This window comes from Cucumis melo, chromosome 3 (genome assembly GCF_025177605.1).
Source record: "Cucumis melo cultivar AY chromosome 3, USDA_Cmelo_AY_1.0, whole genome shotgun sequence".
NCBI lineage: Eukaryota > Viridiplantae > Streptophyta > Magnoliopsida > Cucurbitales > Cucurbitaceae > Cucumis > Cucumis melo.
Genome location: NC_066859.1, coordinates 7,862,440 through 7,934,528, shown reverse-complemented (window position 1 = coordinate 7,934,528; position 72,089 = coordinate 7,862,440). Strand labels below are relative to the sequence as shown.

The 72,089-nt window shown below is 32.2% G+C and overlaps 1 protein-coding gene and 1 long non-coding RNA gene across 5 annotated transcripts; one reads left to right on the top strand and one right to left on the bottom strand.

Moving 5' to 3' along the window:
- Positions 1-8,278: 8,278 nt before the first annotated feature.
- On the bottom strand, positions 8,279-12,095 carry LOC127148727 (uncharacterized). Of its 2 annotated transcripts, XR_007819786.1 has the most exons (5): positions 11,639-12,095; positions 11,148-11,197; positions 10,952-11,020; positions 10,782-10,863; positions 8,279-8,575 (listed from the first exon to the last, which is right to left on the bottom strand). It is a non-coding gene; the product is annotated as an uncharacterized LOC127148727 (long non-coding RNA). The 2 variants fall into 2 exon arrangements; XR_007819785.1 differs by lacking the exons at positions 11,148-11,197; positions 11,639-12,095 and having other exon boundaries at positions 8,283-8,575; positions 10,952-11,116.
- A 20,386-nt stretch (positions 12,096-32,481) lies between these two features.
- Positions 32,482-37,301, top strand: LOC103504091 (amino acid permease 3-like). Of its 3 annotated transcripts, none has more exons than XM_008468531.3 (7): positions 32,482-32,859; positions 34,814-34,907; positions 35,027-35,260; positions 35,685-35,778; positions 35,885-36,099; positions 36,210-36,349; positions 36,446-37,301. In XM_008468531.3, the coding sequence occupies exons 1-7, from the start codon at positions 32,854-32,856 to the stop codon at positions 37,097-37,099; spliced, it is 1,437 nt and encodes a 478-aa protein (XP_008466753.1). In that variant the 5' UTR covers positions 32,482-32,853; the 3' UTR covers positions 37,100-37,301. The 3 variants fall into 3 exon arrangements, with proteins under 3 accessions (XP_008466753.1, XP_016903620.1, XP_016903619.1); XM_017048131.2 differs by having other exon boundaries at positions 32,635-34,570; XM_017048130.2 differs by lacking the exon at positions 32,482-32,859 and adding an exon at positions 34,490-34,612.
- Positions 37,302-72,089: the final 34,788 nt, after the last annotated feature.

Genomic DNA, 72,089 nt, shown 5'->3' with positions numbered 1-72,089 from the left:
TGCAAATGATTGTAATATGTTGAGAAAAAAAATGTAGTTAGTTTTTAAAATTAAAAAAAAAAAAAAAGAAAGAGAGAGATCTCACTTTGTAATTAAAATTTTAAAATATAAAATAATCCCGATAATATTTATAAATCAAAATATTTATAAAATATAACAAAGTATTATATCTTACCGTGGATAACATTTAACATATTCTAAGGATATGGAAGATGGGTAGGTTATGACGAAAGTTGAATGCTATTGTCAAAGCCAATGTTAAAATTTAATATTAATGAATGCAACTACAAATCCCGTCTCCATATTGGCTTTTATTAGATGGTCGACATGTCATTCTCTAACCCTATGATATCTTCATCTCACATCTGCTCCATTAATTTCCAAGTTTAGATAAATGAGACAGATCCCTTCCCAATAATAATCACCAAAGTTATATTTTGATATTAATTAAGCGTAACCAAAACCAATCAAAATATTAATAAAATATATCAAAGTTTTATATTTTATCAATGATAGACACTGATAAACATCTATACTCTAATTTTGTCATTTTTCTTTAAATGTTTCAATAGTTTTTTCATTTACAATAACTTTTACACCGCGAAAATACATTGTATTTACTATCTCTGCTTTCTTGATCTTTTCTAGGGCTTAATTTTATGCTTTATAATATCTAATTTTATTTTTAAATTTTTAAATTTAGTCATCCAAAATTAACTTTTATTAACACATTAAATAAATTGTAATTACTATTTTCTTATTTTCTTGCAAGAAAATATATTTTGTGAATATACTTTCAAAATTTATAGCAAAAAAAAAAAAAAAAAAACTACTAAATAATGTTAAAAAGAACTCTTGAAAGAAACAACCATAAATTGTTAATAGTGTAATGATAGTGTGTTGAAGTAGAAGACAACACTAACTATTCACTACAAGAAAACTTTTGTATCTCAATGCTTTTTTAGCACACAGAGAGATTAAGCGTCGGGAGATATGGCCTCCTCCAACGCCGTAAGATGAGCATTGAAAGATTGACTATTCTTCGACGCCACATGTAATACGTCGAGAGTTGTGTGGGCAATCTCGACACCATTAGATACACATCGGGAATACCCACACAACTCCCAACGTACACATGAACGACGTCGGCAAAAAAAGAACCTTTAAATAATTATCATGTTTATCCTGACGCCAAGCATGTACACATCAGGTAAGATATAGTTTAGTTATGAGTTCTGATTATTTGTTCTAGCTATCCTGTAGTTATAGTAGCATTTAGTTTAACCTTAGCTTTAGTTTGATTGGGTAGTTATGTGGTGTAGTTTGATCATGAAGTGAGGTTGGAAGGAGAGGGGATTAAATGTTTATGTGAAGGTTTCAATGTAATTGTTACGTTGGTTGGCACGATAAAGTGAGCTTACATGTAAGGAGTCAAGGTTTAGCGATTCTATTGTTACATTTCTACGTAGAAAGAGTTAAAGTTGAGAGGTTGGGTTGTTTTGGTTAGTTTGATCATGGAGTTGGGGAGGGGGGGGGGGGGAGGGGGGGGGGGAGGGGGGGGGGGAGGGGGGGTTAAACGTTACTTTAAAGGTTTCAATGTAGTTGTTACATTGAGTAGCACATCGAAGTGAGTTTATGAGAGGTTGGATATTTAGGGGTTGTAGTTTGATCATGGAGTGAGTTTTTTGGGGGGAGTAGGGTAATTGTTATATTCAGTGGCACGCCGAAGTGAGTTTATTAAGTTAAGTCTCTATTGTTGGTTATATTTGTAGAAAGAGTGAAAGTTGAGAGATTGTGTACTTAGGGGTTGTAGCTTGATTCTTGTTTGTTGCTAAGTTTTGGTTTTTGGCATCCATGCATTTTTGTTTCTTTGAAGTTTGAATAATGTACTTTACTTTCATGTCATTGTAGGTTCGGACTTGTTTGAAGATGGCATCCGGAGCGATGAGAGATGATGTACTTTATTTTTTATTTATTTGTTTCAAACAAACATTATTGTAAAACACTTTTTTTTTGTATTAAATATGATCTAACTTTATGAATTAAATTTGATATTTCAATGTATTTATTAATTTTGTGCTTATTTGTTTGAAAATTTTATTGAATTTAAATTGAATTGGAACTCAAAAAAGTACCACCGTTTAAAAAAAATGAAGATAATAATTGAAAAAAAAACATAATTTCCCGACACACACAGGATCCGAGAGTTGTTCATATCTCTCGTCATGTTATCAAGATCATCGAGAGAGGCTACTCCCGATGCATTATAAAAAGGCGTCGGGAGCACTTTACTCCTGCTGCCGTAAAAAGAGCATCGAGCGTAGTCTCTCCTGATGCTCTTCATTCAGGCGTCGAGAGTAAAGAACACTCGATGCTGGTTCATATACACATTGGAAAACTGTCTCCCAATGCATTTTGCTCAACTCATCTCCCGATAGTCTATATGCGTCATGAGTTATTTTTTTGATGCATTTGGATATATATGACGACGCTTTTATGCGTCTTTTATGCGTCGTAAGAGACACTATTTCTTGTGTGATTCTAGAAGGTTATTTATGTATTTAAAATATGACAAAAACATATAGATTAAATTTCTCTAGAATTATGGTAAAGGATATAAATAAATATCTCAAAAGAAAAATGAAGAAATATGAATAATGTAGAATAGTTAAAATTCTAGAGAGATCATTTTGCTTAGGCTTCAACGATCTTGTACCTATAATTATAGGGGTTGTGTCTTCATTTGTGAACCAAGCAAAGAAAGCAAAGAGAGGAAGAAAGTAATAGAGTTAGAGAGGACCTTTGAGTGAAAGCGAGTGAGTGTTTTGAGAGTAAAGAGTGTTCTCTCCAAAAGTGTCATTCGTTTGTAAAGTTTCTTAATAAAAATTTATTTCTTCTAAATGAGTGTCATTTTCTTTTGTGTCAATTTGTTCAACAAGTATTATCATCAACTAGTTTAGATTGTTGTATTGGAGCTTTTATAGATTGAGTATAGTTTGAGAATTTGAAGCTTGTTGTCTAGGACATAGCTAATCGTGGAGTGCATTCAACATTACATGATTATGGAAGACATTCAAGTTGTTGGGGGAATTAAGAAGCTTAACACACTCAAAATTACAAAACATGGTCCACTGCATGAAGTCATATCTCTAAGGTCAAGACTTGTGGGATGTTGTGGGAGACACTGAAGTTAATCCACTTGAAGATGTTGCTGCTTTGAAGAAATGGAATATCAAGTAGGAAAGATCATGATTGCAATTAAAACTATAGTTAATGAACAAATGTTGGAGCATGTTAGTATTGTGGAGATGCCAAAGAAAGCATGGGACACGTTCACCTCACTTTTCTCAAAGAAGAATGATGAGAGATTGCAATTTTTAGAGAATGAGCTCCTATCAAGTGCTCAAAGGGAGATGACTATCAAACAATATTTCGACAAGGTAAAAACTTTATGCCGTGAATCTCTTAATAATTAGATCCTACATCAGCTATTTCAAAATTAAGAATGAGAAAAATTATTATCCACGGTCTTAAACTAGAACATATAAAAGCTTTATTACTCTTATTCAAGGTTGGGCAATCCAAAACCTTGTTTGATTGACCTAGAAAATATACTTTCTAGTTAAGAAGCATTGACTAAGCAGATGCCAAAGGTCACAATAAAGAGAATAATGAAGGAGCACTCTTTAATGGTCAAAGAAAAGGTCATCAAAATTTTTAAAAGAAAGTAGGGTTAAAAGGAGATAAAGAGACTCCAAAACGTTGTTAAGTAAGGGAGCTAATAAAAAGGATTGTCAACATGGTCGTAGAAAGAAGAGTGAATGGTACAATTGTGAAAAAGATCGGTCACTATGTCAGAGAATGTCATCAAAAGAAAAAGACAGTAGAAAGTAACGCAATCACCTCCCAGGTTGAGCAATATTGGAGAAGAATGGGATGCAGATGCATGCTATGCAACAACAAATCCTAACCTCCATCGACATCCAGTGTAATGAAGGATGAAATTTTAGCTCTTCATGCAGAAGAAGTAAATTATGAAAATGATTGGATTGTTGACTTAGGATGCTCTAATAACCATATGACAAGAGATAAGAGGAAGGTGCAAAACACAAAAAAGTACAAAGGAGGCTGAGTTATAGTAACTACAAACAACTCGAAGTTGTTAATAGCCCATATTGACAAAACTATGATAGTGTCTCCTTCTAATTCCAATCAAGTGGAACTGTAATAATGTATTTTATGTGCCTAAAATGAAAAAGAATTTGGTATTAATATCTCAATTGACATAAGTAGGAAACGTCATCATGTTTGGATCTGATTGTGTTAAGGTTTACCAAGATTTCAAAGTTAGTGACAAGCTATTGATAAAAGGACAAGAAACAGGTTCCATCTATGTCATGTTAGCAAAAGATGTCTAACTAAAGGCACCCTAAGACAAAGTGCATTAATTCTATTGGTGTGTTGAGTTTTATGTCCTAAAACTTGTATATGTAATTCATTGATTGTGATTAATAAAGTGTTGCTATTAAAATTTCAATAAAATGTTATTGATTGTATTATTATTTTTGTCTTAATAACAATCTAATAAACTAACATCCTAAGCTGTTTGATGAGTCTTGAATTATATGTAGAATATACACAGATTTATGTTTGAAATACAACTTAAAAGGTTTATATTGTATAGGGATAAGACAGAATACCTTATCCTCTCGATACAAACCAATTTGTACTTGTGTAGGTGACATGTGATCATCTATAGTAGGAAATAAGTTTGAAACTGACTTCTTCAAGTATAAGAAAGTGTATCCAATTTCCCAAGCCTATAGGTAATATTTTCCCCTCTTGGTTTTCTTTTTGATAAAGACAAAGTATAGGGTCCTTTAATTTGGGTACTCTTTGGGTACTTTGGGAATAAGGGAAAGGAGGAGGAGGCTAGGAAAGATTTTAGTTGAATTTAAATTTGAATTTCTCCAAAGTAAATGTCTAGAAAAATTAGAATAAGTAAAGCCTCTTGATTTGAATATAGATGCCGAAGACACTGACTTCCCTTTAAGTACTTTGCATTATTAAGAAAATATTTTTGAAAGTAAGTTGCTTCAATATAAAACTATTGGAAAAGAAAGTTTATATCTATTTCACTATTTGTGCTTTACTTGTTCTTAACCTGATTTAATTGTATACTTGTAAGTAATTGTTATACAACTGAGTAACAAATTTTGGGTAAAGTTCGAATCTTTTCTTCATGGAGCAAGAGCCATAATTCTTGTTATATGAGCCGATTCTGATTTTTTTTTTCTTTTGCTAGTTTTAGCATTGCTTTTTACTTTTTAATAGAGGTCAAATAATATGATGTTTTATGACGTAAAAAGGTTGTTTCATTTTATATCTTCTTCTTTTATTTTAACTTTCATCTTTTCATCTAAAATTCTTCTCTGTGCATAGTATTCTTAATGTCGGTTAAGTTGTCTTTATTGATTTTTAATGAATTTCCTTGTTATTAGTTGTCTTATCACACTGATTGATATATACTTCAAGCTTTTTTTTCCTTATTGAACAAGATATTTCACTGAATTGAAGCATTTATTAGAGCTCATCACAAGTTCTATACTTGGTTATTGAATTATACAAGTATATAATCGTTGTGGCATAGTTCGATTTGCAAAATAGTTGAACCAGGTACGTATTGAGATTGTTATTTACTCATTTATGCTTTTGTGAACTATAATATTGACTTGTGTTTCTTTGGCTATAATCTTTCAACTTTGTGAGAAGCTCTCCCAATACGTTTACTGCACTTGGAAACTATAAGTTTTATAAATCATAAAATTTTTCAATTAAGGACATTTAATGGTTAAGTTTCTCTCAAAGAAATCTTCCTTTTTAACTACGTATGCCAAAGTGGCAAATAATTGAACAAATAAGCTCATAAAACATTGTTTATTACTTCTCATTCCAATCCCATCTATTTAGCTAGATTGATTTAGTAGTATTATAGTTGGGCTCTAATCGCTAAAATTAGGTTTTGGGACTTATGTTTGTGTCGATGTGATCTAGGGTCTAGTAGATAGATGGATATTCCCCCTTCTGTAATGGTTATGTTTACATGTCGTGTCTTCTTACAAGTTTATACCGACATTTTTGTTGACTATGTACAGATCAAGCTAGACAATACAGTAGAGTATAGATCTCTATTTTCTTGTTTCTCTGGTGTTTTTTTTCCCTTTGATCTAGGGTATAGGTTCACTTTTAGGTTGTTTGTTATGTGCATATGATGGACTTTGTTGCTTTCTTTTTTTTTTTTTTTTTTTTTTTTTTTATGTTTCCTGCTTTTGATCTATGCTTTCTTTTGATTTGTTGACTTTATTTGTTTTGTTTTAGTATTTTGTTTGGACAACGAATTTGTAACAAAATTTGCCATCCTTAAAACTTCCATGACCCAAATTTAAAACTTGAGGGGGAAAAGGAAGATTTGAACAAAATATTAATGTAACGGAGTTGTACTTCTCATTTATTTATTGATCTTGAGATAGAGCTCAAGTGTCTTCTTTTCATTAGACAGTTTCTATGAAGATAAGATTTTTGGCACAACATTAAGATAATAACTCCTGTTCTTTTTTCTTGTTTACCTTCCTTGATTAGATTAATCTTGAATATTTTATTGTAGGTACAAGGACTTTTAAGTTAATATATTGATAAAAATTTAGACTTTAGTAGAAAGACCGCCATCACTCTCTTAGCATGTTACTGAAAATTACACATAAACCCCTCTAATCATAAACACCTCATTCTAGTAAACTACCAAGTAATTATAATTACAATTGTTATACTAATAGTTCCAAATGTAACCTTATTATTACTATTTACTAACAAGTAACACTTTTTTGGCTACCGGTTGAACTTCTCACTTTTTTTGTTGTTCGAGTAGCTAAACAATCGATTTCTTTGTTGTTGAAGAAAGCTAAGCGATCAGGTTGAAAGCTAAGCAATTGTATAGATAGCCAAGAAATCGAGTTGAAAGCTAAGCGATTGTGTAGATAGCCAGGTGATCGGGTTGAAAGCTAAGCAATCGTTGAAGGTTGAAGACTGTGATGGCATTTAGGATTTCTTATTTAAGTCTTGTATTAGGATCTTCCTTCATGTACTTCTGTAGAATGTATATATAAACACAATTATAAGATTTTATTTTGTATATACACATGTAAAAGAGAAATATTATAGTTTCTAAAAAATATTAATTTTATTGATTTGTTGGCATAAGAAAAAAATATTTATTTACATGAACCCATAATGTTAGTTTTTAACTATTTGGCGTCATGAAAAATGGACAATAATGCAACAATTTAATAAAAATAAATTTTTAAAAACGGATCCAGAAACAAGGCATTAATGTCGGTTTTAAACTGTCATTATTGGGGATCTATAATGTCGGTTTTAAACCAACATTGTTGGTCTCTTTAATGTCGGTTTTAAATCGACATCAAACTCAATCACATTAAAGGGTAATAATAACACTATCAAAGATGTCGATTGTCAACCGATATTAAATGCCTTTAATATTGATTTTAAACAGACATTAAAGCCCAGTTTTGTACTAGCATGGATTTAATTTGAAATGTTCAAATTTACTTAGGAAAATAATATAATGTAATTAAACTTTATTATTTAAATTTAATTTTAGATATAATTTAAAATTAATTTATTAAAGAATAAAATATTGAATAAGTTCAAACATTACACTACAAGAAATATAAGTTACAATAGCATTAAAAAAACGCTATCTATGACTTTCGATAGCATTTTCGAAATGCTGTCGTAGCCGATATTATTGAAAGTCCATGACTTTTCATAGCGTTTTTTCGCCGCTATGCAAAATGCTATAATATGTCCCTAGTAATAGCACAAATATGATGCTATAAATGCTTTTTATAACGTGAGAAAAAACGCTATAGAAACATTTTTGATAACGTTTTTTATTGCATTGGAAAATTGCTATGAAATGTTTCAATAGTGTTTTCAATAACAATTGGAAAAACGCTATAAACAATTTTTTGTAGCGTTTTATAAATGTTGTCGTAGCAAAAAATCATTGACCTTTAATAACAGTTTTTGTAGAGCTATTAATAACAATATATAAGGTAGGTATATTTTAAAACCATTTGGCCTCATTAACATTTCATAATCACATTATTAATAGAAGAATTATCATAGTATACATATAATATCTCATTGAATAATATATTTTATCTTCTATGCATTACAATTTTGTTTATAAAGGAAAAAAAAATCCTTTGATAACAGACCTGAACAAAAAACTACTACCCTATTTTAGAAAACTCAATACATCACAAGAAAACTGATAAACTGAAGCATTTCTTCATACAACAAACTTCTCATGGAACCATTTCTCATAGATATCACAGCAAATCCAAAATTCATCTGAAGCATAGTTCTCACCGCATGCCCTACATAAGGTGTCACCGTGCTCGTCTTCATCTTCTTCGTATGTCTCTACCTCTTCCCTTGCCTGCGACTGCCTTGCGCATGTTCCTTGCATTTCAGCTTCACTCTGAAAATTCTTGAAAGATAGAATATGTAACCAATCCGAGTAATCAACACAGAAAATTACATCACATCAAAAAGTGCCAACTGAAAAAATGAAGATCATGATACACATACCGATTTAAACTTGACTTGGATTTGCTACCATTTGCAGTTGATGATTTTTGCTTAACTTGTTTCTTTGCAATATTGGTGACCACTTCAAATACAGTTGACATATCATTTATAATATTAAATAGCCGCCTCCTGCATCAAAAGAACATGGAAAAACATTTTATAGCAAGATCAACAATCATGGTTATTATTGAAATAACTCCTACATGAACTAAAGTTGAAATCAAAATACCTATCAGATTTATCAAATCCAAATATCGCACCAAAACTTAAATAATCTTTTCCCACATTTTTCCTTTTCCGCTTTTTTCCCTACTTTTTATAGTGTTTATTAGAAGTGCTATATATAAACCAAATCTAAATTACTTAAGTTCGGATAAGGAACACCAGAAACCATAAGCGAAATATTATAACAGCAACAACAAGAACAAAAAAGTATTAAAAACATTAGGGGTCTAAGATTCATAAGGAACTTAAATGAATAGAGCAGAAAATTAGAGCAAAAAACCAGAAACTTAATAACCAAATCCAATTTACTTAAGTTCAGATAAAAAACCAAAACCGATACTCCTAACAAGAACAAAAACCAACATTAAAACAACAACAATAAGAACAAAAAAGTAATCAAAACTTAAGAGCCTAAGACATCAATCTTTTTTACTAATTTTTTTCTATGAGACAACCACATCATATCGATTTCTACGGAGACTCCACAACATAAAAACTTAATTCTCAATAGAAAGGTTGTCTCTACCATGGCTTAGCCTCATGTCTTATTCTAAGTTGGCCGCCTTGCAACCTTTGCTTAGCTTCTAACTCCCTTGAAAGCATGTATCTAAACAAATACTAAGAATATATCAAAGAAAGCTCAGAATTAGAACTTACCTAAGTACGGATAGAGTTCCAAAAGGTTAAAACTAAATTACAACACTGAAAATGAAACTAAAAATTCTGAACAGAACTTCACCACACTTAAGTATTTTAACCAACAAGGCTAGGGACTTTGCTAGAATGAGAATAAATGAGATTGGAGAAAAATTAGCCATGCTGAGAAAGATAGAGAGAGAGGAACTACACTTTTGCAACTCCCATCTAAATCTAAACTAACAAAATGAGAAAATCCTCCATGGAAAATGGGTATTAACACTAACCAAAATCCAAAAAGCTAGAAAACAACACATAACCTGACGAATTATTAAACATTAAATGAACTAATGAAAAGAAAATGAAAGGAAAGGTAAATAGGTACTTTGGCAATTCCAAAACAGTAGGTGAGGAGACTGGAGAATACATGAACAAAGGCTAAACAAATTAACAAAGGTAAATTAGTAAGTTGTTGCAACGATAGTAAACCTAAGACCAATCTGTAATTTGGATGATAACAAAGATCAATTATGCTGTCAAGTTGAAACATAAAAGAAAATTTTCAATCAATAGTAGTTAACCATCAAATGAAACCATTATCTTCTCCCATAAGTTTTGCAAATCGAATTATTGTGTTTTTGCTTATGTACCTCTGTACCATAAAAAAGAAATATAAGAGAATGGGTCAAACCATTAATGTCTGTCTTATAGTAAGTTTTTCAAGAATGAGAACACAATTTAATAGCTAACTTGCAAATTGTTACTTTGATTTCATTCATTTCAATAGAGATATCAACATCAAATCTTTAAAGAACTTACAAGGATGTTTTAAATTCTTAAGCCATACCAATTTTCGTCTAAACTTCATTTGTAAAGGACTCCACAATTAGTATGCAAATATAGTATGCATAAATAAACTTATCACAGGAAAATATACTTAAGAAACTCAAACCAAAAGAAATGGCAAACCATTAAAATACATTCATTCTATTTACTAATAGAAGATAAGCAAGCATTATTCTAATGGTGACAGACAAAGATGACAATAAGAAATGACAATAGAATAAGCAAGCATTATTCTATTTACCAATAAAGAGCTAGCAATAAGAAATAACAATAGTTTACCAAGAGATGACAATAAGAAATGACAATAAAATAAGCAAGCATTATTCTATTTACCAACAAAGAGCTTGCAATAAGAAATGACAATAGTTTACGAATAGAAAACCTAGAAAATAACTTACCAATTGATGATTTCAACATTGGAGGTTTCCTAGGTGGTAGAGCTCCAGTGGAATTTAGTGTAGGGTGGTGGTAAACAGAGTCCTAAAGTGGAAGAAAAGAGTCAAATAAACTCCATAAATGCAATATAAGGAATAATATAGTTGCACAGACAATCAATTAGAGTTCTCACATCATGATTTGAATGTTCCCTCTCTCTTCTTCCTCTTCAATTGTTCATCTTTTTGGAGGTCCCAAATGACTGGCCAGAAGATAAACTACAGTGCTTGAATATAAATTACAAACTATGGTATATTCTTGAAAGGGAAGAATAATTTAACTACATGAAGAACAATAACACAAATAATGAGCAAGAGAGTCTTTTATACCTGAACGTAACTGGTACCTCACCCTTCTCCTTCATTTTATCTTCATATTTCTATCCAAGAGAGAGAATCAATATGATTGTAGGGAACAAAGCTTGTTGTCACTGTGCAAACTAAAGGAAAACCATGTGGTCGATTGTATTCGATACTTCTCTCACATAGTAGTTGTAACATACTCATCGAATGCTCGTATGACCATAGGTGAAACAGAAAAAACATGGATCAACATCAAAAACTCTTAGACTGATTTTCCTTGATAGAATCTCAGCATTTAAGATTTTAACATATAGTTTTTTCAGAAAAAACACAAAAAAAAAAGAGAAAAGAAAAGAAAAGAAAAGAAAAAACAATGCATCCATTCAAAACAAAAAATGAAATGAGAAAATTTCTTGATTAATCGAAAATGGAAAGAATGAAATGAGAAAAATTATCAACTAATTTGAGTTAAAAGCCTATTGGTATAAAAAAATTCTAAGAAAATCATAAATACTCACCAAAACATATCCACAATAGCTTTAATGGCGTATATCGAGCTTCACCAACGAAAAATCTCAACACAAGAGGGATTCAACATTGAGGTTCAACTTTTGGCTGTAAACGCTCGGTTTTGCCACAGACATTAGGTTCGACTTGGTGGCGTGGCGTGTTGTCGACGTTTGGCAAGTTGAACGACACAAAGAGGTGGCTAGGCGGTAGCATTCTCGGGGTATCAATAACAGGGGTTCCCCGTCAATGTGCGAGTGCGCAGTCTATCAACCGTCACATGATAGACAACGAAATAGAGAGATGGTGAGCAGAAGAGAGCGATAGAGAGATTGAAAGAGATGACAACGGGTTTTTGAAATTTGAGAGGGGAGGGGAATGAGACGAGGGTTTCTGAAATTTGAGAGGGGAATGAAAGAAGATGAGACCAAATTCCGCGAATGAAAGTCGAAAGAAGGAGAAGACACGTGATCGGAGAAGATGAGAGATCGGAGAAGAGAGATCGAAGACGGAGGTCGAAGGAGAAGAAAAATCGTCCAAAGGAGAAGATGAGATTGTCTGCCCTATTAGGTCACACGTTCCACTTTTCTTTTCTTTTCTTTAAATTACATTTAGTCCCGCGCCCACTTTTCTTTTCTTTTTTCTAATTCCCGCGCACCTATTTTCTTTTCTTTGATAACATTTTATAAATATATTATTAAAAAATGTTATTGAAAGGTCCATTTGTTGTAGTGTTAATTTCATGTGAATTAGATTCATATTAAAACTATAGATTAAATTTTAATGTGGATGTAATACACATCAAAACTATAGGTTATAAGAGAAATATATTATAAATATGATTTTAATTTGTGAATCAATTTAAGCAAGCAAAGTAAGAAAAATCAGAAGAAAGAAAGTAAGAGTTAAATAGAAATTTTAATGTAAGTGGCTGAGAGTTTTAAAGGTAAAGAGGTGTTCTCCGAGTGTTCACTGTTTATAAATTTTCTTAATAAAAGTTTCTTTCTTCTAAGTTAGTGTCTATTTCTTTTATGTCAATTTCTTAACTTAGGGTGTAGATTAAAATTGAAGGAAGCAACAAAATATAGAACCAAAATCGTCATCATTTTCTTTTTCAGAACTAGTTATGATGAATGATATAACAACCTAACTCGTTATTTTAAGCTAAGGTCATTACTAATAAAAGACATAAAAATTTTCTTAACAAAATGAGAAAATAACTCTAACTTTAACTGAAAACCTCAAATGCTCATTAAAATTTTAAATAAATAAAAATATGTAGAAATAAATCTCTAAAAAAATCTTAGTTCAGGTCATATCTAGTTTTATTTTAGAAATAATCAAAGAATACAAAATACTAAAATCATAACAGTAAAGTAAAAGCAGAAGCAAAAAGTTTCCTATGGCAAGTCACGGTCACTTCTTGTCATTCGCCAGCTTTCTTCTACCCCTATCTCTACCTCTAACTTTGCCTGAAGATTTGCCTGAAAATTAAACATAGAAAAAGTGAGTATAAACATATGCTTAGTAAGGGACCTACTATTAGTCTCGCTAGGTGTCTGCTAACTTCTCGTTTGGGTCCTGTAAAGAAATACCCCTAAACTGGCACGTTCCTGAACACACACAATCTAATGATCCCGTAGGAACATCTCTGGTCTTTGGTAATCCTAAAGGAACACCTAGGACAAAACTTTTTTTTGATGAACTCACAGGAACACTTAGAACAAACTAGTCTTCAGTGAACCCGAAGGAACACTTAAGACAATCGGGCTGTAAGTGACCCCATCGGACCACTCATATACACTAGGGGTGTAATTGGGTCGGTTCGGGTCGGGTTTTCTTCAAAACCGACCCGACCCGAAATGTACGGATTTATTCTGAAACCCAACCCGACCCGACCCACATTCGGGTTGGGCCGAATGGGTCGGGTCGGGTCGGGTTTTTTTTCCTCCTTCTTAGCACTTATCTTAAATAGATATGCTGGAAATGAATTGAAAAGAGCTTACATATATGATTACATACTCAACTGCAATAGTTTAATGTTTAGCATGTCACTAGCTTTAAGGCACTAAATAGATAAATGAAAATAATACTGCAAAGTGCAAACAGAAGTTCATTAAATCTCATTTGACTCGAGGGTTCAAAATAATCCTGAAACATTAGAATCAATCACAAAGATCCAACTATTATCTTAAAATGAACAGAGTTTACAATTGTGAAGGTATGAATTAATGAACATCTTCACGAGACCACATTGTTCGTATAACCCAAAGTGCTTCCATCACTGAGCTTCAAGACTCTAAAAAAACAAGATTCGATATTTAACAAGTTAACAATTTTAAAAAAATGTAAATAAAGATTTGAGAGTAGGGATTTAAACCATAGAGTCATTATTCAAATTCTCAAATGCAGTTTCCATCTCCTTTCCTATGTTTATGAATTCTAGATCAAAATGACAAACAGTTAGCTTATATGGGATAATTGAAAATTTTAAATGCGTACTTCAAAAAGAATATTACCTTCATCAATTTCTTCAGCCCCGTCAATTTCTTCAGTCATGTCATCCAAAGGTTTAGACTGAATCCAATTCTGAGCAGAAATGAGTGTCTCTGCAGTTTGAGGAGTTAAAGAACTTCAAAAAGCATCTAACACCCGTCCTCCAATGCTAAAGGCGGGCTCAAAAGGCACAGTTGATATAGGAATACTGTAAATGTCCCTAGCTACTTGGCTAATGATCTTAAATCGAGAGGAATTCACCTTCCACCAAGTTAGCAAATCTAAATATTCATCGCCCATACAATCTATACGAGCCTCATCCAGATAACGAGTCACCTCTGTTTTAGCATCATCTAGACATGTTTTGCTACTTTGTTTAAATCTATCATGAACAGTAGCACGTGCCTTATAAGATCCACTAGATGAGATAGAAGGTATTTCACTTTGACTTTGAAAGCCAAATCCTTCGATAGGTGTACATGATTGTGTTTGTGAATATTTTTCTTTTGACATTCTCATATAATAATCATCACACAATCGACGAAATGCTTCTTCAACCTTATTCGTCCATATTTTTGCACAATCTTCCTCAAAAAATTCATTAAAACAATAATTCACATAAGCTAGCTTGTACCTAGGGTCAAGAACTACAGAAACATACAATAATAAATTGGTCTTCTCACTTGTAGTTATACCCCAATACTTGTTGAATTTTGTCTGCATGCTTAATGTCATTTGACTCAATAATGCATTCTCATACGATGAGAATTCACGAATTATTTCTTGGATCAAACAAAGTTCATGAAAAATATGTTTGAAGTCACAGACATAGATGCAGAAAACTTCATTGTTACCTCTGAAAAAGTCTTTAGGAACTTTACAAACACTTTTGCATTATCCCAATCTTCAGTAGTAGGAATATCATCCTTTGGCAAATAACTAGGGTCATGCTCCTCCAATCTTTCAAAAGTCTTTTGACACTTAATTGCTCCATCCAACATAGTAAAAGTAGAATTCCATCGTGTCGGAACATCCATTGTAAGACAATTTTTTGTTGACATCTTATCTTCTTTAGCAAAATCTTTAAATATTTGCAATCTAGCAGGAGATAACCTAACATACTTCACAACATTTCTGATTTGAATGATAGACACATGCAAATCTTTTAAGGCATCACTAACAATTAAATTAAGAATATGGGCACAACATCTAATGTGAATAAATTCACCATCCAACACCAACCCATTTCTGCCTTTAAACTTTTTAACCAAGTAGGCAATGGCTACATCATTTGAACTCGCATTATCAACCGTTACAGTAAAGAGCCTATCAATACCCCAACCTTCTAAGCACTTTTCAATGGCTCTACCTATGGTATCTCCTTTATGATTAGCTACTTGACAAAAGTTCAAAATTCTTTTGTGCAAGTTCCAATCATCATCAATGAAATGAGCCGTTATAACCATATAATTAATATTTTGTACAGAAGTCCACGTATCGGTTGTTAAACAAACTCTTTGGCCACTTCGAGTTAATGCATTTTTTTACTGTTTTTTCTCCTTCATATACATTTGAAAACAATCTTTTGCAACGGTTACTCTTGATGGAATCACAAATTTTGGATTTAATGCCCGACAAAATTAGTGAAATCTTTCACTTTCTACGAACTTAAATGGCAATTCATCCAAGATAACCATCCTAACAAGCATTTTTTTACAATTTTCTTGAGTGAATGATGTAGCCATCAAACTACTTTCAGAATCTCCCTCTCCTTCAACATTATCTTTCAATGGATTTACGTACATCTTACATTTCTCTAAATGTCTTTTTAAATTAGTGGTACCATTTCTTTTGGAATCACAAGCATATGAAGTCCCACAATGTTTACAAGCAGCCCTAGGATATTTAGGATCATATCCTTCTACTTTTATAAAATGTTCCCATACCGATGATGGTGGTTTAACCGATTTTCTTTTTCCTAACACTGGACTAGAACAACTCTGATTTGAAGTCTCGTCTACCGAGAATGAAGTCATCCTAATAATCATCAAACAAAACATAAAGAAAAAAAACACTCAAATCAATAATTGATACAAACAGAAGCTCATGCATTTTAAACAATAAATAAGGTAAACATCTTGAGAATTGAAAACTGAGTGATTGAGTAAAACCACTGACAAGAAAAATGGCAAAAGAAACAAAAGAATTCTTAGAAATGTTGTGGAGATGGTTCAAAGATATGAAGGAAATGGGCACGCAAAAAAGATTCATGATGCACTTCCATCACTGATTAGGAATCCACAAAATACCCACTTCCAATGAATCTTGGAACTCACAAAATCCGTTCATCAAACACCTTATATTCATTTTGAACTCCCCATTCCATCAAACATCAACTACACATGAAATGTCATTTGATTCACTTTTACTATAGTACTTAAAATGTTTTGTATGTTTTGTACACTAGCAATATCCGGACAACATTATTGATCAATTAAATAGGGTGAAAAACAAACTTCCCTTTCTAAGCAAACCAACAATAGAAAATCTTTTAAGTTACAAACAATGAGCATAACCATCAAGATTCAAGTTGAACAACCATGTTTACATTTGGTGAAGGATACTTCATAAATCAGCAGCTTCTGACAAATATCAATTGGACAAAAAGCACCAAGATCATATAAAACAACTAAGAAACTTCATTTATAACAAAATAGAAATAAAGCAGAATCTAGAAGAACTAGGAGGTGTTATCAGAAATAAATAATCATTCATTTCAAAGAAGTGGTTTGTAAAAACTCTTTTCAAAGATTGGGGAACTATTGCACAGGAAGAATTGCTGGTTATTACACAAAATGAAAGCCTGCTGTGTTTGGTACACCATGACGGACGGGGAAGGAAATAAAAGGGGGAAAAAAAGAAACCCTACGAGTAAAAGGGGGAGAGGAAGAAAATAGGTATACCTCTTAAGATTATCGGTGACCTTGTGTTTAAAACCAGCAGGGGGATTGACTTGCCACTCAACAAGTTCCTTCTGGAGGCAATTGCAAGCAATCTTACTGAGAGCCTGGAAAGGAAAGAAAGAATGAGAAGGGAATGAATGAAATGAATGAAAAAATGAATCGATCAAATCAGAGGAAGAGTTAAAAGGGAGAATAAATGGAAGATGGGGAATTGGAAAAAGATGATGGAGATGAAGATGAAGATGGGTTTACCTTGAGAGCGGAGTCGGAGGAGCAGTGGCCTGAAAGAGTTGCCGACGCCGATGCAGACGAAGAGGTAGATGCCGACGACGCCAGACGAAGGAGATTATTCAGACGAAGAGCTGAAGACGAAGAAGAGTCGAAGAGGAGAGGAAATGAAATTTAACCTAATCGGTTATTTTAAACCCGACTCGACCCGAATCGAATTAAATCGGGTCGGTTCGGTTCAGTAACACTGGTGTTACTAACCGGTCCAACCCAAACTGAACCGAGTCAGGTCGGGTCGAGTTTTTTCACCCCTAATATACACAACATCTCATGAGACTAGTGATCTCGTCGGACCACACAGTCATAAAAAGGTGGTGATCTCGAGGGACACCTATACGGATACATCCCTAATAGATAAAGTTAACAGAACACCCAATCCATAACATGTAGCATATCATAACATCATAAACATGACCATGAATATTAATTAATCATAAGGCTCTCAATCATGATATTAATATTTCATGCATCATCATTAACATAAATCAGTCGTCATCATCAACATATGTCATCAATACACTATGCAATTTAGCTACATCAATGCATAATAGAGAAATCACATGCAAACTCTTAACGTCAGTACGAATGTCTAGAAGGAGGATCTCTTACCTCAAAATTAGCTTAACCAAAAATACTAAGTCCTAAACATATATGAAACTAAATTAATAAAGTTCTCAAATGGCTAAAAGCTAAAAAATCCAACTAATTCAACTTACCCAAAGTTGAGGTTGAATCCAATTTATCCTTAGTTGAGAAAATATCACCGCTCAAAACTTTCAATTAGATCTAACCAATCATTCTAGAAAAATAACCCAATATAATCCAAAATTAATTTTATTTAAGACCAAAATTGATATCTCATGAGTATTATCCAAAACCCATTAAAACTTACCAAAATAGGTGGGAAAAGAACCAAAATAAACTTGGCAGCAAAAAAACGACTTAAATAGAAAGGAAGTCGGTTGGACGGCTCGAGTGAAGAAGAAATCAGCTCAGAATGGGGCACGGCTCGCGCAGAGAGCACATGGCTTACAATCGGCTTGGTGGCTGGCACGTGCGACTTGGGTGGGAAAAGATAGGCGACTCGGATGCGCTTGCAGCTTGGAAAAGAGGAACTGGACTGGGGTATGGCTCAAATGTAAAGGACGACTCGAGCATTGGTGACTGGCACGAACAAAGACGTTGGTTTGAAGAAGCATCGCTCGGACGACTGATGGCATGCAACGATCGGTGTCTACACGGCGAAGTCGCGACGAAGAGGCGACGAAACAATAGAAGAGAGATTGATGAACACTCTTCTACGGCGAACGAAGACTTACAAATGGAGGAGACGCAAAACGGAGGAGAACGCAACTGTTCAACGACGACTTGGAGTTGACGGCCTGGACCGGAGATGGTTGACGCACGACAGTGGTGAGCAGTGGCTGAACCTCGATGAACACTTTTCCTTTTTCCGCAATCTTTTCCAAAATAATCTAATCACACATTACCTCTTTTTATTCAATACCAATCACCCTATTTTTGACAATATTTTGCCCCATCACCCTACTTTTGCAATTTCTTTTCACCTCACCCTATTTTTGTCAATAATTTCAAAAAAAACCATATTTCCTAAAATAACCCTCAAATCTCCATTTTTATCTTTTCAAATTCCATAATATACTAATCTTTTATAATTATATTATACTTAATATAATTATTTCACCCCTTCTTTAAAATTAATTTATATATATAAAATTAATTTTATCCTTTAAATCTCACCGATTAACCAATCACAATCTTTAATAACATAATCCTCCAAATTTTTAAACCAATTAAACATTCTCCCAACAAACATCTAATTAGTCATAATTTCTACAAAATAACTCAATTAACACCCAAAATAATTTCAACAAAAAATTAAAATTTTTCTAAAATAATTAAAATGAAAATGACCTTCATTTTGTGTTACAAATAGAGTAGAGTGGATTTGAACTGTATGCTAAAAATGCTCTTAATGTTTGACCTAATTTTCGAAGAATAAAATTTACTTTCTAAAATCATATCATTTTACTGCCACCTGGCCTGCCTTCTTTACCCCTTCTTCAATAGGAAAAGTCAACTAACCTTTTATTTAAAAATAGATTCACTTATTTTGGAATCTATTTGTTTATTATTATTATTTTAATATGAAAGACCATCCCACTTTCTCTGAAGAAAAAAAAATATTATTTTTCTTAAAAAAGCACTTATATTAGTGTAGATTTATAAGATCTTTTACCCTTAATTTTGACTTAATAATTTAATAATTCCTTTTTTAAATGAATTAAAATCTATTTTATTTAGTTGAAATAAAAGTAAAAAAGTTATTGATATAAATTTGAATAGTATTTTATCTACTTCTAATATTATTTATTAAACTTCAAATAGTTATTCATTTTTATCTCGTAAATAAGGGTAGGTCAATATATTTAATGTGACATTTTATTTCTAAAAATGGAACAAAGTAAAGTTGTTTATTAAATACATAGGAAGATGGATCAATTGAAATTAAATGAATAAAAGTTAAAATATAGAACCGTAGATAAAATCAACTTGAATGAATTATTAAAAAATGGAACGTAGCTATCAATCAAATGAATAGATTGAAAGAGATTTGTAATGATAGATGAAAGAAAAAGGAAGAAAAATAGGAATGGTAGTAATAGCATTAAATGTAAAATAAAAGCATTAAATGACCTAAAGTTTCTTTTATAAGCTTTCACAGAATAGATTTTAATAAAACTAAAAGAATCAATTAAATATTGAATAATGTGAATCAAATAGATAGAAAATGAACACATTTTACCTAAAATCTGAAAAATAACTTAGCATTTGAGGAGAAGAAAGAAAAAGACAAAAAGGGGGAGAAGAAGAAGTGAAGTGAATTATTAAAAGATTTAAAATATCTTAATGGATTGTTTTTTTTTTTTTTTTTTTTTTTTTTTTTTGGATGAAAAGACTTAAATGCAAAGCACCAAAAGAATTTTAATTTGATGTTAGAGGATTCACCACGTGTACCCAATATTCAAATTCATTGGGACCCACACACATCCTATCATCTCTACCTTTCTCTTTATATTGAATTAATTACTTTTTAACTATATCTCTCTCTTCCATTTGACCCGGATATTTAATCTATATATACATATATATAAAGAAAAAAAGAAAAAAAAAAGAATCAATAAATTTGTTAATAAGTAAATAATTAAATTAAGATGGAAAAATTAATTCTAATTTGATAAGGAAAAAAATTTAGGATTGGAATTTAGATATTGAAATATTTAATATATATATATATAATAAAAAAATAACAAAGAAGACATGGATCCCCAACTTACTAGATAGATAATTCATTAGATTCACGACTTTACTATCATATTTTTTTCAAATACTTTCTCACCTACCATATTTTTTATATTATTTTAAAAAAATTCTTGAACTTAAAAATATAAAATATAATTACTACAATTTTTTTTAATAAGACAAAGCGTTCAAAATTTTATTCACATTATTTAATTATTTAAATACCTTAATATATGGTTTTTTTTTTCTAATTTTATGATCCGTCCAATGAAATAGAATATAAATTATAATAAAAGGTTTTAAGAATGTTTTTTTTTTTTTTTTTTATCTTTTTAGCAAAAAAAAAAAAAATCACTTTTAAAACATTCTTCTAAAAACACCTTTATCACTCACTCAATTTTTTTTCTTCCTCTTCTAAACTTTACCCAAACAAAACTGTAATATAGTTCATTAATTGACTATGGTATTATGTGATACCTTGACATTCTCTTTTGACTCAACTTTAAATTGACGCTACGATTTTGATATTTTTAATTCATTAGCTTCTTCTCTTCCTCAAAATTTAACCAAATCAACCTTAGTGATATATAATTAGACTTTAATAGAAACCTAATGTACATAATGTAATCAAAATTTGATTAGATAATTCTTATGTTATAGCTTGGTTTTTAGGTTCATTGTAATTAAGGAAATTAGATTCTTTTAACCATTTAACACTTTAACTTATAATTAACTAAAACTGATTTAATCATAGTAAATATAATTAATGTAGGGTTATTTTTCAAAATACAACAAAGTGACAAAATATTTACACTGTATAAAACAATTTCGAAAATAGAAAAAACCCATATAGACCCACTATGGAAAATACAAAAAAATGTCCCATGATTAATTGACAACCATCATATACTATATTTGGTAAACAGTCGTTTAGATTTAACTATTCTTTCTTACACGATCGTTTGGATTTGACTACACAAATCTAAACGATTTTTTTTTAACATTTTTTTGTACACGATTGTTTAGATTTGACTATTTTTTATATATGATCGTTTAGATTTGGCTATCCAATATTTTAACGATTTTTTTTACGAACTTTTATATTTGGCACATGATCTTAAACAACCAAATAACAGTTTAAAAAAATTGCAGAAAAAGAGAAAAAGATGATGGAAAGGAAAGGAAAAATTGGAAAAGAAAGAAAATGCAAGGGAAGGGCAAACAAAAATATTTTAAAAAATTACTGAAGAAGAAGAGAAAAAGACAGTGGAAAGAAAAAAAATTGTAGAGGAAAAGAGAAAGAAAGACAATAAAAATGAAAGATAAATCTAAAATATTTTTAAAAAAGTTGTCAATTTCATGTTTTTTATTTTTTATGCAAGCCATAAATATTTGGTCGACTTGTTATATTTATAGAAATTAACAATTAACGTAAGTGTTCATATATATATATATATGAAAGATAATTAATATTTAAAAGTTAAATAGCATTTTGTATATAGAAAAAAATTAAATAGCCATTTACTTTTTTAAAACTAAAATAATTACTTAATCAGATGAAAGTGAATAAAAAATGGGCTCATAAATTAAATTTAACATTATTTAATATATCATTATATTAATTAATTGGTTGTTTAATCCGTCAAAATTAAAAGTAAGAGCTAAAAAATTTTCAATTAGCGAAATGATCGATACAAGTAAATGTATTAGTTAATATTCATTAAGTAGGTAAATCGTAAATAAAAATCTCACATGTTTCAAAGTATTCTAAATGTCATATTGAATTTATATTTTAAAGTTTCTTACACAATATTATTTGAGTCTTAAAATGTGAAACTTGTAAAATTGACAAAAAAAAAATATTAAAAGATAATTATAATTAGTAGCACTTTTCAGAATACTAATTAATCGTGTAGTATAACTATTGTGTATTTTAAAAGAATAACAATTGACTTTATTGCTAATAACTTCTATGAATTGTACTCTATCAGTCACAGATTCCTACAACCGATAGTGTTTATTACTAACTGACTTTTAGAGTTAGATCTAAACTTTACTATATGGTCTGCAAATTCTTTTGTATTATCTTATAGCAACTTTGGGCTTGATTGATATATTTACAAATTTTTTAATACTAAATGTTTGTTTGAAATCTCACAATAAAAATTGTGAAATAAATAGGTCATATTAACTTTAAAAATAGGATTATTTTTCTTTTACTTTAACAAATTATAGTCCCTCTACCTCCTTACTAAAAATTTTAGTCAATCTTAGTGTTTCAATCCAATTAAAGATGTGCAATATCAAAAGTTGATAATCTCGACCATACGAGTTTCAAAGATCCAGATAATAAGATTTGAGTTTTAAAAACCGAAATTTGTGAATTAAAACAAATAAGAATATTAAATATTTGTTTGATATCTCTAGACAAAAATCAAAACAAATATACTCTTATTAATTTTAAAATAAGACTATTTGTTTTTTGTTTTTTCTTTAACAAAATGATTTCTCTAGTTCGGTACTAAAATTTTTAGCCTAACTCGATGTTCATCAAATCAAAGATGTAGAATGTAAAAGATTGATAATGTGTTTTAAAGATACCATGATAATAATATCTAAATTTTGAAAAGTAAAATATATGTGATTGAAACAAACAAAAATATTGAGGGTGCATTTGGGGGAAGGGTTGATTTAGGGAAGGGTTAGTGTTAAGATAAAACTAGTGTTAAGTTAAACCTAGTTTTATCATAACCCTTGTTTGGGGGAAGGGTTTAAAAAGGTAGTTTTATGATAATATGTGTTTGGGGGAAGGGTTAGGTGGGAAGAGTTAATGGAGATTTTATGATAAAATGTGTTTGGGGGAAGGGTTAGGTGGGGAGGATTAATGGGGATTTTATGATAAGATGTGTTTGGGGAAAGGGTTAGGTGGGTAGTTTAATGGGAATTTTATGATAAAATGTGTTTGGGGGAAGGGTTAGGTGGGTAGGTTTATGTGGATTTTGTGATAAATTTTATTTGGGAAAATTGTTAAATGGGTTGGGTTAATTAATTTTTTATGTGGTATAATATTTTTAAATTCAATTGTAAATATCATAAAAAAATTATTGCATATTTTTTTACGAAATCCTCGAATCCGTATTATTCTCCTATTTTATTTGTTGTATGTGTAATGTTATTAAATTAATATATACAGTTGGCCAAATTAAAATAAATTTCTGAACATATTGTGATAAATTTATTACAATTAATTTCTTATAAAGATAAAAAAAATTATTCAATATTTCTAATGGGCGATAGCGAAGTCATCCAATTTTAAACCTATATAAATAGCCGTTATAACGCTTTTCGAAAATTGTGACTAGTTTCTTTCATTTAAAATAAACATTAGGAATGAAAAAAAGAAGTTCTTGACAATACAAAATGCATAAACCATCGAATACATGATACAGAAAAAAACGTAACGAAATAATAAACAACACAGGTCACTACAAACAGAAACTATCTCTCTATGTCTCGTAGGAGGACTCTACAGAAGCCCTCCCTTTCATCCTCAGGCATGAGTACGAAACCCCGAAGGTCGTCCATACGAGACAAAAGATGTCTTTGCAATAACGCCCTATCCAAACTCGTAAGTTCTGGCATCTCACGCAATATGCGGAAAAATTCCGTGCGCACGTGGTTGTCATTTGCAAGGTTGCGTGCTGGCCACTCCGCAATCTGCCTGAGTTGCTCGTTTGTTTGGTCGAGCGCCAGATGTATCGCTTCAAGCTCGAAGTCTCGCTGACTTCCCCTCTTCCTCTTCGATCCACTTGATCCGGTCCTACCCTCTGAAGCGCGAGAAGGTCGGGATGCACGTACATCGTCCTGCGAGATGTCAACTCCCTGGCTGTACACGGGCGGGAAGTCCTCGTTTCCATCCCCCATATTAAATATGTCATATCCGCCACCTGGCTCGTTAGACCCCACGTCCGCGAATGTCTCAGCGAACCGACCGGTCGCCCTATCGCGACCAAATACATATGTAAGCTCGTCGTAATACGGGAATGGTTTGTTCAGGAGTCCTTTCGCTGCAGGATGCGACTGCGGGCAGAAAAAAAATATGACGTATGAGTACTAATTTAAAAATTGTTTACTAAATGTAAATTGTGAACGTTGTGTGACGTTTAAATTATATTCCATACCCTAACCCAATTATCGAATAATTCCTTCTCCGCAACGATGCATTTCTCTTCATCGTTCCACCCAAAGCCACTGCACGCTGGGCCCCGCATTTCGGCAATGGCCTGGAACGTTCGCTTCAGTGTCTTGATCCTACAATCAATTACAGTTGTTGCTCGTACCTGACATCCAGGTAGTTTCTCTGCCATCATGCGTACCAACTGCGCAAGGTATCCTGAGCGGAATGTACCATTATCTGATTTCCAGCCCCCCATTGACACTAGCTCCATTAAACATTCGACAAGAGTCCCCTCCTCCTCCCTCGTCCAAACATGTCTCGGTGCACGATTTGAGGTTGACATACTGAGAATCAGAAATTAGAAAAAATACATGCAGTACATAAGTAATTTCACCATTAAACTCCAAAGTAAAATAGGCATGATACAAATTATGGCACGCGTACAATACATATGCAACAGGCCATATTAGTTTTTACAGTACATGTTAGACACGATAGAATTGCGACGAAGTCATAAAAAACTTGTTATCTAAATTTGTCTTAGCTAAGCGTTACGGAACTGCCAATCGGTGAACATCGATGCGGCTAGGTTGTCGCGCCACTGAGACCACTCGTTTGTTGTCTCAATGTACTGAATGTCTTCTGAAGCGGTGGTCGTTGCGTACGTGGAGTCCCCCTCGTCCTCGTCCTCAACGTCGTCGCAATATGTCATTTCCCTGTTGATCAAATTGTGAAGCAACGCACATGCTAGAATGGTGCGACACTGGACTTGCAGGGGATAATACGACTTTCCACGAAGAATGGCCCAACGACCCTTTAGAACACCGAACGCGCGCTCAATAACATTCCTTGCGGAGGAGTGCTTCATGTTGAAGTACTCTTTTGCATTTGTTGGCGCATTTGCAGCACCACGCCACTCTTGCAAATGGTACCGCTGGCCTCTGTACGGGGCGAGAAACCCCTCCGCGTTTGGATATCCAGCATCGCACAGATAATAATATCCTGTTATTAAATGGTTTGTTTATGAACTTTAAATAGGTAAGTAGGAAGCGACGGTGTTTTATTATAAACATGATATACCCTTTGGCACTTGTAGTCCATTTTCTCGTGAAATCGCATCACGTAGGATCCGCGAGTCTGCTGCAGATCCTTCCCAACCAGCGAGGACATAAACGAAATCCCCTTTCGTGTCACAGACCCCAAGAACGTTTGTGGCAATTTCCCCCTTACGCGTTCTGAAAGTAGGCCGATCTCCTGCGGGGACGTTCACCTTTATGTACGTCCCGTCTAACGCGCCAAGGCAGTTCTGCAGGTTGAAAGGAACACAATGAATTAACTGCGATGTACCTAAAGGTCAATTATAGTGAACTTCTAGGATGCCCACCTCGAAACACTTCCAACGTTGATCATTGCAGTTACTTGTTACCGGAACAGGTCTCTTTATCAACTCCTCGTACAGTCGAAGAACGACCAACAATACGATGTTGAAATGTCGAGATACTGTCTCACCGGAGCGTACAAATTCTCGTTGTATGACGCGGTTCTTCACGTCATGAGCGAGGACGTGCAAGAACATTGCTACCATTTTCTCAACATCGACAATTTCAGTTGAAGAAAGACCAGCGACATTTCTAAGTAAATGGCATAGAATTGCGAATGTTCGCCTATCCATCCGCGTGCTTTGCCGACACACAAGATCTGACTCGTGTATCATGCGAAAGTAAGCAAGCTCCCTAATTCTATGGCGTGTATCGGGCGGTGTATGTGGGAGACGCTTATTGTTGTTCATTAATAGCTCCAACGTTAGTAAAATCTGACGTTGGGCCAACGTGAATGCAGTTAGAACTCCAATAAGTGTTTGTTCATCCATTACAATGTATGTAAAGTTCCCTAAAAACATGTACTATTTAAAATTAATACAATATCGATATATTGTAAAAAGATATGTAAACTTAGTAATATCCCTATTTAGTAAAACTATAAACATAGAACAAAAAAATTAGATTATTTCAACAATTGAAAACCGAACAATAAAGAAGGTTATTTCAACAATTTTTACAATCTATTTTAGTTCTAAAATAAGTATTTTAAAAATAGAAATGAAATTTGTTGGAAAAAAAAATTCAACGAAACATAAATAAGGTAAAAATAAAATAAAAAAGTATGTGGTGAAAACATATTAATAACTTTGTGGTTAAAATACAATTTCATACAAATGTGTGAGAATAAAATAACTTTATAAAAAGTTGAAGTTTCATTAGTTTTAAATTAAATATAAAAATTGGTATTAAATGAGGCTTAAGAACATTAGAATCGAGAATGGGAAAAAAGTTTGAAAATCACCAACATTTTTTCTTTCTTTAACGTCACAATATGCTACATAACCTATTTTCTTTTTTCTTTTTAGGAAAAAACGTATTTTCAATGTATATATTTTTTTTAACCTAATTATTTCACAATATGCTACATAACCTAATTATTTAGAATGTATATGAATTTTTTTTTTACTTCTATATTGCTCATAATTACTAATCTCAACATTTGATCTTCAAATATAAATTAACAAAATACAAAATATTTGAAGTGAAATAAATAATATATCATTTATGTTTTTTTATGAAAGAAATAAATACATTTTCGTTGGAGAGTTTTTTTATCTCTATTTTCTCAACCTATGTCCATTTTATAGTTCTTACAACTTGCAAAACTTTTTATAAGGCCACGAACTCTCAATTCTATATACAATAGTTTTTATTACACTTTTTAATTATTTGTTGGTAGAAAAATAAAAGTTATAATTTATGTTTAAAACGGTTTGGAATAAATTACGAAAAAAATGTGATTAAACTTTGGAACGTGTGTATTAAATTTTGAAAGCTTCAAACACATTTGTACAAACTTTATTACTATATAGAAAAAAAATTGTTAAAAAACAGAAAATTAAAAGGATACATTATGTAACAAATTAACCCGAATGTTCTATATACAAAATGTTTATTATAAAATTATACAAAACCGGAAATAAACGAAAAAGAATAAAATACATTATCAAAGCCTACAAACGGCTATTACAAGAGTACCTCTTCAAATAATTTCGAACTTCTTCGTCGCAACGTCCTACATAAGAGAAGAATATGATTATTATTTGTAATTAAAACACAATAAAAAACGTATGAAAAAAAATTAAATATACATACCTTTTTAGGACGAAAAATTAAACTCTAAATGAAGATTGAATCGGGAAACCGTAAAAATAAGATTGATTTTAATTTAGTAGCCTCAGAGTTTTGATTCCATTCCAAAAAAATGAATGGAATTCCATCATAGTTATAGGAAAATAAATAAAGGACAGAAATGTATAGAAAACATATAGCAAAAACCATAGACTAAAAAGACATGGAAGAGACAACGTACATGGTAACGGTAATGAATACAAAAGATAAGTTACAAGCACATAGAGGGTACAAAAGACACATGGTAACAGTAAAGAAGAAGAGAACTTACAAAATGTAACTTAAAACCACAGAGATGATACAAAGAGGAAGAAGAATGCAGTGAATCAAAAGAGGAAAGGTGCCAATATATAGGGGAAAGATGGGGCAAGTTGATAGGACTTGGAGGGAGGTCAACAAAAATATAAAGACCAAAATAGCAAAGTACAGCCAACTATCAATAAAATACAGGCCCTATCTCTCTGCAACTGACATAAAGCATAGCATAGTCAAAGCCTATATACTGAAACCTATAACAGAAGCATACCCTACAAAAACATGGAAGAGACAACACTGGACAGAAAGGAAGAAGAGACAACACTGGACAGAAAGGAAGAAGAGACAACACTGGGCAGAAAGAATACAGAGAAGAGTAAAATAAATTTTGTAACAGAACAATAAAACAGAATAGAAGAGTGAAATTAATTTTGTAAGGAAATGTGAAGTCAAATCCATACACTAAAAAGACATGGAAGAGACAACAGTAAAGCAATAAGACATGGCAAAATAATAGAAACAATACATATACAGAACAATAGAAGAATTGAAAATTAATGTAACAAATTTGAAAATGAAACAATTGTACACAGAGAGGTAATACTAAAACAATTGTAAAAAAAAAACAACAATTGTAAGAGTATTACAAAAATTTGAACTCATCATGGCCGGAATTGCATACATTCATTAAAAAATAACACATAGCTAAAAAATTGAGAACACAGAATACATAGGTAAACAATAGAGAACACAGAATACATAGGTAAACAATAGAGAACAGACAACACAAAGGTAAACAATAGAGAACAGACAACATAAAGGTAAACAATAGAGAACAGACAACACAAAGGTAAACAATAGAGAACAGACAACAGAAAGGTAAACAATACAGAACAACACAGAAGACATAGGTAACAATACAGAACACATAACACATTGGTAAACAATAGAGAACAATTCAGCAGAAATTATAACTCATCATCGGCTTTAAAAAAAAGTGGATTGAGAACTCCAAACCTCCCTACCAAGCTCCAATGGCTACGTGAAGAATCTGTCCTATTGCCAATCGAAGGACCCGAGAGCATAAATGAACCACGGCGGCAAGAAGGTTTCAAGGAGCCAAAAGCCACGATTCCAAAAAGGAAATCGTGTTCGGAGCCAACGAATTCGTCGGCTTCAACGAACACAGAAGCCCTTTCGGAGTGAGAGAGACGGATGAGAGAGATTTAGAGAGAGATTCGGCGTAACGAAATCCGGTTTCATCGCGAAAACGCAAGGGCAGAATGGATTAAAGGTTGAGGGAGAAGACGAAACCATCGAATGGATTAAAGGATGAAACGGAAAAAACCCTAATCGACCGGACAAAAGATTACGAACAGAAACCATACAAAACTTGAGGGAGAAGACGAAACGAACGAGTGTATTAGAGGATGAAAGGAAAAAAAACCAAAATCGACCGGACATTGGATGAACGAACAGAAACCCTAGAAAACATGAGGTAGAAGACGAAACGGTTCGTGGTTTCCATGCGGGAGATGACAGAAAGAAAGAAAAAGGAAAAAATATCGAGGAATAAGGGTTGAGAAGAAGATGAAATCGGTTTCAAGGAAAAATCGAAGACGGATTGCGCTGAAGGACGAAATGAAATCGGTTTGAAGGATAAATCGAAGACGGATTGCGCTGAAGGAGGAAACCGGATTCACGAACACGCGTATCGCCGTTCGAAGGAAGAGTGAAATCGTGTTAAGGAAACCCTTAACATTGGGCCCAAACGGGGGTTAGGGTTGGGCTAACCCAACCCCACAGCCTAAACCCTAACCCCAAACACCCTCTGAAGGTTTATCTAAAATCTAAAATAGGGAAACAAATATAGCCTTATGAATTAATTAAATAAGAATATTTCTCAATTTCTTTTAAGAAATGATCCTCTAGTTTAAGTTCCCAATTAAAACTTTTAGCCTGGCCTTGGTGTTTATCAAATCAAAGATGTTGGAATCTAAAGATTGATAAATGTCTTATTGATGATGCTTTCTTTTGCCAAAACTGGCCCAGATTCTTTCATTTTATTTATTTATTTTCAGTTTATTATTGATAAAAATGAAGTGCAAAAGTGTGTTAAATAATAAATGTATGTCAAGGTCCCTCTTTCAAGCCCAAACTTTTGACAAATATTCCTTCAATAAAGCAAAATTGGGTAAGAGATTAGAGGAAATATATACTATACCTTGTTCAATGGTGGTTTTTTTCACTCCTTTCTCTATTATATATGAAAAAAAGATGGGATTTGGACTATTCAAACATACTTTCTCTCTCTCTCTCTCTCTCTCTATCTATCTATCTATATATATATATATATATATATATATATATATATATATATATATATATATATATATATATATATATATCTTTTATCTTATTATTTCTATCTATTTATTTCCATTTCCTTCTCAAATCTTTTATACTTATTTTTATTTTCATATAACTAGTTTGTTACGAACTTTTAATGTACGTAAAACTATATACGTACATTTTATACAAATGTTTAAAAAATCGACGTTAAAATAGATAAAAGTTTAAACAATTGCAAAATATTGAATATCTTGCTTAAGTTGTTATATATAATAAAATAAAGATATAGATAACAAGCAATGAGAGATCATATTTTTTTTGTTGATGCAAGAATTAGACCACTTGTCCAAATCATCTTCTCATTGAGGCGATGAGTAATATGACTAAGTTTTGATATGTTTAAACTAGCTAGGTTTGTGGTAATACAATCTGGTTAAAATCGTCTCTAGTTGAGGTGTGTGTTTCAAGCTACATGAGCTGACCAATCCTTCCTTAAGGTTCCAAGTCCCAAAGATCAAGTTCTGACAATATCTTTTCAAATAAGACGAGACGATCACTTGAGCTAATCTATCCTAGTTGAGGGGCATGTGTCATGAATCTAAGCTCACCTACCTTATCCAAATTTGCATGACATGGAAGGAAGATATACTTGCATCTATATAATGTTAAATGTTGTGCCTAAACATACTCTTACATGATCCCTCCTCATTGTGGAACTATTAGAGTCATACTTGATAGTAATGAAAGATAGGGAAAAATTAAGAATAGGGTACACATATATGTTAACTCAGTTGATGTCGAACTTCGGATATCAAACGACTCTTGTTGTATATATTATGCAGTTGATATCATTATCTTGGCTCTGCACTCAACAAGCCTTTCACTTAAAAGTTCACCATTTTCATTTATATAACTATGTGGCAATTAGGAAAGGCCACATGGATGGTGGGTCCATAGACCTTGGATCCTACTTATAACAATTGTCATAGAGGTGTTGAGTGACACCTACAAAATTCAAAATGGTCTTTGATTAGATATATAGTACCCTCTCTCTTTGAGTATCCTCTAAAAGAATTTTATGCAACTTCAATTCTCATTGTCTTTCACTTATTCTCAAGTTCTCTAGAACAACTAAATCCCTTTTTGTAATCTTCCCAATTGATTGTTTTGTTCTCTTCAATCCTCCACTTGAATTCTTTCGTTCATCTAATTAAAAAAAAAAAACAATAATTTCCATAATTAAAAAATATATTTAAAAGAAAAAGAGAGAATTAAAGAGAGAGAGAGAGAGAGATCAGCTTTGTATAATAACCCTCCTTTCCTCCATCGTTGGGAAATAAAAGAAAGGTAGGAATATGATTCCCATTATCAGCCTATGGGAATTGATTTATATGGGCAATAATTATTTAATTACTTTATACAAATACTAATAATAATAATAATAATAATAATATATACATTTATACTATATGGGAGAAGAAGGTAGGGAGAAGCACAAAGAGTGATGATCCATTGCCTAAAGATTTATTTAATACTATCACTTTCATGCAAACTATTAATATTTATAATATATAATACATATAATAATAAACAATTATTAAAAATTAAAAAAATGTGTCTACTTTGGCTCTTGAACACTCTTTTTGTGTATGGCAATGGTTTAACAATTGAAGAACCTTATTCTCCTTCTTCATCATCATCATCATCATCAACAATATAATTCCCTTCCAATTATATATTCAATAAATGGTGGGAGGAGAGTGCTTGCACGTGACCTTCTTTTAATTTCTTTTTTCTTTTTCTTTCTTTAGATGTGATCCTCTTTCAATATTAATTAGAATGACAAAGATTTTTCTTTTTAGGGGGGGGATAAATATTGGTATTTTGTATGCTATATAAAGGGGTTAGGGACATTAATTTGGATTCACAACTCAAAGCACATAATCTCATATTGTCTCTTTTCTTGTGCTAATGCCCTTCACTCTCTCCCTCTCCTAAAACTACTACAAAGCTTTAGAGAGAAAGGAGAGAAATAAATTAAGATCTTTATAATTTTGAGATCTAGAGAGGGGGAGGGCATCACAAGTCATTTTCATACTTCATTCACTGGACCTTTTCTTTATCATCAATAACTTATAATGAAGGTGAGTTCTTCATTATTATTTCATTTTAGTCTTTTTTTTATGATTTAATTCTATTTTTTATTTCGTTCAACACTATTGGATTATTTTCTCTTTTTTATAACCTATGTTTATACCTATAAATGATAAAATTATCGAAGATATCTATAAGATATAACAAAACTTTATACTCTACGAAACTTATATATATAAAAAGTTTGAACGGACTATATTTGTAGATTGGAAAAGCTTTGATTTTGTCGACTCTTCTAGGTGTAATAAAAAAGCTTTACCACCCTCGTTGAAAGAAAGATAATTGGTTGTTAAAGTCTTGGTTGTCGGTAGTCTTAGACTAAATTGGTAAAGTAATTAACCTCTATTTTATAAATTTTGTGTGGAGATGTGTGTATAGAAACTAAGCAGAGGTAAATTACAAATTAATACATGCAATAAAATTTTTTATATATCCTATATTAGATTATTTGATTATAGGGTTCTTATAGCATATTAGTGAGAAAGTAGATTTTGAGGAATTAAAATGTGGCAATTCCAAAGGTATTTATATAATTAATAAAAATAATAATATACATGAATTAGATTACTGGGGTTTGAATGTCTAGTTTTTAGTTTTAAAATTTAGCTAATAGAGAGTTAAAGTATTTTCTTAAAAATGATACATTTAAATTAAGAAAATGAAATGAAATTAAAATACATCGACATAAAAAAAAGAAATTATTTATTTATTGCACTTCGAAATTCTTAAGATGAGATTTCTTATATGTGATCTCTTGTCGTTGGATTTTTAATGGAATAATTTCTGCTCTTGCATGAAAGAATCCTTGTAATATTGGATGATGGCATATGCCTCACTATTTTGGAAAGAATGATGTATGCTTTTTAATTACTATTACTATTTGCTATATCCCTTTTCTCAAAAATCAAGATAAATAGATGAATTTATGAACTCTAACACATTGTTTTTTCTTTAATTTGTGAGATGTTGAAATCCAATTAATTTTTCCTCAAAATCAATACTACAGTTTTCAATCATGCAGGTTTTAGAAAAAACATATCGTTTATTTACATAGAGATATCAATGCTGCTTTAATTACGTTGTTCATAAAAGTCAATGGACAGATATTTTAAATATGTTTTAAACAAAATTTCATAAATAAATAAAATAAAATAAAATAAAATAAATAGTTATCAAATTCAATGGGTAGAATCCTGTCGTTACATAAATTGGGAAAAAAAACACGAATAATTTAATTGTATATTAATCTTTGGACCCCAAAATTCAAATTGTATATCACAATTACAATGCAACTGGAACACGTAACATAATTTAAGCAACAAATAATTCTCTCTTTTTCGTTTTTATGAAAAACATAGTTTGTTCAAACTATTAAAATTAATTGTTTGTTAAAAAAAATTATGATTAATTACAATGCTACTATTTCTTGACCATCATATTCTTAAATACAGATTACTATAAACTACATAACCAAGGCCAAAACACCTTATCCTTGGCTTCACTATTTAGAAACAAAAAGGAAATATATTTAATGAAAACAAAGAATTGAAAATAATTTTAATTTGTTTTTCTTAAAGAAAAAAGAAAAGAAGAGAAAAGGTGAAAGATTTTTGGAGGCTGGGAGGAAGGTGAGAAATGTGGAGTCAAAGTGATGAGAAAAGTATAGTCGGCCGTCAACGTATACGCGCTTTTAATAATAGAGTTAACTCCACGCGCCACCATTCCTTTTTCTTCAAACAACACGTGCTTCCCTTTTCCTCTTCCTTCTTTACTCTATAAAGCTTCTAAATTCCCAATCTCTTTCTTCCCCAAAACAATAAAATTAAAACTTATTTCCTCTGTTTTTCCTTTCTCAGTCTCCTTGAAACTGTACAGAAACTAAAACACACACACACACTCAATTCTTTTCCTTTCATTATTTGTAATCATTGTTTGTTTTTCAAGATGGGTGAGAACCAAGCTTTTGGAATTTCCAACGACGTGGTTCCACAAGGCGGTTCCAAGTGCTTTGACGATGATGGCCGCCTCAAACGAACCGGTAATTTCCCATTTCTGACCCCTCTCTTCTGTTTTTTTCTTCCCTTATCAAAACAGAGTCTTAAGGTGTATCTTTTTTTTTTTTTTTCTTTTCCCAAAAACAAACAAACAAACAAACAGGGACTGTATGGACGGCGAGTGCTCACATAATTACAGCTGTTATCGGCTCCGGTGTTCTATCATTGGCTTGGGCCACGGCTCAGCTGGGCTGGGTCGCCGGTCCAGCGGTTATGTTTTTGTTTTCTTTGGTTACTTATTATACTTCCGTTCTTCTCTCTGCTTGTTACCGCTCCGGCGACCCTGTTTCCGGCAAGAGAAATTATACTTATATGGATGCTGTTCAGGCCAATCTTGGTGAGTTCAAATCCCGATTTTACCCTATTCTATTACTTTAGCCTTTCTTTCTTTCTTTTATTTTCTTTTTTTTTTAACAAATTGATTTCTTATGCCTTTTTCTAGTTTTCTCTTAGAATTTTACTCGAAGAAACACTTGAAATTTTTAGTCCATTTTAAGAAACAATAACAAGTTTTTTAATACGAATTTTTAATTTAAGAAAAAAAAATAAAAATAAAAATAAGAATGGTTATCAAGTGGTAAAATAAAAAAAGGAAATTGTGTTGCAACTTGTTAGCTTGTATCATACAATTGAGGGGAGGAAAGTATTAAAAAGTGGTAAAAGATTTAGGAATATGAAAAAGAAAAAAAAAAAAAAGTTAATTTTAATATTTTGGGTTAACCCTTTTTGGTTGTGTTTAATCATTAATTTAAATATGACAGGTGGTTGGAATGTGAAGTTATGTGGAGTTGTTCAATATGCAAACATTGTTGGAGTGGCAATTGGGTACACAATAGCTTCAGCAATAAGCATGATGTGAGTATAAATTTTGTAATTATTAATTATTTATGTTAATTAACGAGAGTGAAATTTTAATTTCTAATTGTGAAATTTTCATTTTCATTTTCATTTTCATTTTCAGGGCAATTAAAAGGTCAAATTGCTTTCATGCAAGTGGTGGGAAAGATCCATGCCAAATTAACAGTAATCCTTATATGATAGGTTTTGGTATTGTAGAGATAATATTTTCCCAAATTAAAGACTTCGATCAACTTTGGTGGCTCTCCATTGTTGCTTCTGTTATGTCTTTTACTTACTCAACTATTGGACTTGGCCTTGGAGTTGCTCAAATTGCTGGTAAATCCCATTAAACACATGGATCATAGTATAGTATTTAAAACCTTTTTAATGCGATTTTAAGATGAAGATTCTGACTGTACTGTTCTTGTTTTGATTGTTTGTTTTAGCAAATGGGAAAATTGGAGGGAGCTTGACTGGAATTAGCATAGGAACTGTCACTCAAACACAAAAAGTATGGAGGAGCTTCCAAGCTCTTGGAGACATTGCTTTTGCCTACTCATACTCGATTATCCTCATTGAAATTCAGGTACGAATCTCGGAAAAAATCGATGTCTTTTTCCTTTTCCTTTTTTCTTCTTTTTTCAATTTGATTGATGGAGGTATGTTATGTTTTGTGGAACAGGACACTGTAAAATCTCCACCTTCAGAGGCTAAGACAATGAAGAAGGCAACTCTAGTGAGTGTGTCGGTGACAACGCTTTTTTATATGTTGTGTGGTGCTGCTGGCTACGCCGCATTCGGGGACATGGCACCGGGAAACCTACTCACTGGGTTCGGGTTCTATAATCCTTATTGGCTCCTTGATATTGCCAATGCTGCCATTGTCATCCACCTTGTTGGTGCTTACCAAGTGTATTGCCAACCCCTCTTTGCCTTTGTGGAAAAGTATGCTGCTGAGAAGAGTCCTGATAGTGAATTCATCACCAAAGATATTGATGTTCCGATCCCCGGTTTCCGCCCCTATAAACTCAACCTATTCCGGTTGGTTTGGAGGACGGCGTTCGTGATCACCACAACTGTGATCTCGATGCTTCTCCCATTCTTCAATGACGTCGTTGGATTCCTTGGAGCTCTAGGATTTTGGCCTCTTACCGTGTACTACCCGGTCGAGATGTACATTGCCCAAAAGAAGATACCAAAGTGGAGTTCGAGATGGTTGTGCTTGCAAACCTTAAGTTTTGCCTGTCTCATGATCTCGATAGCAGCTGCGGCCGGATCAGTTGCCGGGGTTGTTCTAGATTTAAAGAGCTACAAACCCTTCAAGACAAGTTTTTGATTCTCATAGATTTGTGTTTTGTGTATGGGAACTCAAGATGAATTAAATGGAAGGGGTTGGTCAAAATGACATTTTTAATTCAAGTTCTTCATAAAGAAAAAGGCTTCAAACACATTGAAGCTCTCTTCTCTGTTAGTTAATTTTTACTGTTTTCCCAAGAAAATAGATGAAATCATGAATGTAAATGTTTTAAATTATCACATTTCCAACTTTGTACCCTCTATTTCTCATTGAACCAGAATTATATATATGAAACATTTCAACCCAATAAGACCATATCAATTGCTTAGTTATTAAATTATCGTTTCATGCAGAGATATTTGTTCACTTCAATTTTAAATTTGTATGCTGTCAATTAAACCTTTTCATTTCGTAGCGAAAAGCTAAAAATAATAAAAGCTTCTTCCAAAAAAATCAATTACAGAAAGTACTTAAAGAGGACTAAAATTAAATAAACGACCAAAACGAATATGCTTTCAATCCTTCCTAAATTTGGTTAGGTGAAAAATTGAATATAAAAGTGTAAAAATAAATGATAAATTAAATTTTAAAGATTGAATTTATGTTTAAAAATGATTTTAAATATAAGAAAAGTGACTGAGACTTTAAAACATGTGATAAAACTTATCAAGCTTTAATTCTAAGCCAACACCCTTAGAAATTTCGAAGGGGTAAAAGGAATGTTTTTTCGAGAGGGTAAAGAGATATTTGACTCACCATTTCTATAAGTTTGACTTTGTGCCAACATAGTAGAATTTGGAAATATACAAAGTGTAAAATAGAAGTTTTGAGGTTTGAATTTAGAAATATGATAACAAGTTAAAATATGTATTATGTATATTCTATTTACATTAATTACCAACGTTTTGGTTCATAAAATTTTCTATAGTTAGATCAATATAATAAAAATAATGTTTTTATCGATATCAAACCTAGGAATATGTAAAAATAGATGGTATATATATATATATAAAATAAGATCTAACTTTATAAATGTTGCTCAAAGTTACTGGTTGGACACCCATTGTCAAAACAAATCCCATCAAATCTAGCTCAAGAGGTCAAAAAAGAGGTAAAGCAATATTCTACCGACATATTTTACAAATTTGACTTTAATTTGTGGTATAAATCCAAGTAAAGTTTACAAAGTTATACTTCTACATACAAATTCTCGTGACAAATAAGTTTTTATATTACAATAAAAAAGTATATCAAATAAGATTTCACTTTATTTATTAATTTGTTGGTAGTTTACTATCCAACGTATTTTAGAGTAGTTTTAATTCTGTGTGTAAATCTAACCATCTTACAAAAAATGAAAATGTATATTATAAAAATGTTAAATATGATTCTAATTTTATTCTTTCTATGTTAGGTCTGTTGGTATGAAAAGGTATATTAGTTCTATATATAATATAGCTTTTGTTTGGTTACTAGTCATGTTTTATGCTTTATATGGATTTTTTTCCAAAATAATGTTATTTAAATAATTATATTATTGTCCAATATGGTAGTGGAAAAGTATGGATAAAAATAGAATAGTAAAGTTGTGTAACTGGTACTTGACTTCATGCAAGGTGGATAACTGACCGACTTCAATGCCAAGTCGTGTATCTGATCCAAGACTTGAAGGCTTCATACTCTCATATAATTACAGTTTGTAATTACATGCATTTGACGTATTATACCTTTTACTAATGAATCCTACCAATTGTCCAACTTTAAGTGTTGTTGTGAATGTCGCTTCCATCCAATACAACATCTGGATTATTGATATGAATTTCCATTTATGGGAGTTCGTCCAAATGTGAACTTACTTAAAAAGTCTGGTCAAACGAAAAGTAATCGAATCCATAATGAAATAGATTGGAGAGATTCTAGCCTAAAAGTTAGATGTATGCACGATATGTAAGGGAGAATGACATAACAAGCGTACTTGTCCACTACGTGCATTGGGTGCTTCCACTCCGAGAGATTTATGTGTAATAGTGTAGTTGATTTTTTTTTTTTTAACTTTGGATAGTGACGATTGTTATATTCTAAATTTAATCGATTGTATGTATTGAACTTTTTTTTATTCATGACTTTTCTTATGCAATGGGCTTCCATATAAGTAAAATTAATTGATTTTGTTATTTCATTTTTGTTAGTTATTGGATTGGTTGATTCATTATATATTAATTTGTTTTTATTGATTTTGCATCAATGGAACCTAGTTATGTTAATGGTATATAATTGTATCAACAACAAACACTGTTAGACCCTGATCCAAAAAGGGAGTCCTGTCGAAGGAGAACTCCATCGAGGAAGGTGATTTTTGACCAAGTGTAAGAAAGAAGCGTTATGCAGGGAAGGATGCAATTGAACAAAAGATGATGCGAAAAGAAGCGTGTGAGTCTAAGTACTATCACATTAAAATAAGTGATATGAAAGGGTTTAGTTGGTGAGGAAAAGCAAGCGATAAATGTTGAGAACTAGGCGTTGGTGATGCAGGGAGAGATACCTACACCTAAGTACGATTGTGATAAGGTAGACATTTTGTTAAGAAGATATACAAATGGTGATTGGACAACCTGCTGAGGCAAATTTAATGTTTTGTGGTTTCCTAAGAAGGAGGTCAAACGACTAGAAGTTTAACTTTCCAAGGAGATAAGGTTTGCGTCTCAAGGAAAGTGTCTATTCGTCACTGACGTTTGACTTACGTGTCGAGTCTGGGTTGACTACATAGCATGACATAATGGAAGGGTGACATGTGTAAAGCGTAGAAAATGACCAATGGATGTAAAAGATCACTATAAATAAGACTAAAGGGTCGAAAGAAAGAGGGTACGAGATGCTACCACTCTGATAATTTGTCAAAAGGAAGTTTCAAGAGTTGAACGGCTGGTTAAGGGAACCGCTTGGTGAAAAGAGGAAGCTGAAAGTAGAGAATAAAGACTGGAGACCAAATGTTTGTTGTGAGTGATCCTTAAGAACAAATGTTTGTTTGTGAGTGATCTTTAAGAACAAATGATTGTTGTGGATGATTCTCACTCGTAAAACCGTATTTCGATGGTGGTTTCTATATGTAAACTATATATCATTGTGGATGGTTTTCATGAACGTTTTGAAATATTATATTATGTTCCTTATACCCAAAAAAAAAGTATCTTATAAGTATTTGTGTTGTTGTACCCTTTCGTAACCGTGATCTGAATGGTATCGTGTTGTTACATTATTTTGAGTTGTTGAGCAAAGTTTGTTGTGTAGTTGATCATGTGTGATGTGTGGTTTTGAGATCTATCATGAGACGTTGGTGAAAATCTCAGGTAACTCACAAGAAGATGGTTGAGGTAAATCCTAGGTTTAGGCGAGGAAAAAAACTCGAGTCTGCGTACGTTGAGATGTATTCTTGATGCCAGATGCTAGTGAATGTAAATCCTAGATCTAGGTGAGAAATGATGTGCAAGACGCTTGTGAAAGTGAATCCTAAGTCTATCATGTGATGCTGATTGAAGAGAATCTCAAGTCTAAGTGATAAGATGTTGGTGAAAGCGAATCCCAAGTCTGAGTAAAGATTGAATGTTGCGAGATGCTGGTAGAAATTCCTGGTAACTCACAGAACGCCAGGTCCAGTCGATGAGAAAAATCTAGGTCTCGATGATGAATAATGATTGCATGGCGACTTAAAACGTGTGGAAATTTATTGTGTTCGTTGTGCTCATGTTTTTGCGATAAAAGTTGTGTTCACAAATTGATGGATTGAATTATTTATATTATGCTTGTGTTTTAGCTTGATATTATTATTATGTTTGAGTTGTTGTATTCCCTAAAAAGATATTTTCTAAACTCATCACTCATTAAGTCTTTGATTTAAGTTTTAAGTTTCTCCCTCCTTAGATTGTTAGGCATTGAAGCCAAGTAAGGGATGGATGTCAGACGTAAAAGCTAAGTAAGCAGGGGGGAGGGTGGTTATGGAAAATTGTGCGACATGCGAGCTATGTCATCCTATCTCGCGTTAAAGAAGTCAGTAGGTAAGCGCATCGCTCCTTAACACAATAGGTTGTCACTCTATTTGGAAGAGAAGGTAAGGGCCACACCTAGTTGGTGAGGCCAAATTCAGAGAGCAAAAGAGTCGAAGAATTGAGACAAGAAAAGGATGCCTTGAAGGTTGTCCCTGAAATGGTCATTAGGCGATCAAGAAGAAAGAGGTCCTTACACCTCTAAGTGCTCTCGCCACAAAGAGCAGCGTTAGGCATAAGTCAACCTTAGATTTTATGTTTTGCAAGAAAGAAATATAATTTGTAAAGTTTGAACTCTGTAAAAGTGTTAAGTTAATAAAGAGATGAGGTTATGTTATTCTGTTGCATTAATATTGTTATTTGAGTTTACTGCCTAGGAGTTAAAGTTGGGTTGTATTATGTAAAAGTACTAGGCGAGGGAGTAAAGTCCATAAGTTGTAAATTTCTGTTGCAATAAGAAAGTCAAAGTTTGAGGCAAAGGTTTTGTGAAAGTACATGATAAGAAGTAGTTCCGCTTACTAGGCATTCAGCGCGTCATCTCAGGGGGAGATACGTGATGTGTGTTGCTCTTTGTTGGGAATCTAGAGTTGATTCAAGGATTTAGTGTCGTGTTTAACTCATAGTCTTATTATATGGGTTTGCACAATTGAGATATATAAGTTAAATTCATATTGTAAACCTCTCTACACTGCGAGTCATGGTCAATGCATGCAAGATGCTCACTATGTCTCTAGGTCAGAGCTATTGTCACACCCCACCCCACCCCAAAACACGTCCTTGCTTGCCATGCGAGACGCCGTATGACTTGAGTATCCTAGAGGTGCTAAATGCCAAAGACACTTAGTCTTGAGGTTCTTAAGCCTTGTTTAATCACCTAACCTCTTAAACTTAACATATATAAATATTAATCTTTAGATGATATAAACACTTAATACAAGAAGTAAGCCAAAGTTAGTCTTTATTACTTAAATCATACGACTACAATACTTTACAACAGTTAGCCAAACATACAAGAACAACACTTAAACTTAAAATCCAAAAATACAAGAACAACACTTAAATTTAAAATAAAAAAGCCTAGCAACCTTCTCACCTAGTCCATTCCTCACCCTTTCCTTACTTGGCCTAAACGTCTGATTCCTGGAAGATAAAACTTTAAAACGTATGTCAACAAATAGTGAGGTTTTAAAAAATCCCTTTTGCGAAATATCTTTTGTAAACATCATTTCATCAAACATCAAATCACATAAATTCACCTTTTCATTTAAGCACATCATTTCACATAACAAATCATATATGTTCAACATTTCGCATAAACACACATTAGTCAACAATCATTCCTTTCGACAAGAATCTTGAATCATTCTCCATGCTAAGTCTCATTACTTCGCGTTTAGACTACTTTAATAACATTCGAGAATATTCTGATTCAATCTTGTTGCTTAGATTGCTAAACACAATGCAATCGTTTTCTACATTGGTCAGTTTCACTTCACCATGCAGTCCTTTTCTACATGGCTGCCTTTACTCCTTGTGTGCACATAACAGTTAGTTCATTGATAGGAAATAGACTAATGGTTTGAATACCATTTCATAAACATTGAAGCACATAAAATATACTTTGAAACATAACATAAGCTTTTCTTATACATCTCTTTAGAAACATTTATAGATAAATCATTATTTCAAATCAGTAAAGACTTTATAAGAAAGTTACATTAAAATATTTTGAAGAAAACACTCACACTACTTGGTTAAGCAAAGCTGAACTAATTCCCTTCTTTTTCTTCTCACGTAGACACTTAAACAGCATTTAAACACTTAATCTTTTCTCTTCATAATTTCAAAACAATCGCCCATAACATTCTGATCTCACCCTTTATTTATATTATTCCTTATACAAGCTTAGTGTTGGAATTTATGTCCTAAAACTTGTAGTTTGTAGGTTAAATTACATTAGATTCAATAAAGTAGTTATTAAGGGGTTTTTAGTGAAAATAAAATACTATAATCTTGAATCCAATAAACTAAGGTCTTTAGGCTATCTAATATAGACTTGAAATTTATTTAGAAACATAAACGTGGATCACGTTCGAGTTTATAATCCAAACAGTCTATAGTATATGAATAAGGTTGGGCACCTTATTCTAGGGACGTTATAGATGCGGCCCGTTTTGTAGTTAGTATAAATGATGTGATCCTAAATCATTCATGTAGAGACATGGAAGTAGGGGCATCCTATGTAAAGAGTTTACATATGACTAGAACCAAGAAATAGTCACTTTTAAGTTATAACACCGTTGACTATATAAAACAAACTATTTCGATTATTGATGACCTAGGTAACTTAATCTTAATCTTAATCTTGAGCTAACTATAAACTTCTATTTACTGAAAATTATTCTTAGATTTACATAAGAGGAAAACTCAACGACGATGACCCAATAAGCCTCCTTTTTCAAGGGTAAGATTGGGTGGATAGCTAGAAATATAGGATGCAAGACGAAATTCACTCCTACCCGCTTAAGGGCTAGTAGATAGGTTGTTCCCTTAGGGACTGAATCCAAGTCTTGAACATGGAACTCCACCCTCTCATTGGCTCGAGAGGGATTTGGTTTATAGGTTGGACCTTAAACCAATTGTTCAATAGTGGATCAGTGGGACTTAAGGAATAAGATGTAATCTTAGAGGTAAAACGGTATTTTAACCCTGTCGAGATTACGAACAACTTATGAAGGATTAACATACTGATCATGGTTATATCGGATGGATAGAAATATATCTATAGTGAGGGGAGTGCAACTACGAAACTTTAGTGGAATGACCCGTTAGTTAACGAATGTTTATTAGCTTCGTCTAAAAGGGTTTAGCTAGTTAATCTCGAATTGTTGTAGCCCATGATCTATAGGCCCATTAAGTTTTCCTGCTAGCTCATATGGAATTAACTTAGAACATTATGTTGGAATTATTCAAATTGTTCGAATTAGGTAAAAAGAGAGAAAGCGACCAATATATTTGATATAGTTGTCGATAATAAGTTTAAGATAGAGTTTTATATTTAAATTTGATTTAAGTATTTAAAATATGAATACAGATTCATATTCGGAAGCTTGAAATTTACGGAAATGGTTAAGATGTAAAAAGTCAAAATGTTGACTTTTGACTTTGGAAAGTCAAACTTTGATCGGCTTTATATTTAAATATGATTTGAATTTTGGAAAAATAAATACGGATTCATGCTTGGGAGATTGAAATTAGTCAAAACGGATAAAATGGTAAAAAGTCAAAATGTTGACTTTTGACTTGAAAAGTCAAAGTTTGACTTTGACTATAATGAGCAAATGACTAAAATGCCTTTGAACTAAGTTAGTGAAAAAATCAAACATTTTGTTGGATAATCCCACTAACGCTTAGTGGGATAAGTGGCTACATGAAGCAAGTCGAGACTAAGATCAATGACTCAGCACATTCGTGGAACATGACTTGTCTTCTAGTAAAATTCTTCCAACGTTACTACACAAAGAGAACACAACATTTGTAGCCCAAAATCGTTATATTAAAAGAGAAAGAAACAAAACATATTTCATCAAAGCTTTTCTATACTCATGATCTTAAAGAAAATGACAACTATCACCTACAACAAACTTGTTTGAAGGATAACCTGACAAACTTATTTTCAAATCATTACCTAACCCAACATTTGAAAAATTGTTGCATAACATTGGAATGCTACAACTTAGAGATCTCAAATGATGTTTCTATGTGGGGAAGTAATTTGTATTCTTGTTTTTAACGAGGCATATTTCATATACACACTACTAGAAAAAGACCCTTTCTTGACGGTTGATTTTTTCTTTTCTTGACGGTTTCTTGAAAAACTGTCAAGAAAGGGGCTGTTTAATGAAAAAACCGTCAAGAATTTTGATTAAAAGGCGAAGGGGAGGCAATTTACAGAATTCTTGACGATTTTGAAACGTCAAGTAATATGCAATTTTTCTTGACGTTTTGGAACCGTCAAGTTGTTTATTTTACATTCTTGACATTTTTAAAACGTCAAGAATTTTTATGAGTTCGATATTCTTGACGTTTTTTAAAACGTCAAATGTATATATTTATCCTTGACGTTTCAAAACTGTCAAGAAATGTCGATAAATTCTTGACGTTTTAAAACGTCAAAAATTTTCATTTTCAAATTTATTCATGTTTCTTGACATTTTAAAAACGTCAAGAATGTTTTATAAAAAAACCTATTTTTTAAAAATATATTATTATTTTATTATTTTTATTATTTTATTATTATTATTTAATTTCTTTTTTTTAAAAAAACCCTAAAATATTTTATTCTCATCTCACAGCCGCATGACGCCTCCCTCATCTTCTTCTTCTTCTTCCTCATCTCACAGCCGCAAGCCACCTCAGCCAACCGTGCTTCGACGACTGCAGCTTCAACGACCACCGCAGCTTTGACGACCACCCACCGCAGCTTCGACCGTGCGTTGTAGTCGTTGAAGACTGCAGCTTCGACCGACGACCACCCACCGTTTGTCGTTTGACGACAACCACCGCAGCTTCGACGACCACCCACCGCATCGCGTCATTCTTCTCCCCGTGTGTCGTCTGACGAAGCGCAGCCGCTGCCACTGCAGTTCTTCAACCTCAGCCAACCCGAGCCGAGATCTACAATAGTACATTTATTTAATTTCTCCACCTTGCAATTATTAGATAGAAAAACATACCACTCTAATGAATTCATGTGACAGTTTTATATGCATTTTTAGGTGACTTTTATCCATTTCCAATAAGCCCACCATTGACATTTTTTAGGTCTCTATATTTTAGGGAAAATTTATAATACTTTTGCTAAAGAAAACTTTGTATACCTTTTTATTTCATTAAGGTCCCTCTCTCTATGTTTAATTGTAGAGAAGGGCCTTCATTTAAAGGGATAAAATAGTTGGTATGGGGACCAATGACAATGTTACAAGTTGATATTAGCAAAAATAACAAGGTTGAAAGTAACTTAAACCTTATAGTATCCCAAACTTTCTTTGTCACTTTTTTTTCCCTTTTTGTGTTGCCATCAAATTTTCTAAGTTGATTCAACCATCCATAGACTTGGGCAAGGAGATTGAGGGGATATGAAGTTTCTTGATGTTGGAGATTTAGTGTTCACTTTAACCCACTGTGTGTATTGGCCAATACGACTTTGTTATTGTATTATTTTCAATTAAGTTTATAGGAGAAATCATGTACCACCAAGCTTTTCTATTTGGGATATATTGAAGTTATCTTATATTGAAGTACTCACTAGAAACATTTAGGAATTGTTTTGGATGTACTTTATAGTTGATTTCATCCACTTAAAAAACCTAAAAAAACCAATCAAAATAAGCACTTATAGTATGTATTTTGATATTCCTTTGTGAAGAAGGTAGAGTACCCATTTAGACTTTGTTTTAATAATTGCATTTGTTTGCATGCAAGTTCTTATTCCTTTGTATTTTGATTGTTGGATTTTAATGTTATAGATTTGGTTATGGCCTATAGTAACTTGTATTCTTTTTGTGAGTAGGAGTTGCTAAAATCTTGTATTTCTTGTATTCTTTCATATGAATTTCTTTCATATTATGAATTTCTTGTATTCTTTCATATATTATAATTCAAATTAATAACCATTACTCAATAAATTCTCTTAGGACTTACACTTATGGATAGATCATGGATAGGAATTTATTTTCTTTATTTGGTTAGTTGGTGGAAACTTAGTCTTATTAAGCGAATGTTTGTTCAATATCCATATTTCTTTTCTCTTTTTATTATCTCAACAAGACTTTTTGAACTAATTTAATTTACTTTATTTGTCAATAGATTTACAATTATGGATAAATCATGGATGCATAAAAGTAGATTATCCAAAGAATATGAGTTGGGCGTGGAAAATTTCATCAAATTTGGATTTTCGAATACAAGTACCTCTTACCTTCGTTGTCCTTGTTTGAAATGTGGGAATTGTGAAAAGCATAGTAGAAAGGATGTTAGAGATCATTTATATGTTAATGGTATTGATGAAAGTTATAAAATTTGGTTTTGGCATGGTGAAGCACTTTCTAACTCATCTTTCTATGGAGAATGTCCAAAGTTTGACACACATACATGTGAAGAGAATGATGTTGGAAGTGTAAAAGAAATTATTGAAGTTGCTCACGAGGAGTATTCAAAAGACCTAAATGGATTTGAGAAGTTGCTTATTGATGCTGAAAAACCATTGTATGAAGGATGTAAAAAGTACACCAAGTTGTCTACTCTAGTTAAATTGTATAATTTAAAAGTTAGATATGGATGGAGTGATATCAGTTTTTCAGAATTACTTAAAACTTTGAAGGAAATTCTGCCAACTACCAATGAACTCCCAAATTCATTGTACGAAGCAAAGAAAACATTAGATGCATTAGGAATGGAATATGAAAAGATTCATGCATGTCCTAATAATTGTTGTCTCTATAGGAAAGAATTTGCTAATGCAACAGAATGTCCTGAATGTGGTCAATCGAGGTGGAAAAACGTTAAGGATAGAAATGAAGAGAGAAAGAAAATTCTCTCAAAAGTGATATGGTACTTCCCACCCATTCCACGATTCAAAAGGCTATTTAGAAGTATTGAATATGCTGAAAACTTGACTTGGCATGCTAGTGAAAGAATTGAGGATGGTAAGTTACGACATCCCGCGGACTCTCCAGCATGGAAGTTAGTAGACTTTAAATGGCCAGACTTTGGTTTTGAACCAAGAAATCTTCGTTTAGCATTGTCAGCTGATGGAGTAAATCCTCATGGTGACATGAGTTCTAAATACAGTTGTTGGCCAATAGTGATGGTTATTTATAATCTTCCACCATGGTTGTGTATGAAAAGAAAGTACATGATGCTATCAATGCTAATTTCAGGGCCAAAACAACCAGAGGATGATATAGGCACATACTTAGCACCACTAATTGAAGACTTAAAACTTTTATGGGAAAATGGTGTTGAATGTTATGATGCTTATCGAGAAGAAGTATTCAACTTAAGGTCAGTTTTATTGTGGACAATCAATGATTTTCCTGCATATGGTAACCTCAGTGGATGTTGTGTTAAAGGGTATAAGGCATGCCCAATTTGTGGATATAATACAAATTTTATAAGGTTACGACATGGGAAGAAAATAGCATACCTAGGACATCGAAGATTTCTAGCACGCCATCATCCGTACCGACGACAAAAAAAGTCATTCAACGGTAAAAAAGAACTTGGTACAATTCCAGAACCACTTTTTGGGGAGGATGTGTACTTGAAATTGAAAGATCTTGAATTTTCTAAAGGAAAGAAGATCCATAAGAACCTATCGATGAACAGAAGTGAAAAGATTTGTTGGAATAGGTTATCTTCCTTTTTTGAGTTGCCATATTGGAAAGATCTTCATGTTAGACATTGTTTAGATGTGATGCACATCGAAAAAATGTTTGCATGAATATCTTAGGTACGCTTCTTGATATTCCTGGTAAAAGTAAGGATGGGTTGAATGCTAGACGTGATTTAGTTGATCTAATACTTCGACCAGAGCTTGCCCCTATTAGTAGTGAGAAGAAAATATTCATTCCTCTTGCGTGTTATACTCTTACAAAGGAAGAAAAACGATGTGTTTTGAAGACTTTGTCAAGAATAAAGGTTCCCGAAGGTTACTCTTCCAATATTAGAAACCTTGTGCCAATGACAGATTTAAAACTTAATAGTTTAAAATCTCATGATTGTCATGTGCTCATACAACAGTTGTTTCCCATTGCGATAAGATCGGTGCTACCGAAACATGTTTGTTATGCTATAACTAGGTTGTGCATCTTTTTCAATTCTGTATGCAACAAGGTGTTAGATGCGCAACAATTAGACAAGTTGGAAGAAGATATTATGGTAACATTGTGTTTATTTGAAAAGTATTTTCCCCCTTCATTCTTCACAATCATGATTCATCTCACAGTACACATAGTTAGGGAAGTCAAACTTTGTGGCCCTATATATCTTCGATGGATGTATCCCTTTGAAAGATTCATGAAAGTCATCAAAAACTCTGTGAGGAATAGATATCGTCCAAAAGGTTGCATTGCCGAAAGTTATTTAATAGAAGAAGCTATTGAATTTTGTTCTGATTTCTTATCTGGAGTGGATCCCGTTGGGCTTGGGACTCGCAAGTCACAAGACCATTTAGACACTTCAAATATTGGTAGGCCGTTGTCCATGGGAGTTCCATTCAAACCTGAACAAGAACTTCTACGTCAAGCTCATCGATATGTGTTGGAAAATACAATTGATGTTCAACCATATATGGAGTAAGTTTATTCATTGATTTCTTCATTCTTTCATTCACTTTTAAATAATTAAATCTAACTATATTACAATGTTTGAATGATGACTACAAAGAAAACATATGAAGGCTTTGCAACTACAATATCCGAACAAGTCTAAAAATCAGAAATGGCTTCAAGAGGAACATAATCGAACTTTTATACATTGGTTACGAGAAGAGGTACAGTCTTGAACTTTGTAATTTAGTTATACATGTTATGTGTTGAACTTGAAATAATAATTCTTGTGGTAGGTATCAATTGAGCTTGAAGTTGGAAATAGTGGAGTTTCAGATAACTTAAGGTGGATTGCTCATGGTCCTCATACTTTTGTTATTACATATAGTGGTTATGCAATAAACGGATGTCGCTATCACACAAAATCTTCTGAGAAGGATCGAAGTGTACAAAATAGTGGAGTTAATTTAGTTGCAAAAACAATGCAAGTGTCTAGTTCTAAAGATAAAAATCCCGTCATTGGAGATATGTCATTCTATGGAGATTTGTCTAGTTCTAAATAAGAGATATGGGAACTCAATTATAATACGTTTAATGTTTCGGTGTTTAAATGCGATTGGGTTCAGAATAGTGGTGGTGTTCGGATCGATGAACTTGGTTATACTTTAGTTGATTTAAATAGAGTAGGACACAAGTCAGACTCATTTATACTAGCAAGCCAAGCAAAGCAAGTGTTTTATGTTGAGGATCCAAGTGATGTTAGATGGTCAGTTGTACTCACTCCACCACAAAGAGACTTTGAAGATAGATATAATGACGATGAACTTGGTGATACAATACTCCGGTGTGAAGGAATACCCAATGATATGCCAGATGTTTATTTAAACAATGATTTGGATGAAAATGTCTCAACGTACGTAAGGTCAGATTGTGAAAGCACATGGATACCTACATAATATTATAATGGTGTGTTCACAATTTCAAACAAGTAGACCATAAGTTTTTAATGTTCATTTATCTTATTTCATTATTTATTATTGTTTAAAATTTGTATATCATGCTAATTTTTTCTTCATTTTGATTGACAGCTTCGCATAATATAATATGGACGATCTTAATGAAGAAGTTGGTGTCGGTGAGTTGAATGCAACAGTTGAAGAAACCCCAAAAGAGTTGAAGCGACGACGATGACCTACTATTATGTTTGATGTAACTCGCATTAGAAGTTTGGGAGACAAGAAGATGGTGAGGTACAATGAAGACGGAGCACCTACTGGTGAGAATGGAGCGAAGTTAAAGTCTTTCATAGAGTCTGCAACCCATATTCATGTCCCTATCACATATATGTCTTGGAAAAATGTGCCTGCAGACACTACTACAAAATCTACTTTACTTGACACTAGGCAATTTTACATACTTGACGCTTTTTGTTAAAAAAGCATCAAGTATTGACAATTTTAAAGGAAAAACGTCAAATATAGTCTCAAAAAAGTGGAGTTTTCCGGATAATTTTACGCTAACCTTTACTTGACGTTGTTTTCACGTCAAGTATAAAGGACATTTTACTTAATGTTGTATTCGTGTCAAGTATTGCGAAACTTTACTTGACGTGAAAACAACGTCAAGTATAGTTTAAAGAAGACGAAATTTTCACCAAAATTTTCGAATTATTTTTACTTGACGTTTTGTGTCGCATCAAGTATAGTGCGGATTTTACCTGACGTTTATTCCGCGTGAAGTATAGTTGACATTTACTTGACGTGGAAATAACGTCAAGTATAGTTAAAAATTTTATTTGATACTTTGAAAATTAATATATTAAAAATGTCAAATATAAAAATATAAAAATATAAAATATAAAAGTATTTTTTATTTCTTTCATTCCATTAAATAAACTTATTAAAATAAAATTACTAAAATAAAGTTATTACAATGTTATTAAAATAAACTTATTAAAACAAACTTATTAAAATAAATTTTCCAAAAGAAACTTATTAAAAATTAATTTAGTAGAAGAAATGTATTAAAATAAATTTAGTAAAAAGAAATTTATTAAAATAATTAAATAATTTTATTGAAAAAAATTTATTAAAAAATTCCCTCCAAAAAACCTTTCACTTTCCCCCTTTCTCTCCCAAAACCCTTCAATCTCTCTATCTCCATCTCTATCTCCATCCTTACCTTACCAACGGTGACCCAACCTTCCGCGACACCCACGCCCACGACCCACGTCGCGAAGACCCACGTCCACGCCGAACGACCCATTCCGCAGCGACCCACGCTGCGACCACCCACGCCGCGACCACCCATTCCGCGATGACCCATTCCGTGATGACCCACGCTGACGATGACCCACGCAGCAGACTCCTACCCGCGACGATTCCGACCTTCCTTGCTGGTAAATCTCATCTCTTCTGTGCATTTGCTACAATCTATTATTTACATTATTTGCTCTGTACATTTGCTGGTATGAAATTCTAAAACATTTATTATTCAATATGATTTGGTTTTGGTAGAATTTTAGAGATTTTAAAACTTTTGATATTCTATAATTAAGATTAGAGATTTTAAAACCTTTGGTATCAAGGAAAACGAATCAAGATATTCCATCAAAGTAGACATCAATGCCTTGTTTAACGAATCTTGCATTAGAAACTTGGATTAATGGGTGGTGTTGAAAGTAAAGGATGAATTGGTTCTTGGCTTTTGATATGTTTATTTTTTATAATTTTGTTTTTATTTTTATTTCCACTTTTGGTTTGAATTGGTTCTTTTTGTTTAAATAAATTGAAATGCTGTCAATTTCTTTTGTTAGAGATTAAACATCAACTACATAATAGGGAAAGGTAACTGAAAAATTCAATTCAACGGTTTAAATCGACGTTTAGAACTTAATTAAGAGAAAATCGATTTGAACTTATTTTCTTAAGAAAATAAACCAAACCATTACAACACTTGTTAATTTGAGCTCGATTTCGATGTAAATGATCTTACTACTAGAACACTTAGGCTAGATTGGGATTTGTTTGTTGATAGGATAGTAAGTTCTATGAGTTACCTGATTTTGAATATTGTAAATTTTTTTTGTAGATCCAAGATTATCATATTATAAGTATGGATAAATCATGGATGTCAAAGAGTAGATTATCTATAGAGTTTGAGTTGGGTGTAGAGAACTTCATCAGATTTGGATTTTCCAATACAACTAATACTTCTATACGTTGCCCTTGTTTAAATTGTGGAAATTGTCAAAAACATAAAGCCAATGATATAAGAGATCATTTATATTTTAATGGCATTGATGAAAGTTATAAGACTTGGTTTTGGCATGGTGAAGAACTTCTTAATTCATCCTTCCATGGAGAATCCTCTAAGTGTATGTATGAGGAGAATGATGTTGGAAATATCAAAGAAATGGTTGAAATTGCTCATGAGCAATATTCAAAGGATTCAAGTGGTTTTGAGAAATTGCTTAATGATGCTGAAAAGCCGTTATACAAAGGATGCAAAAAATTCACCAAGTTGTCTACATTAATGAAGTTGTATAACTTAAAAGTTAGACATGGATGGAGTAACATTAGTTTCTCAGAACTACTGACAGCGTTAAAAGACATCTTACCTTCTCCTAATGACCTCCCTACATCAATGTATGAAGCAAAGAAAATGTTAGGTGCATTAGGAATGGAATATGAAAAGATTCATGCATGCCCTAATGATTGTTGCTTGTATCGAAAGGAATATGTCAACGCAATTGTGTGCTCTAAATGCGGTGAGTCTTGGTGGAAATATGGTAAAGATGCAAATAAGAAAAAGAAAATTCCTGCTAAAATAATGTGGTACTTTCCACCTATTCCACGATTTCAACGGATGTTTAGAAGTGTTGAATGTGTTAAAAACTTAACTTGGCATGCTAATGAAAGAGAAATTAACGATAAATTAAGGCACCCTGCTGACTCTCCAGCTTAGAAGTTAGTCGACCCCATGTGGCCAAATTTTAGTTCTGAATCTAGAAATCTTCGTTTAGCATTGTCAATCGATGGAATAAATCCTTATAGTGATATGAGATCCAAGTACAATTGTTAGCCAGTTATGATGGTGATTTATAATCTTCCCCCATGGTTGTGTATGAAACGAAAGTTCATGATGTTATCAATTTTGATTTTGGGTCCAAAGCAGCCAGGAGATGACATTGGGATATACTTAGAACCATTGGTTGATGATTTAAAACTTTTGTGGGAAAGTGGTGTGCAATGTTATGATGCCTATAATAAGGAACTATTCAACCTAAGAACAGTTCTATTGTGGACGATTAATGATTTTCCAGCCTATGGAAACCTTAGTGGATGTAGTGTGAAAGGGTATAAGGCATGTCCAATTTGTGAAGATAACACATCTTCAATACGATTGAAATATGGAAAAAGAATGGCATACCTTGGACATCGAAAATTTCACATAATCATCCTTTTCATCGTCAAAAGAAATCGTTTAATGGTCAGTGAGAACTTGGAAGTATTCCTAAACCTTTGTCTGGGGAGGTTGTATTTGAAAAAAACTAAAGATCTTGACTTTCAAAGAGGAAAAATAAATAAAAAAAGAAAACACTCTAAAGGAAGCACCAAGAGTTGTTGGAATAGGAAGTCTACTTTTTTCGAGCTCCCCTATTGGAAGCATTTTCATGTTAGACATTGTTTAGATGTGATGCATATTGAGAAAAACGTTTGTATGAATATTTTAGGTACACTTCTCGATATTCCAGAAAAAACTAAGGACGGTTTGAATGCTGGACATGATTTAGTCGATTTAAAGATTCGACCTGAGCTTACTCCTATTAATGGGGAGAAAAAAAATTTCACTCCCCTTGCTTGTTATACACTTACTAAGAAAGAAAAGCGGTTTCTTTTAAAGTCGTTATCAGAAATGAAAGTTCCTTGGGGTTACTCATCCAATGTTACGAATCTTGTGTCAATAGAAGATTCAAAACTGAATGGTCTAAAATCTCATGATTGTCATGTCCTCTTACAACAATTGCTCCCTGTTGCCATCAGATTTGTGGTTCCAAAACATGTTCGATATGCTATAACTCGTTTGTGTCTTTTTTTTAATTCTATATGTAATAAAATTATAGATGTTACACAAGTAGAGAAGTTGCAAGAAGACATTGTGATTACATTATGTTCTAGAGAAGTACTTCTCTCCTTCATTCTTCACAATAATGGTCCATCTCACTGTACACCTTGTTAGAGAAGTAAAACTTTGTGGACCCATTTATTTGCGATGGATGTATCCCTTTGAAACGTTCATGAAGGTTATAAAAAACGCTCTGAGAAATCGACATCGTCCAGAGGGTTGTATTGCTGAAGGTTATATATTAAAAGAAGATATTAAATTTTGTTCAGAATTTTTATATGGAGTAGATCCTATTGGACTTGGTTGTTAAAAGTTAAGAGACAATTCTGACTATTCAGAACTTGGTAGACCATTGTCAAGTGGAGTTACTAGCATACCTGAACTAGAGCTTTTATATCAAGCTCATCGATATGTTTTGGAGAATACCGTTGATGTGCAACCATATATAGAGTAAGTTCTTCTGTCTATAATCCATTTATTTGATTGAAATTCATGAAACTAAAAGTAATTACATTTCAACATTCTTGTTGTACTTCACAAGGAAACATTTGATTGCATTGCAACAACAACACCGAAGTAGATCAAAAAACCAGAAATAGATTCAAGATGAACACAATCGAACCTTCATATCTTGGTTACGAGAGAAGGTATAACTTGAAATTAGTTATTTAACATTATTCGTTCTCGTTTATATTCTAATTGTTTTAGTTGTTGTCACTCAGGTTGAAACGGAACTTGCAACAGGAGATGTTGAGGTTTCAGATAACTTGCGGTGGATTGCTCATGGCCCTCATCCAGTTGTTACTACTTACAATAGTTGCGATATTAATGGATGTCACTACCACACAAAGTCGCATGACAAGAATAAAACGGTACAAAATAGTTGAGTCAGTTTAGTTGCAAAAACGATGCAAGTATGTAGCTCGAAAGATAAAAATCCTATAATCGGAGAAATGTCCTTTTATGGTGTGATAGAAGAGATTTGGGAACTTAATTATAATTCATTCAAGGTTGCCATTTTTAAATGTGATTGAGTTGAAAATAGTGGTGGTATCAAAACTGACGAGCTTGGGTTTGTGTTAGTTGACTTAAGTAGAGTAGGGCATAAGAACGACTCTTTTATATTTGCAACCCAAGCAAAACAAGTGTTTTTTTGTTGAGGATCCAAGTGATAGTCGGTAGACTATTGTTCTTACTCCACCACAAAGAGATTTTGAGGATCAATATAATGATGACGAACTTGAAGATACAATTTTAAATTGTCAAGGGATGCCTAAAGCTACAATAGATATTGAATCTAGACTTGATTTAGATGAGAACACTCCAACATATGTACAAGCTGATTGTGAAGGCACATGGATTGCTAATGAGTAAATGTTTGGGTGGGTTTTTACTTATTAATTTTTATGAATATTTTGCATCTTATACTTAGCTAACTAAACTTTATTTTTTTTTTCTTAGATTGATTCTTATACAATGGAGCTACCAACTAATGAGGACTTAACACTTGGATTGGATGAGGTTGAAATAGGTTTGGATAATGCACATACGGATCACTTAGAACAAGTTGATGCATCAAAGAACGAGAAGAAGAAAACAAGAGGACTAACATTGATGCATGATGTTACAAGAATTAAGAATACGGGGGAGAAAACAGTAGTTGAATACAATGAAAATGGAATACCTATTGGCGAGAATGGGCACAAGCTTCAATCTTTCATTGGATCTTGTGTGCATCATCATATCCCCATCACACATGCATCTTGGAAGGTAGTGCCGACTGAATTAAAAGAAAAAATATGCAGCATGGTTGAGGTATGTAATAATCCTTTCTCTTTTTAAAATCGTGCAAATATTACACTTACTGTATAGTTTGAGTTGTACTATGTTGTGGCTATCTTGCAGCTATGGTAGCCAATCATGCATATATTGATACACTTATTGTATAGTTTGAGTTGTACTATGTTGTAGCTATCCTGCGGCTATGGTAGTCAATCATGCATATATTGATACACTTATTGTATAGTTTAAGTTGTAGTATGTTGTGGCTATCCTGCAGCTATGGTAGCCAATCATGCATATATTGATACACTTATTGTATAGTTTAAGTTGTATTATGTTATGGCTATCCTGCAGCTATGGTAGCCAATCATGCATATATTGATACACTTATTGTATAGTTTAAGTTGTATTATGTTATGGCTATCCTGCAGCTATGGTAGCCAATCATGCATATATTTCTTACGCATTGTTCAGTTTGTCTAGGGAGCATTCGTAGTTGATGGTCGAAGTAAGAAGACCATTATGAAAACGGCTAGAGTTTCATTTCGTCAATTCAAGAGTTGGTTGACAACTCAATATATTATCCCTTTTATGGATGAACCACAACTCTTGATAGATCCACCTTCGTTGTATGCTCACATAATTGATAAACATGTTTGGCAAGAGTTTGTCAGGTCAAGAATGTCTTCAGAATTTCAGGTATTAACCTTTTGTTTTGCAATCAAATCAATCATAGTATAAACCACACGTTTGTTATTTTAATCTTTTTACGTAAAATTTGTATAGAAACTGAGAAGGGAACAACAAGATCGAAGAAAGAGGAGTAAATATACTCATAATATGTCAAGACGTGACTATGCGAATCTTGTCGAGGATAAGGTAATTAAGAATGTTATTGTATTTTACAGATATTCTAAAATTTAACTATGGTGTGCTTAATGATATACAGAAAAAGGGTACTTTCGAAGAACATGATTTTGGACGGGCTAATATGTGGAAAAAAGCTCAGACAAAAAAAAGATGGAGGATACGTAAACGAAGATGTACAACAAGTTGCCAATGAAATAGTAAGATTCCCAATGCTACATTTGCACCAAATCACATGAATATACTTCTAACGCATTACTGGTCATATTTAATCCTTTTTAGGATGAGAATTTGGATAAAGCACCCAATGATGCATTGACTCAAGCGTTGGGTACTCCAGAATATGGCGGACGAGTACGTAGTGTGGGTGGTTTCATTACACCTACTGTTTATTTTCATCAAGCAAAGCCAAGAAAGTCAAACAAGGTGGATACAATCCAACAAATTATTGATGAAAACGAAGCACTTCGTAAACGTATTCGAGAGTTGGAACAAAAAGTTCAAAGCATCCCAACATCGGAACATGGTAGTTGCTCCAAGAGCAAAGTCCAAGAGAAGGTAAAATGTTTGTTTCTAAAGTAAAGTTACAATATTAATTGTTTATCAAAGTGAAACTATCATTTACTTGTGCTTTGAAAATCTTGACGGATTTAGGAGAAAGTTTTAGAAAACGTAGTAAAAGAGAAGAAAGAGATTGTTACTAGTGTACCACCGGTATCTCTTACATCAAAGAAGAAGATCGTAGAAGAGGAGAAAGTGAAAGAGGAGGAAGTGATTGCTACTAGGCCGATGACAAAGAATGAGGTAAATGTGAAGGTGGATTGTAAGCAAACAATTTTACATATATGAGTTACGTTCTTAGATTGTTACTTACTTGTGTTAGGTAAAAGCTTCAAGGCCGATGACAAAGGAGGTGGAAGTTACTAGTGAACCATCAAATCTACCAATACAATTGAAGTATATTCTTAGATATGCTGAAAGGATAATGGTTGATGGGTCTAGTTTTTCATTTCAACTACCTCTTGAGTTATTTGGTATACCTCGAAAGAGTTATGTTTTGCGAGAAGATGTTATTGATTTTTGCAACATGCAAAAAGTTAAGACTTTATCAATGGTGGCCTATATTACGTAAGTAAATGCTACTTCTTCATGATATATATATTCATACTTTTTAGTTAGTAGTAAGTTGATGTATGCAATTAAATGTTACTTCTTCATGATATATATATTCACAATTTATTGTAGGTACTTATACTCACTCATTATTGATTTAAAGAAGGTTTCAAAGTACGTTTTTGTAGATCCATCTCTTATTTCAGCTGGCCATAGTACTCAAGAGATTAGAGCTCGAAACCTTTGTAGTAGATTAATGACTTCCAAACAAGATCAATTGGTTGTTGCTCCTTTAATCCTGGATAAGTATAATTTTTATCAATTTAAACTTGCATTAGTACGAAAATACTAATTACTTGCATATTTATATCATTTAGGGATCATTGGTCTATAGTAATTATTAATCCATATGATGATGTGGTGTACCATCTTGATTCGTTGAGAAGAAGCTCCCAAGATGATATTAAATACGTAACGAATATGTAAGCTAACTGTATTTATGTTTCTTTATTTTTAATCGCTAAAGAAATTAGTTCATTTTGATTTATCTATACTTTGGGAAATGTAGGGCCTTGAAGATTTTCCAATCTCAGAAGAATTTGAAAAAGACCAGAAAAACAACATTCTGAAAAGCGGTAAAGGTAAATATATTTATAAATTTATTTACAATTTAATTTAGCACATAATCTAATATGCATTGTTATTTGGTTTTGTGTTATAGTGTCCTTTACAAGTAGGAACTGTTGAATGTGGATATTATGTCATAAGATACATGTGCGAAATCGTGAGTAAGGACACAAGCATTATTACCGATGCGGTATGTTTTTAAACTACTTACATTGTCATATTATAAATAGTATAATATGACTATTTTTTTAACAAAGTGTCTACTTGACTTTTTATGTTTTATAGATTGATACAAGAAACTCATACTCACAGCTTGAATTGGATGAAGTACGAGTGGAGTGGGCTGAATTTTTATCCCAGTACATATGATAGATACACCTAGATATGATCTTCTTAATTTTGTAAATGGCTAACATAAGAGAATGTCCATAACATTTTTTGCGTAAATGTTTTGCTCATAGTCATTATACTTATAGATGAGGCAATAGATGCAAGGGGATAGACTTTAGTTTTGGTATACAAGATAACTATTATTATTGGTTATATAAGAGGTAGCTATTATTATTGTTGATTTTGGAATAGGCCACAGATAGAAAATTTTAGTTGGCTATATTTGGATTGGAATTGTGTAATTGTTGATGACATTGGTGAGAAGAATGAAATTATTGTTGGTTTACTTAATTATTTGTAATTTTCTTGTTGTGTAACTACTGGTTCTGAAAAGTTTATTTTGTCGATGGATATGTTTTATCGAAACGAATGTACCTAATGCAGGAACCAGAAAATGAAAATTTTGTATATTTAATATATATTAATAAACAGTACTATACATAACGTTTAAATATATGTCAAGTATATGATATTCCTTTACATGCAAAAACGTCAAGTATATGTTTACTTGACACGTAAAAGGCGTCAACTATACAACCTTACCTGACACATAAAAGGTGAAGTGCGATAGATTACTTGACGTTAATACAGTGTCAAGTAAACGTATACTTGATGGTTTTTTAATGTCAAGTACACGGATACTTGACGGTTGTTTAGTGTCAAGTAAACGTATACTTGACGGTGTTTTAGTGTCAAGTAAACGTATACTTGACGGTGTTTAAGTATCAAATATACTTATACTTGACGGTTTTGTAATATCAAGTATACGTATACTTGATGGTTTTTTAGTGTCAAGTAATTGGACTATACTTGACAGTCGATTACTTGACGCTTTTAAAAACGTCAAGTAAACGTTTACTTGACACCGTCTTAATGTCAAGTAATCCGATTTTTGTAGTAGTGAGAACTGAAAGATAAGATATTCACTACAGTTGAGGTATATATAACTTTAATGTCCTTATTATATTTGATAATGTTCTTATTGTATGGACATTTGATTAAGTACTTTTAATTAGGAAAAACGTACAGTTGAGGTATATATAACTTTAATGTCCTTTTAATTATATAGGCTGCATTCGTCATTGATCCAAGATCTAGGAAAAATGTTCTCCAAACTGCAGGTATTTCGTTTCGTCAGTTTAAGAACTGGCTAACAACGAAATACATCATCCCGCATAAAGATGAACCACAATTGCTTCAAGTTCCACCTGAAAAGTATTCCTTCATTGAGCAAAATCACTGGGAAGAGTTTGTAAGGTCAAGGTTATCAGAGACCTTTCAGGTATGAATAACTTTTATACATAAAAATCATTCGGAATAATATTTGCTACTTTTTCATTAACAAATACATTTGGATATAGGAAAAAAGAAAATTACAACAAGATAGACGATCGAAGAACAAATACAATCATAGAATCTCAAGGAAAGGGTATGCCAATCTTAAGGAGGAAATGGTAAGATATTTAGATGTCTAAGGAGGAAACTCCCATTTTTGTAGTTTGTTCTTTCTCTGTTGCCAAAGAAACCTTATAGAATTTGGGATGTCTGGTTGGATATCTGGTGTAATGCTCCTCTTTGCTTGTGTGGTGTAAGTTTGTTTGTTTCTTGTCATTTGGAGGGGGGGTTGTTTGTTTCTTGTAAAGGGTTGCATAAAAAGTTGTAAGTTTGTTGTTTGTTTCTTGTAAATGGTTGCATAAAAAGTTGTAAGTTTGTTGTTTGTTTCTTGTAAATGGTTGCATAAAAAGTTGTAAGTAGGATTCTTCTAAAGCTTTGTCATTTGGGGGGGGGGGGGGGGGTTGTTTGTTTCTTGTAAAGGGTTGCATAAATAGTTGTAAGTTTGTTGTTTGTTTCTTGTAAATGGTTGCATAAAAAGTTGTAAGTTTGTTGTTTTTTTCTTGTAAAGGGTTGCATAAAAATATGTAAGTAGGATTATTGTATGACTTTGTCATTTGGGGGGAGGGGGGTTGCATAAAAAGTTGTAAGTTTGTTGTTTGTTTCTTGTAAATTTGCTTTGTACCAAAAATGGAATACAAGCTAATATGTTTACCACTTCAACTCCATGTTCTCGAATGAAGAAGGAGGGTTCAAATGAAGTTTATGTTGATCGAGCAAAAATGTGGAAGAAAGCTAGAGTTAACAAACAAGGACAGTACGACAACGACGACATTCAGCAAGTCGTCCATAAAATAGTAAGTCATTACATGTAAATTACATATTTCAATTATCCATTACATAAGCAATCATTTCTATAACTTACATTAATTTTGCTATCTTTTTAGGATGAGATATCAATTAATACAGATTCATCTTCTGTGAATAGACACTGTTCGAATGATGTATTAACCCAAGCATTGGGTACAAAAGAGCACAATGGTCGTGTGCGTGGGGTTGGTGGATACGTTACTCCAACAACGTACTTTTATTCAATTAAGAAAACATCAAAAGGTGAGGCAAACATTTTAGTTGAGAATGAAGAACTCCGTAGGCGAGTTAGTGAATTAGAGGCACAAATTCGCTCAAACTTATCTACACCATTGTCTGCACACGGGAGTTTTTCAAGGCCAATAGTGTTAGAGGGGATTGAAGAGAAGGGTAAGAGAATAGAAGTGGAATCGTTGGACAAACCAAAACAGAAGGAAAAGAAAGGGAAGGAGGTGATGAAGATGAATGAATCAGAGTTGGACATCTTGAAGGTATGTAATCCACTATTAAACTCGAATGTCTAATATTGTACGTCTTACTGAATATGGATGTTCTTGAATTAGGAGAGGAACTTAATAAAAATGCCTACAGAAAAAGAAGTTGTATGTGAATCGACATCAACTTTGCCATTAGCGTTGAAGTCGATTCTCAGATATGCTGAGAAGGTAATGGAGAAAGATTCCAGCATCACTTTTTCACTACCCGTTGACCTTTTTGGCGTTGGTCAAAAGACTTCTATGCTTCGAGAGGATATCATTGATCTTTGTAACATGAACGAAGTGAAAACGTTTACATTGGTGGCCTATATGATGTAAGTCAATTTCATTCCTTTGCATCTAAATTTATGTATCTCATTTACGAGTTTATATATTTTGTAGGTACTTGTATTCATCTGTTAGTGGTTCGAAAGAAAATATGCAGTATGTCTTTGTAGATCCGTCCCTAATCTCTTCTGGAAACACACAAGAATCTCGAATTCGAAACTTGTGTAGTAGATTGATGGTGTCCAAACCCAACCAAGTAGTTCTTGCTCCTTTTAATCCTGGGTAAGTTTAGTTAGGGTATTGGTTGCATTGACAATAAAATAGTACTTACATTTTTGTATAATTAGGGGTCATTGGGCACTGCTTGCTATAAATGCGTATGAGGATACAGTGTTTTACCTTGACTCGCTAAGGACGACATCAAAAGCAACTACAAGATATGTAACCGACACGTAAGTTTAATCTTTTATATCATGTAGTGCTCTTAATTCTAATGCATGTACAATATTCTAAGATATGTGCAATCTTCTCTTGGCAAAATAGAGCAATAGCGATATTTCACTCGCAAAAGAACATTAATAAGAGCAGGAAACAAACTTTATGGCGAACAGTAAAGGCAAGTATAAATATTTAAATTCAATTGTATTTTGTAGATTACTAGCAATTAAGACTAGTCCGTTATTCTAATTTATTGTTTTTATAGTGTCCACTACAAGTCGGGAGCACTACGTGTGGATACTATGTCATGAAGTATATGAGAGAAATTGTAAATAGGGGAAGCATTGTCATCTCGGATTCGGTATGTTATATATCAAACTATTTTTTTTGTACGTATAATAATTTTCATGAATACTAATTCATTTATTTTGCATGTCTACAAATTGATACACTAACATCATACTCACAAGCTGAGTTAGATGAGGTGCGGGTTGAGTTGGTAGAGTTTTTGGGTTCGTACATGTGATCTAGGACTTACGGCATCATCTCTGAAAAAGGAAATTAACTTTATTTTTTGTGGCTGATTTTTTGAAATGTTCATATGGAGGGGAGGGGTTGATTGATATACTTTTGTGACTTTGTAGAGGTTTACAGTTTAGGTGAATTGTTGATAGGTGAACTGTTCATATATGTAGGGGGTTGCCATTATGAAAGTTTATGTATTGGGGATGATATACTTTTGGGCTAGGTTAGTTAATTAGATGATGTTTAGTTCAATTCTTGGAAATCTGTTGAAATTGTTTATATATATTTTGGTTTTGTAAATGATATATGAATATGATGCAAAGTTTTGGAAATGATATTGAATGGATGATGTTTAGTTGTCATTTGATGTATATTTGTCGTTTATATGTAGTTGAATTTTTGGACCAATGAGAGCATAATACAGGAAGAATAATATAAAATAAATTACAATTAAAAAAAATGAAAAATTGCTTGACGTTTTTGAAATGTCATTAACAATACATTTCTTGATGGTTTGCAAATGTCATAAATAACAAAATTCTTGACGGTTATTAAATGTCATAAAAAATGAACTCTTGACGGTTTGTAAATGTCATGAAAATTGAATACTTAACGGTTTTAAAATGTCATGAAAAATGCACTCTTGACGGTTTTAAAATGTCATGAAAAATGCACTCTTGACGGTTTTAAAATGTCATGAATAGTCGTATTCTTGACGGTTTTCGGGCTTCATCATCTCATTCTTAACGGTTCAAAATGGTCATAAAAATGTATCCTCTTGATGGTTCTCAACTGTCATGAAAAATTGAATACTTGACGGTTAAAAAGTGTCAACGATACCAATTCTTGACACTTTTTACAACCATCAAGAAAATGGCCTTTCTTGACACTGGATTCAACGACGATTTTGAAACCGTCAAGAATACTCATTCTTGACAGTTTAAAACCGTCAAGAGAGTCAGTTTTTGTAGTAGTGACATAATAGGCATCTAAGGGGAATTATTATAAATATTTAGAATAAATATATGCTCATCTCATCAAGGACTATATGTCCTTATACATATTATTCCATCCTTTCAAGTCCAACTCCTTTGTCATATGTCTTGAAGATATCAATTGTGAGCGACCATGTAATTCACCTCATACTTGTCAAATTGTCTATAAATAGTGGTATTTGGTGGGTTTCGTTAGACACACTCATATTGGTGAAATTTTCAAATAAATGGAAGAAAGTGGATTTTTTTTAGATTTTCTTATTTTTTTTAATTTATTATTTATTTATTTATTTAATATATTATATTATATTATAGTTCTTTTAATATTATATTTTTCTCAATTTCCATATTCTAATTGTGCCTCATTTTTATAAGAGAAATTGTATTGGGTAGCACTATAAGAATAGGTTTTAGCAATTATGGCACATACTTTTTAAATTTTGCAAATATGAAAAATTTTAATCTCTAAAATATTTTGGAGATATTTTCTACTTTAAAATTTTTATTATTCCCAAACTGCCCCCATACATTCTTTCTTTATTGATCATCTCCCTTTGATGCTTCATCTTCCATTTTCTCTTCTTCTTTTTTGTAAACCTCTATATCATATTTGTATTCACAATAAAAAATTAATCTAATAATAAAAAATTGTTTGTTTTTCTCAAACACTATTTTTCGGTTGGTTTTCTGTAAGTTCTCTAAAAAATAAAAATAATAATAAAACCTATCGTTCATTCAAACTTCGTTTTCGGCATCATCTCCTATTTTTTTTCACCATTTTTATCCAGATTTTCGATCATCATTTTTTGTTAAATCTAAGTTCTTTCTTCAAACTTCTTTCAAAATAGTTACTTTCAAACACGACAACATTCTCACTTTTTAAAATATATTTCATCTTAAATATTTTATTGTTCTCAAACTACTATTCAATAACTTATTTCTTCACCCTTTTTTAATGTCCTAATCATCTCATATTTCTTCTCCCACTTTTTAAGGCCCGAATCATTATTTTTTCTCCACTTTATATTAGTTTTGTATATTAGTGTTGTGATGTACTTATATTATATGTATTAGTTGGTTGATATACTTACTACATGATTTCTATTTTTTTTCAAATTTTATGCAATCCAATGTAGTATTATTAAGTAGGAAAATTGTATTGGGTGGCACAATAAAAATCTAATTTAGCAATATCAGCACTAACCTTTTCAATTTTACAAATGTAGTAACTTTTAAATTTTGGTTGATATTTCTTATTTTATTTTTTTCATTATTCCAAAATTGCCTTTCTCTGCTGTATTCTCTTTCTCTTTCGTTTCTTTCTTTATCGTTCTTCTTCATTCTCCTTCATTCTTTGTTTTCTTCTTCTCTTCTCCATCGTTCTTCTTCGCGGTTTCGCCTATTCGCCTACTTCTCTTCTCCTCGTCTTCTTCTGCCTCTTCTCTACCGTCCTTCTCTTCTCTCTTCAATTTCGTTCTTTTAGATTTCTCCCTCTTCGTCGGCTTCTTTTTTTTTTTATCATCTTCTCCTCGTCTTCTTCTCATATTCTTCTCATTTTTTCTTCAGAAAAAACAAGAATTATGTATGTATTTATTCCCTTTTTTAAAGGCCTAATATTATTTCTGTGAATTGCTCATATATTATTTATTAAAATTAGGACTACTATTTGTTCTTCCTCATCTCTTTTATTTGTTCTTTTATTTGTTCCTAATATCTTTTATCGAAAGGGGCTTCGTAGACCAATTTTGTTTTATTTAGTTACGTTTGGTTCTATTTTTTTTTAATTTGTATCAGTTTTTTATATCAGTGGTATGATATACTTATATTATATGTATTAGTTGATTGATACACTTACTACGTGTTTTTTATTTTCCCAAAATTGTTGCAGTTCATTGTAGCTATAGTTAAGCTTGCGGTAATTATTTTTCATAATGGTCAGTAGGATGAGCAACAGTCCTATGTGGATTACAAAACAAATTGTGTTTTGGTTGATGAAGCGATATCATCATTTGATTTTTTTGTGAATTTGATATGTACTGAAATTCAGGTTGAGTCATGTATTGAACTTTCGGTTTTGTTGCCTATAGGTAATAATGGTGTTCAACATGTTCTAAAGATTGTTGAAAATAAAGATGTGACTTGGTTCTTTACATTGGTTAAAGATCAATCTACCCATTATTCTTTAGTTGCTCATTTTGTAGATATAGGTTTGGATGTTTCAATTGGTTCTTCTTGTTCTTCTTCCACAGTTGAGGTTGATTTGGGAGATGAATTAGCAATTTTTAAAGATGTTGATATTACTAATAGTAAGCATGAGTTGACTTTTAAGAAGAAGGATTTATTTTGTAGTAAAGAAATTTTGCTGAAGTCATTCCGCTTTATAGCTGTCAAGAGTAATTTTGAATTTAAGACACTAAGATCTAATTCAAGATCAATTGAGTTGAAATGTAATGAAGATGGTTGTCTTAGGTTTGTTAGAGCATCGCGTTATAAAAGAAGTGAATTATGGATGATTCGAAAATACTTTAGTGATCATAGTTGCTAAATGATTGTTCATTCTTCTCATAAGTAAGTATCTTCAGAATTTGTTAGTCAATGTATGATTGATTATTTGAGGTATAGTTATTCTCATTCAACACCAAAAGATATCATCCATCATATGCGTATAAATTTTGGAGTTTATGTTAGTTATTATAAGGCTTGGAGAGCAAAAGAATCTGTTATGAAGATGTTGAAAGGAGATGTCGATGATTCTTATGCTTTGATTCCAAAGTTCTTCTCAAAGCTAAAAGAAATAAATCCATGTTTGTTTTTCTACCACTTAATTTATTATATTGTTCAATTTATTTCATTTTATACTATTGCTATTTTTCATTCACTATTTTACTTGTATAGTTGGCATACTAACTAGTTGTTATATAGTAGTTTACTGATATACCTATTATGAAGTATACTTATTGTATGATGTACGCAATACTGATTATATGTTTTACTATCTAGTGCATCTATTAAATTGATTATTCTATTTTGTTCCCTTTCTGTAGATTCATTTACTCATACGAAATAGATCCAAATGGCCATTTCAAATATTGTTTTATGGTTATTGCATCATCAATTGAAGGTTGGAGATATTGTAGATCAAATATAGCAGTTGATGGGACATTTTTAAAGTGTAAATATGGTGGAACATTGTTAACTGCAGCAACTATGGATGGTAATAGTAAAATTTTCCCTCTTGCATTTATTATAGTAGATTCAGATAATGATGCTTCTTGGAAATGGGTTTTTGAACAATTAAAACTTTCTTTTGGAGATCGAGAGGGATTGATCATTATTTTTGATAGACATATAAGTATTTGAAGGGTCTTTTAGATGTCTTTCCATCAGTACAATATTGCGTTTGTGTAGAACATCTTGAGTATCAAGTTGTCATTTAAAGACTCTTTAATTGAAAAACTTTTTCGTCAATGTGCATACTCGTATACAATAGATGATTTCGAGTTATATATGAGATGAATGGAGTCGATATATCCTCATCACCTTTTTCATTCTCATCTTCTGTTTCTTCATTTCGTTCTTTGTCAAATTCATTTGGTGGGTCATTTAGGAAGAATTGAAAGTTTAGAGAGATTAGTTCATCGCTAGTTGGAGTGAAAGGGATAACTGTAAACTACATTTTTTAAATAAAAGTTACATCAGTTGATACACTTCATATGCAGTTAACTAGGTACATAAACAAAGTGATATACCTACAATGTAGTATATAACTGATTAGGTTGTAGAAGAAAAAGAACTTACATCAGTTGACTTGAAGTAATTTCGTTGTAGATATGTCCAAACAGGTTGTTGTTCTAATTTCCAACTTATGATTCCTGGGCTTCGATGTCCAATTCTTGTGGCTATCCCATTTGGACTTTCAGAAAGCTTTGGGATGATTTCTAGTGCCCAACAAAATAAAATGTGTGAAAATCCTTGTAGTGAGAAATTGACAGTCAAGTCTTCTGCAGCTCTTCTCGTATATTCAACAGTTAAGTTAAACGACAACCTACCATGGAAAGTTTAGCAAAGTTTTCTCATCATCTATCATTTTAAGGTGTTTCCAATCTACTACATTATGGAGTTGTTTGCAGTTGATGAAACAGTCTAAAATAAGAAGATTTGCTAGTTTTACCATGAGTCGGTCACTAAGTTGTGCTATACTAAAGGCTACAATAATTTTGTTTCTGTCTAATATATCAATATTACTAAAGCAGATGGTTCTTAATTCATTATTGAATTCCTCCTTGAAATTTGAAGTTGTGGATTGTGGGAATGTTGACAATTCAGTCTGCTTATTAAATGAAATTCTCTCAATCCAAATTTTACTATATTACCCTCTAGATTGAAAATCAAAGTGTCATCAGTTGATTGCTTGGACATTCTTCTAATCAAATGAACTAACAATTTTCCAGGACACTTTTTTATTTGAATATCAAGAAGGTGCCCAAATGGACCCTTCCTAAACATTTGCGTTTGCTCTTTGGACAACTCTTTGACAATTGACTCTATTATTGTCAACTTTGAATAGCAATAAACTTTGTTTGCAAGGTTCTCTTCAAAATTAACTTGTTTAATATACAAATCAATGTATTATCAACAATATGTCAAGTGTATTAAATCTATCAAGTGTATCAGCACATCATAACAAGTGTATCAACAATATATAAAGTGTATCATGCTTAGTGCATCAAGTGTATTTAATTGATTGAGTGTATCAACAGTTGAACAAGTGTGTCAACAATATACCAAGTGTTTCAAATTAATAATATGTATCAAGAAAGTTTAACAAGTGATTAAGTGTATTAAATCTATCAAGTATATCAGCACATCATAACAAGTGTATCAACAGTATATAAAGTGTATCATGCTTCGTGGATGAAGTGTATTTTGTTGATTGATTGTATCAACAGTTGAGCAAGTGTATCAACAACATACCAAGTGTTTCAAACTAATAATATGTATCAAGGAAGTTTAACAAGTGATTAAGTGTATTAAATCTATCAAGTGTATCAGAAAACCATAATAAGTGTATCAACAATACATAAAGTGTATCATGCTTAGTGCATCAAGTATATTTAATTGGTTGAGTGTATCAACAGTTGAGCAATTGTATCAACAACATATATTGGTGTATCAGCAGTATATATTGGTATCAGTAATTACCTCTTTCTTCGATGATCCTTTCTTCTTTCTTTGTCCTTTTCTACTCTTTGAACTTTCGCCCTTCTCAAAATTCATTTTTCTTTTTTTCATTTTAACTTTTTCAATATTTTCCCTGTTTTGTTTGTATTCGATAAAAATATATAAAATATTAGTTTCAAAAAGTTGTTTGTACTCAACAAAAATATAAAATACAAGAAAAAGAAATTAAAAATACCTCAGTAAACTGAATAGAAGTGTATGAATTAGAAAAAAAAAAATCAAACAATGGTCTCTGTGAAGTGAATAGAGTGTATGAAATACCTTGCCATTTTTTGATTGAAGTGAATGGAAGTTCTGAAGTGTATCAATAAGATGTTGTTCGAAGTTTGTTTGTTTGAGTAGTGAAAACATGAAGGGGAGAAAAAAAATAACAAGTTCGTTCGAAGGAAAGTTAGTTTGTTCGTTTTCATCCCAAGGAAACACTATTTGTCTTCGTTCGAAGGAAGTCTTTTTTTTTTCATCTGATTGAAGTGAAACCCTAAATTTTGGGGATGAAAGGAAAATTGCACGGGAGCACGGAAAATTGTATTGGGTAATTTTACAATTTTCAAACGTGGGTCGGGCTTTAATTTGCTATTTTTGCAAACTTAAAGATGGTATGCTATAAACCTAATTTATTAAATTAATTGTGCTATACTTGCAAGAGCCCCTATTAAGTATATGAATGATGTAACTTAGTGTAGCAAACATATAATACTTATCAAAATGTACTAGTGAAGTATACTAAGTGTATCATCAAAATCTCAAGTGTATTATCAAAATCTCAAGTGTATCATCAAAATCTCAAGTGTATCAAGTGTATTTTAATCAATCAAGCGTATCGGTAGATATAGAAAATATACCAACAGTACGTCAAGGGTATCAAACATATGAATTGCATAAAGTGTATTAAACCTGTCGAGTGTATCGGTAAAAGTATAAAATGTTTATCAATAGTGTATTAAGTGTATCAAACTTATTATGTGTATTAAACCTAATCAAGTGTATCGATAATGTAATGTATCATGCCTAGTGCATCAAGTTTCCTTAATTGATTAAATGTATTTTTAAAGTTTAACAAATGTATCAACAACACATCAAGTGTATTAAACCAATGATGTGTATCAAGTGTTATTTAATTCATCGAGTGTATCAGCAAAGCATAATAAGTGTATCAATAACACATCAAGTGTATCAACCATACATTGACTGTATCAACAACACATCAAGTGTATCAATAACACATCAAGTGATGCATGAAAATTTTGATAATTCTAATGGGTAGATTTGTAATTTTTCATTTTTCAAATGTGGGCTAGGCTTGAATTTTGCTATTTTTGTAACTTAAAAAGTGGTGTGCTATGGACCTAATTTATCAAAACTAATTTTACTAAATTTGCAAGAGCACATTTTTATAACATATGCATAAAATTTAAAAATTAAAAACAAAATCATATTTTCAATGATTTTGTAAATTTCATTGCCATTATTGATAACCACATACTTTTGTACGCATGCAAATTTAACTAGAGCTTGTAAAACATATGAGAATATTCTCGAATTATTATTTTATTTTGGAAAATTTACGTAGATGTAACAGAACATCAAACTATTTACGGCCCGTATAACAAAGCCCATAAAATTAGACATTTTTTAAATATTTCAGCTTTGCCCTTCCATCTTTCTTTTCTTTCTCGCGATTCGTCTTCCGCTATTTCTTTCATCGTCTTCCTCCTATGATTTCGTCTTTCTTCTTTTCTTTTTTTTTTCTACATTTTCTTTCCATCGTCATTCTTATTTTTCAATTCTTTATTTACGTTGTTTAATCTTTTAATCGTTTTTCTTCTTTTCCTCTTTTTTTTTTTCGATTTTCCATCGTCTTTCTTCCTTTCATTTTTTTTACGTTATGTACAAAAAGTAGCAAAATCTAAAAGATCGTGTATAAAAAATCTTAAAAAAAAATCATTTAGATTGGAGTAGCCAAATGTAAACTATCGTGTAAAAAAAGTAAACATGTAAAAAAAATGAAAGATTGTGTATAAAAAATCTTGAAAAAAATCATTTAGATTAGAGTAGCCAAATGTAAACGATCGTGTAAAAAAAGGTACACGATCGTGTAAAAAATGATTGTGTATAAAGAATATTGAAAAAAAATCATTTAGATTGGAGTAGCCAAAGGTAAACAATCATTTTAAAAAAAGTAAACGATCGTGTTAAAAAAATAAAAGATCGTGTATAAAGAATCTTGAAAGATAAATCATTTGCATTGGAGTAGCAAAATGTAAACGATAGTGTAAAAAAAAGTAAATGATCGTGTAAAGAAATCTAAACGATCGTGTACCAAAAGAATTTAAAAAATCATATACCAAATTTTGAAAAAAAAATCATTTAGATTTGGGTTCCCAAATCTAAATGATCAAATTTAAACAACCGTGTAATCAAATTTAAACGTAGCCAAATTAAACGACCGTGTAACATAATTAAATGATGGAATTGAAAAGATAAATTGTAACCATATCTAATTAAAGATGGATAATTAAAGCGTGCATGATATAGAAAACAACTATCTATAAAGAACTTTTATCAAACCACAAGGATTAAATTATAAT

Bases quoted from the DNA above. Each gene is read 5' to 3' on its own strand.
- LOC103504091 (XM_017048130.2), top strand. From the start codon at position 34,505: ATGTGGAGTCAAAGTGATGAGAAAAGTATAGTCGGCCGTCAACGTATA. The intron at 34,613-34,813 runs GTGCTTCCCTTT...TTGTTTTTCAAG, and splicing joins CCTTTTTCTTCAAACAACAC to ATGGGTGAGAACCAAGCTTT. The intron at 35,261-35,684 runs GTGAGTTCAAAT...TAAATATGACAG, and splicing joins TGCTGTTCAGGCCAATCTTG to GTGGTTGGAATGTGAAGTTA.